This window comes from Podarcis raffonei, chromosome 2 (assembly GCF_027172205.1).
Source record: "Podarcis raffonei isolate rPodRaf1 chromosome 2, rPodRaf1.pri, whole genome shotgun sequence".
Classification (NCBI taxonomy): Eukaryota; Metazoa; Chordata; class Lepidosauria; order Squamata; family Lacertidae; genus Podarcis; species Podarcis raffonei.
In genome coordinates, this window is record NC_070603.1 from 104,331,230 (window position 1) to 104,403,318 (window position 72,089).

The window sequence follows — 72,089 nt, forward strand, 5'->3', positions numbered from 1 at the left end:
GACTGGACCTCCGGAACGAATTAAATTCTTAACCCGAGGTACCACTGTATATATTGAGCAGCCATACAAGTACAGTTAATATAGAAAATTATATACATGAATTTATTTTTTGTTATAGCCACACAATTCTAATAATTATTTCTTCATTGTCATACCTGCCCTTCACCATAAGGTCTCAGGGCATACTGCAGCAATTTAAAAATACAATATTGGCATCAGTTTTTCAAAAATTACATTACTACCGAATGCACCCAGTATTAATGCAGATATAATTAGATCTAACTCTGGTCTTCTTAGGATATTGCTATATCAGATTCCAATTGAAATATGTTTTCCTAATACTTTTCGGTTCTGATCTGTATTCCTAAAATTCCGCAGAAACGTCTACACTTTGGTTCAGAGCGGGGTTAACCCGCCTCCCCCCTTTTAATGTCAGGTCTTAATTTAATATCAAGGATGGATCAACACTTCAGTCTGGGGAGCAGGAGTGCTGGAGCTTAAAAAGTCTTTGCTTTTGTGTCAGTGATGGAAATTCAGCATGAGCCTTCCGAAATTTACATAGAGGGATTAGAATGCCAAGAGTGTCAGGACAAGAGATTACCAAGGCTCTTAGGATGTGTGATTAAGAGACCAGCAGGAGTTTATGATTCAAGTCATGCAGTCCAAGGAATTTGGAGCCAATTCCCAGAATACTGATAGGACATATTTTAAGAAAAACAGAAGGGCCCAGGTCTTCAGGCCTTCTTTTAAACCATCCATTGGCATCTGTCAGGAGAAGGTATTTCTGCATCACCTGAATGGGAAGCAGTCAATAGTTTTCTAAAAATCAGGGTGTTACTTTAAGAAGAGTTTGGATTTGATATCCCGCTTTATCACTACCCGAAGGAGTCTCAAAGCGGTTAACATTCTCCTTTCCCTTCCTCCCCCACAACAAACACTCTGTGAGGTGAGTGAGGCTGAGAGACTTCAGAGAAGTGTGACTAGCCCAAGGTCACCCAGCAGCTGCATGTGGAGGAGCAGAGACGCAAACACGGTTCACCAGATTACGAATCTACCGCTCTTAACCACTACACCACACTGGCTCTCACATTTAAGAATGGTAGCCTGTGTAACTGAAGTGGGAGGCTGAAGATGTTGTTTATGTGACATAACACAATGGGCCTGGTGCCAGAAGCCAGCTGCCCGTAGAGCACATCCTTGGGGAACCTGCCATCTTCCATTCTGTGGACAAGACCAAGCCAGCCTAGACGTCACTGAAACAGAAGTACGAACATGCTGGGAATGTGGACTTGGGAGAGCACATCTTTGTTTGAGATTCTTTCCTACCATGTGATGCCCCAAACCTTCCTGACACAGAGCATGTAGAAGGTGTTGAGGCTGTAAACAATAAATAAAACATAACAAAATCAAACAATTATCACATTAATCATAATAAGAACTAAAATAAAGATACGAAAAATTGTTGTCGATAACAGCAACACCACCATCACCCCTAAAAGACACATATCCTGCTAAACAATACCCTAGATCTCTTGATGAGCCTGTGGTCTTCAAATTTAGGGTACTTCCAGACTGTTGCTAAATTCCGGCAACAAAATGACAACAGATTTGGAGCTCTTGCACAAGAAATTCACTTCCTCAAAAGGTCGATTTCTTTTCCAGTAGGGAAAGTGATGGGAAATCGCACTGAAAATTGTAGATAATACTTGCCTTTGATGCAACATGATCTAACTTTCCTGCAAACAAATCAGAGTGGATGCTTTTTAGGCAGCCAAGTTCATCAAATCTCCCTGCAAACAAATCAGGGTGGATAAATAGACCCTCTGGAAGTGCCCTTAATCGGTGACACCCTTTACCCCTCTGGATATTGCTGGCCAAACAGGAAAACAATACCTCTGGAGGCACCCACTGTAGGTGTGTTCACCTAGGAATGTATTTAAAGGTAAAGGGACCCCTGACCATTAGGTCCAGTTGTGGCCGACTCTGGGGTTGCGGCGCTCATCTTGCTTTATTGGCCGAGGGAGCCGGCGTACAGCTTCCGGGTCATGTGGCCAGCATGCCTAAGCCGCTTCTGGAGAACCAGAGCAGCACACGGAAACGCCGTTTACCTTCCCGCCTATTTATCTACTTGCACTTCATACTTTCGGACTGCTAGGTTGGCAGGAGCAGGGACCGAGCAACGGGAGCTCACCCCGTCGCGGGAATTCGAACCACTGACCTTCTAATCAACAAGTCCTAGGCTCTGTGGTTTAACCCACAGTGCCACCCGCATCCCTAGGAATGTATTTACCAGGCTGTTAATACATCCCCTCCCCAATGATGCTGAGTGTCTGTTGGGGTAGGGGAACCCTGGAAAGACAGGGGTTTTAAAACAGTAGCTGTATCTGTATTTTGTACAGAAAAAAAAATGCTTTGTACAATTATTTGGGAATAACCCCATCAAACCAAGTGATCTGAATAGATCTGCATAGGATTGAAAATGTAAGAAGAGCCAGTGGCCCATTTAGTCCAGCATCCTGTTCTCACAGTGGCAACCAGATGCTTGTGGAAAATCTGTAAACAGGACCCCAGTACAAGAGCACTCTCACCCTCAAAGAGGTCCAGTGCCCAGAGTTCCCTGGGAAATATGGATTGATTGTTAAAGCACTCTGAAAATTGTAGCTCTGTGAGGTGAATAGGGTTCTCTCAACGATTCTCAGCACCCTTAGCAAACTACAGGTTCCATAATTATCTGGGGGGAGCTGTGACCATTTAAAGTGGTGTCAGAGTGCTTAACTGTATGGTGTCAATGTAGCCCGAGTCTGTACCATTCGAGCGGTGTGTGGGAGATAACACTACTTAAGGCATCCCATTTTTAATGCAACCACTTCACACTTCGAAAACTAGCCTGGGTTGCTTTCATATCTGTTCATGTTCTATGTATGTGTGTTTCAAGAATGTTTTATGTTAGAGAGAAGTCACTCATGCAGTTTCCCCCACCTGCATTCTGAAATGGTACAGCCCAATAACGGTTTCTCTCATGTGATGAACTGTTGGCCTAGAGCAGCTGTTCTCAACCTTGAGGCCCCAGATGTTGTTGGACTACAACTCCCATCACCCCTAACTAGCGGGACCAGCATTAAGCATGATGGGGCTTGTAGGCCAACAACAATGGAGGACCCAACTTCAAGAAAGGCTGGCTTAGAGTGGATTCTACACCCCTGACTGAGATGAGCCAGTGTGGTGTAGTGGTTAAGAGCGGTAGTCTCGTAATATGGGGAACCGGGTTCGCGTCTCCGCTCCTCCACATGCAGCTGCTGGGTGACCTTGGGCCAGTCACACTTCTCTGAAGTCTCTCAGCCCCACTCACCTCACAGAGTGTTTGTTGTGGGGAAGGAAGGGAAAGGAGAAGGTTAGCCGCTTTGAGACTCCTTCGGGTAGTGATAAAGCGGGATATCAAATCCAAACTCTTCATCCTCTTCTGAAAATACCCACACTAGTTGTTAGTGCCCAGGATTCCAATAATCAGCTGAATTAGATATTTCTTTCCTCTAAAGATGTCGGGCAAGCTGGAATAGCTATTCCAGCACCGAATTGTAACGGCGCCAGCTTCCTGTTCTGCTGAAGCTGAATCACCACTGTTTCATTTATGGCTTTCCTAGAAAGAAACCCACAGTTGCTCCAGACAGAGCACATATACACAAACTCTGAGGTATTTTGCCAACCGAATGTCAGCTTCCCTCCTTTGTTCTTCGGGAAGCAATCATCTCCTGCTGGGACTTTATGTGCAGATTGCTAACCCGCCTGTACCTCCCTCCCCCCAATACACTAAATAAGCATTAGTAATTTGAATAACAAATGCTGGAATTGACGACTCATCGCTGAATCAAGAGGCATTTGTGGAATTTATGGCAGGGTGAACAAGCAGAACAATTTTCTTCTAAAGAGCCTTTGTTCAAATGCACGGCGCGCTGTGCGATTGCCAAACCTTATCCCGAGAGTTTCAACTGATCATGAACTTAAGAATGAGCATCTTTGAATTGTGGGCTACAAGATACAGGAGTGCATCCTTATCTTCTCAAGGGAGCACTCCTGTTCAGGGTTCCAGACAGCTGCTCTACCCAAGCAGGGAGGGAAAGCAATTCATTTATGAACTATACACTCATTCTCTCACACATGCATGCATTTAAAGCACATGCACCCCCCCAAATAATCCTGGGAACTGTAGTTTGCCCACCAGAGCTACAGTTCCCAGCACCCTTTACAAGCTAGAGTTCCTAGAGGGTCCAGTGATCTGACTCAGGATAAGGCAGCTTCTTATTAGGAAAAGGACCAAAGTTCAGAGGAAGGTCACATTCCCAAAGCCCCTGGTTTAGTCCCCAGTTGACGCAGTAGAAGACAGCTTCCTGTGTTCCTATATGTGTGTGTTTTTGTCTGAAGATACATACCTCCTCTTCACATGTTGCGGTGTTTGTCATAAATGCTGAAACACCTCTTTTCTGCATCACATGAAGTCATAGCTGTCAACTTACAGATTTGAAAATAAGGGGACAGCAGCCTCGAAAATAAGGGACCAGCAGCCAAAATAAGGGATCAACAATTACTTTGATAAAATACATATTTTGTTGCGTGCAAATGGCTTTAGATAAGGTCCATATTAGGTCCATAAATTACCATATAGCATATATTCAACACAAAAAAACAGCAACAATTTGTTGTTGACAAAGGACAGCTGGACATAGAAAGGGCCCCATTACCTTCAGTAGCTTATTTAAGGAACATCATCAATAAGGGACAGCAGTGGGACATGGCGCTGGGATAAGGGACTGTCCCACCAAATAAGGGACGCTTGACAGCTATGCATGAAGTGCACATTAAAATCACCAATGAGACTGCAGAGCTTGAAAGAATTCAAAAGACAGGAATTCGAAATTCCTTTTGCTTGGGCAGCTTATGACTCCTCCCTCTCACCTGCATCTTTGCATGCTGATTGGGCTTGGTGATTTTATGCCTCGTAAGAATATTTGTTGTCATGTTGATTGATGCCCCCGGAGCCCAATGACACACCGCCTTATCTTCTATCCATTTTATGCTTCTCCACGCCTGCTCCTCGGAGGAGAGGAGGAATGCAGTCCAATGGATTTGTGCATTAGCAGCAGGCCAAGAATAACTCCTGCTTCTAACTAACACGGTAATTTCCAAGATGCTGATGTATCCAAAAGAAGTCAATGGAGCTTCACCGCTCGGCAACAGGTTGCCATTTCCTGAGCTGCGGCTTGGCTCCTTTTCTCTGATCTATTTCCCCGAAACCACGGAAAGCAAAGGAATCCCGAGTTTCAGTCCTGCAACCTGGAGAGCCAGAGGTGAAACCATTATTTTTCTGTATTTTAATTATCTTTTAATTATGGCCCGTGTCATTAGTTCGGCGAGAGCCGCTGGCTGTGTTATTATTTCATCGTCAGGGGCAAAGTCAAAGAAAAGCTGTTTCCTTGCAAATCCCTCGTCCGTAGTCTTGTTGTGAACCCGGGAAGCATCTTTTAATCAATTGATTTGTGCATGAGAGGACAGGAGAGATTGTCCTTCCCTCAAGGGGCCCTTTCAGCCGAGCACAAGAGCTGGAGGCCTTGGAAAGAGATGGTAATTCAAAGCAAGCCCGACCCCCAAGTCTCAGCAGCCCTCTAGGCTTCCATGTATTTTTTAAAACAGCTGCCGCTCCCTTGATTTCTCCCCACCTCTCGCCCTTCAATGCTCTTGCAGCCAGAGCTGTAAAGGCAGCCTGGACATTTCAAGCTGGGAAAATATTTTCAGCACAATCTGCTCTCAGAATATGAGCAATCTGCACAGAAGCTCCATGGAGTACTTGTTTTGCCCTATGCAGGCAGGCATCAGATTTGTTTCTAGATGTAAGAAAATCAGGTAATGGATCATGGTGATATGAATAGAGTATGTACATGATACAGTGAGAGCTAATGCCAGCAGAATTTTCCACCTGAGAGAGGCACTGGGGTTATTATTATTATTTTTTTTGCACTCCCAGGTGCTATTCAGGAGCCTGCCTTTTCTGAGAACAAAATAGCATACGAACTGGGAGTCCCCAAAACTCAGTGGCTTTCTAATTCTATGATTCCCAGACCACTAAGTTGAAAGCAGGTAGGTGTGGCCAGGTACAGAGCAGGCCAGTGCAAGACATTTTGCTGTCTGAGGCACAAAACAAGATGGTGCCCTTCTAAGAAAGAAGACAGAAGGAATGGCAGTTGAGTCTCTGTGGCAGCACTTTTTCCTTGACATTTAAGGGAAGTAGGCAAGCTTAGAGGGTACACCACAGGTCATGCCACATGCACACTCTATCCTCCGGTAGCTTGCCACCACTCTATCCACCAGCTTCTGCCATCTGAGGCAGCTGCCTCACTCTGCCTAATAGGAGGGAGACAGAGAATCATCATAGATGGCTTGAGAATAGCGCCATAAGCTATATGCATTTTAAAAGCCCGTCCCCCCAATAATTTTCCCTGAGTTCCTGGGGAAGAGGAATTGAATGTTAAACCACAGGCACCTCCTCACTTGTGCATGTTCAGCACACGCATGGCTGCTGACATGCATGCCATTTTTGGCGCCGAAAGGGGCAGGGGCAGGACAGAGTGGGGCAAGGCAGAGTGGAGCGGAACTGACTTGCACATATAAGCAGGGATTCCCTTGCAGTGGCCTAGCATGGGTTGCCAGTGCCCAGGGCTGCAGGGAGGGAAATTGAGGGAGTGTGCATGCGCATTTGACTACCTAATGGTGTCCATGTCACAGGTGCAGAGATAAGACATTGATAAGAAAGAAGAGCTGTTCTGTTGTCAGGAGAGGTCACTTCTTGGTTCGCATGGAGAAGTCATTTTCAATGGAGCCCAGTGATGTAAGTGCACAGTTATATTGAGGCAGCGCCAGGTGTTGAAATTCTGTGCCCTCTAACAATTTTGCACCGGGGCAACTGCCTCTGTGCCCCCACACTGTTCCCTCGTACTCTCTGAATTGTAGCTTGGTAGGGTTCTCCTAAGAACTCTCGGTACCTTTTACAAACTACAACTCCCAGGATTCATAGCGGGGAGCCATGACAGTTAAAGTAGGTTCAACAGTGCCTTACAGGTATGGTGGCCTAAAAGGTCCATTTAGACCTGCATCATGTTTCCCACAGAAGCCAGTCACATGCCTTTCTCTCTTTCCCCCTGTCTCTCTCTTTCTCCTATATTGTCTGGCTTCATAAACTATTCATTTCCAACCTTCTTTCTTTTAGAACCATTGCTCCCTCACAGAAAGTGCACGGGTTATGAATAAAATAAATCAGCTAAGTCTTGCTCACACTGGAGTGACACCCCCCGCTGTCCCCCTCCCCTCGGGCACTTCAAATGTAAAACAGAGCAATCCGATTCTGTTAGCAGACTTGAATGGAGCTCTTGCCCTGTAAGCGAGCTTGGCTAAAAGTCCAATTTGTTCATTTGTCTAAATGTACTCAACCTCTCACTCCTGCTCAGAGCTGAGAGGATGCAGTCCGATCATAGCAACATGCGAGAAACAAAGAAAGATGGCCAACGTCGGGGAAGTTGTGGAGCGAGCCTGCATGGCTGCGTATTTTTTGATTTTCGTGTCTCTGGTAACCCACTGCTGTAGTACTTAAACCACCACCCCAAAGCAGGTGGAAGTTTGAGGACCATTGAGCTCTACAAATTCTCCCAATGCATCACAATTACCCAAACACCTGTGCTAAATAACTTTGCACTGAGCTCCTGTGAAAATTCACAGAGCACTCAATAGCCCTTGAAATTTCTCATTTTCAACTTCTGGCAGAACAGCTGAGTGCTCCCACATATATGGCGCCATGGACGAAGCATGTAAGGAAATTGGTTTGACCCCTGCACCCCTTTTCATTGTCCCGAAGCTGGGCAGACCCTCAGAAAACCCATTTCTTTCTTTTGTTCTCTAATTGTGAGCAATTCGGCCTGTGGCTGGGTCTGAAACTGAACACACCATACTTATTCGGATAGATTGTGACATTTATTTGAAATCTCTTCAGCTCTGCCTGTGCTTTCAAAATTACTGGGGCTGTGATAGTTTACTGGGCCCTGGAGTTATGGTGGAGAATGTTTTGTATCTCTGAAGGGCCACATTCCTTGGGGGACGGTCTGCCGTGGTCTGCGTGCTGTGGCAGTGGACATGGGGGATTTTCGAAGACCTGGGTTCAAATCCCCACACAGCCATGAAGCTAAGTGGGTGACCTTGGGCTACACACTCCCTAAGCTTAATCTACCCCGCAGGGTTGTTGGCATCGAATCATCGAATTGTAGAGTTGGAACTGTAGAGTTGGTGTTGGAGGAGACTCTTGAGAGACCCATGGACTGCAAGAAGATCAAACCTATCTATTCTGAAGGAAATCAGCCCTGAGTGCTCACTGGAAGGACAGATCCTGAAGCTGAGGCTCCAATACTTTGGCCACCTCATGAGAAGAGAAGACTCCCTGGAAAAGAGCCTGATGTTGGGAAAGATGGAGGGCACAAGGAGAAGGGGACGAGATGGTTGGATAGTGTTCTTGAAGCTACCAGAATGAGTTTGACCAAACAGCGGAAGGCAGTGGAAGACAGGAGTGCCTGGCATGCTCTGGTGCATGGGGTCACGAAGAGTCGGACACGACTAAACGACTAAACAACAACAAGAATTGGAAGGGACCCCTGTTTCTTTAATGCTTAAAAAGCTGGGTCAGCATGAGTCAGCAGCCTGCACCGGGTTGTATATGTAGAGTGAGAAATGTTAGTTTGGTGTTGGGTTGGTTAGTGAAAGCTGGTAGTGTTGATGTGTGTACAGTTGGTCAGTCGTGTTTGCAGAAAGACTTTTAAGAATAAAAGCAGAAAGTACTCTGCAAGGATACTCTTTGTGGACTCTTTTATGCCGACAAGGGTCTGAGGACCAGGCTGAGGCAACAATGGGAGGTCAGAACGTTGTTGTTGTTTTTTACAAACACTGACAGGGTCATCTGGTCCAATCCCCTGCAATAGGGGAATCTCAACTAAAGCATCCATGGCAGATGGCCATCCAACCTCTGCTTAAAAAACCCCAATGAAATAAGGAAGAAATAATGGTGGCAGGAGGGGAGTCAGGTATGCCATCACCATGAGCTCCCTGAAGGACAGGTAGGATAGAAATGCAGTAATAAAAATAGAAATAATAGAAATAAATTACTGCCTGAGGATGCTTGGGCAGGATGGCATTCACCCTATATGCTTCGTTTTATTTATGATGAAATATTTATATGCCACCTTTCTCAGTGCATCTCATCCAAGGCAGCTCGCATTATAACAATTCAATACAGTATTGATAATACAGTATCTAAAAGGTCAGGCCTGCGGTTTGGGGTGCTGCTAAATCCATATACTGCTCTTTCATTCCTGGTTCCTCCAATATTAAAGAGTGACCAGATGACAGGAGGCCAGAAGAGGACTGGGATCCTGCGGCTTTTAATAGCTAAAGAGGGAGTCTCACCAGGTGTCGTTTACACGATGAGTTGAAATTCCCTTTTCTGCTCTGCTATTCAAAGTGCAGGAGCCTTTGCCTTGTTTTGCATCTGGCTGTCCTGATTCTCTGCAACTGCAGAATTCCTTATACAACCCAGTTGTCTCAAACAACAATTCCCATCATTTCTGATCAACGGCCATTCTGGCTGGGGCTGATGGAAGATGTAATCCAAACATCTGAGTAGCCATATTAGGGAAGGTTGGAGTAAATAGATGGATGGGCTTTGGAAAAGTGACAGCTTCCCATAAGCCATGGAAGGGTAAAGAATTATTCATACTCGAGTAGCAAGCACAGAAGACAGAGAGCCAGAGTGGTGTAGTGGTTAAGAGCAGTGGACTCGTAATCTGGGGAACTGGGTTCGATTCCCTGCTCCTCCACATGCAGCTGCTGGGTGACCTTGGGCTAGTCACACTTCTCTGAAGTCTCTCAGCCCCACTCACCTCACAGAGTGTTTGTTGTGGGGGAGGAAGAGAAAGGAGAATGTTAGCTGCTTTGAGACTCCTTCTGGTAGTGATAAAGCGGGATATCAAATCCAAACTCTTCTTCTTCTTCTATCGAGAGATGCTTGCCACCTTTGTGACCTGTTTGTAAGCTTACCTGTCTGTCTTTGGCCAGATTCACACCAAACATTTAAAGCACCGTGATATCATTTTAAACAGTTGTGGCTTCTCCCACATATTTCTAGGAAGTGTAGTTGGTTTAGGGCAGTGGTGGCCAAACTTGGCCCTCCAGCTGTTTTGGAACTACAATTCCCATCATCGCTGACCACTGGTCCTGTTAGCTAGGGATGATGGGAGTTGTGGTCCGAAAACAGCTGGAGGACCAAGTTTGGCCACCACTGGTTTAGGGCATTCAGAGACCCCTAGTCCCCTCACAGAGTGGTTTAACAATCACTCACTCATCGCAGGGAACTGGAAATTGCAGTTCTATGAGGGGAACAGGGATCTCCAAACAACGCCCAACAATCTTAACAAACTGCAGCTCCAATAATCCTACGGAGGAAGAGGTACCAAATTGCTTTATTTGCAGAGTGTGGATGTGGCTTTTCTTTGTTGGAAATGAAGTGGTTACAGTTTTCCTCTTTCTCAGCTATGCCCAAACCATCCTTAAAATTTCTTCTCAGCCCTTCTCTTCCCTCCTGGTTATGCTCATTCACTTTTCCCCATTTCCCCACAAAGGGAAAGGTTTTTCCCTCTCTAGCAAACCGGGGGTGGGAGTGGGGGTGGGCAGGTCCTGATGAAAATAGAGGAAAGGGTCTCATTGCAAGCCAGAACATTAGGTCGATAATTAGGTTGTTAAAGGATTTCCAGAGTAACTGGGACATCTGATTGAGAAATATTAAAAGATCAGTGCCCAGTCTTCTTCTTTTCGGTGAGTGAATGGAGCCAGTGTATGTAAGTGCTGTACCAAAGAATAGCCACTGGAATGCAAGGGCCTGAATTTTGCGATCAGGTCACCTGTATTTATCTGACCAAGTTGGGGAGCTTAAATGTCCACCTCTTTCTTTAGCTGTGCCAACGTTTTGCTTCCAGAACCTTTATAATTCCCACAGAGAAGCAGCATTTCTCTGAATGGCCTTGTCAAACGATAAAAATTGTGACCAGCAGTTAGCAGCGGGGGAGGGCGCTATTAATTTGAGGAGCCGCTGTGTAAACCTTTTAAAAGTGATGAAAAAATAGCCTCTCGCGCGCGTGCTCTTTGTGATTGTGATGCTATTGATCACCAGTGGTTGAGAAAATGGTGTGAGAACCTGTTATAATGATGCATGGGGAACAATCAATATCGTAATAGACTGTTTGTTGGTTTTACTTCATTCACTTCACCAAAGAAAGGAGAAAGGAAGGAAAGAAACGAGGGCCCTCCAGTCTTTCATGGTGTGTTTGTTTGTTTGGCTTCATACAAATGTGGGTCCATTTATTCATAGCTTCATAAGTGGGCTTGCCTGGTTGCAGCTTCTCCAGAGGCATGCAGAGGTTTAAATTCTCCAAAACTGTGGGAAAAAATCCAGCTGCGGCTTCTCCTACTTCTTTGTTCTCTGGACTCAGCTGCCCCCTCCTCCTCTGCCAATCTGTGGTTCAGACACACCCAGCTCAGGATGAGGGTGAAATTCAATTGAGTTCATAGTTAAAAGGCAAACCCACCTAATTTACACTTTCTGAAACAATACAAGAACTGCAGCAGCAAAAAAAAAGCTAATGCTATTCTAGGCTACATCAACTATTACTGCACTGATCAAGGGAAGTAATAGTCCCACTCTATTCTGCCTTGTTCAGACCCCACCTGGAGTACTGTGTCCAGTTATGGGTGGCACAATTTAAGAAGGATGTTGACAAGCTGGAACATTTGCAGAGGTGGGTGACCAATATGATCAAGTGTTTGGAAACCAACCCTTATGAGGAACGGTTGAAGAAGCTGGGTATGTTGGGAAAGTGTCAATGGTAAGGCTTAGGGTAGGCGGATGAACCTAACAAGCCTATGAAAAATGCCTGCCAGTTGCCAAACTAATTGCATCTTCTCTACTTCTGGATGATACATATCACAAAAATTAATTTGTTGCAAAAGATGATTTGACGAGAGCAGTGGTGGGCAACTTGACGTTCTCCAGATGTTCTGGAATACAACAAACATCGACCCAAGCCAGCTTGGCCAGCCTTCAGGGATGATGGATGTCATAATCCAATGACATCTTTGGGCATAGAGTGAGACTGTGCTTGGATATACCTGTGGCAGGGGATGCACACAAGCACATGAAATTTCCATGTAGAAAAGCAATCTCACTTGAAATGGCCTTAACTAGCATCCACCAGTGTGGACTTCGTATGATAAAGCAAAGATGCACAATCTGCGTTGACAGTTTACTTGACGCTAACTTGCATTGAAAATTATCCTGGAAATAAATCACTGCTTTTAATTTTTCCCTTCCCCTCCACAATTTAAGCGAAATAAGGGGTGAAGCAGGTGACCCGCATTTAGTTTCTAACTGCAACCACAGCTTGCAAGGTTTTGTTCATTAATTCAGCAAAGGAACATTTCCAATGTATTTTAAATGGTTTTTCCTCCTTACTAGCTGCCTGCAGTGCCTTCCAGTTCCTGATCTGACGAGTGATCCATAAACAAGTGCCTAATGTCTGTGGGGGCTTTCAGCTGTTCAATTAGAAATGGGAAATTCAACGTGCTTTTTTATTGTATAATGACAGCAGTCAACTTTGGCTTGGCGCTTGGTCTCAAATGCCGATTCCACCTCCACCCCCAGATGCTTGCAGGCTTCAAAACAATGCAGTGAGGGCCTGGGAAAGGCATCAGGATTGCTCTGGCACAAGGCTTCCTGCAGATTATCTCCCAGGGCGCTGGAGTTCCTATTTCACGAGGCTGCAGTAGCCAAATGGTGACAAGGCAGAGGTCGCGCCTGCATCATTATCACTCCCATCACCATAAAGGGCAGCAAGCAGTCTTGTCAAAACATTTGTAAATTGAGAGAAGTTATTAACCTCTCCGGGGGCTTGTTGCTGAACTGCTCGCAAACAACAGCTGAATGCGGCACACCTGGTGCAGAAGCATCATTAGGCCAGGATCCACAACAGAAGAAGCCGCTTAGCATGGGGGATGGAGGGGGAGACAGAGACATGGAGAAGATTTGCTTGGTGGGTGATATGTCAGAGGCCTGATTGGTAGCGTCAGTTTATATCACCACTTCCCTAATAACTGCATCTTTCCCCTCAGCCAACGTGTCCTTTGGTCACATCACAGGAGGTCCATAGACAACGGGAACAGCTGGGAAGGCAGCCTGGAGTTTGGGGGGGCACCTCAGCAGGGGTTTGTTTTATTTTTAAAAGGCCCATGTCTACTGAAGCCAGGAAGGGAGCACACCCCAAAACCTAGCTCTTCAGTCTCCTGAGGGGAAAAAGATAGAACAGATACTTCTTTAAATGTTACTTTTAAAGTATATTTTAATTAACATTTTTAAGAGTATTAACAGATCCCATTCTTGACAATAACAATCCCCTTTATGCTAAATAATAATTATATGATGGGGGAGGGATTTGAGCCTCTGATAATTGCTGATACCAGATAGGGAAGGCTGTGTAGAGTTACAAAACCAATAAATTAATGAATATCAGACTCTAGCTAATATTTGGGATACTAAAGGGGGAAATGCAGGCTTCAGTAGTTCTCCTGAACTGTTCCAAAAGAAATTCCTGTGTTTAGCCTAGGCAGAGTAGCCTAGGTATCTACACATCAATGGCCAGGTATCTACACATCAAAGGAGGTACTCAGGTCTCTGCAAAACACAGGCTGCCAAGGTGATGGAGAGGTGTGTCAGGTGACAGGGGAGGAAAGTGTTTTGCAGGAGACTTGGGTTTGGGGCAAAAGGTGTGTTGGGAAGGAGAAGGAGAATAATGCCAAAACTCCATGACTGACTGCTGTTTTGGACCCAAGCTCGCAGAAGCTATGGGAGGGGCAATGAGAGACACTCTTGGAGTATAATATTCTGCACCCCCTCCATTGCAGACTTCCAGATGTATATATGGGTTGGTTGGTTGGTTGGTTGGTTGAATGAATGAATGAATGAATGAATGAATCTTTATTGCTAAAAGCTATAAGCTGTCACAATTGGTCACAATGCGTAGGATACAAATAACTGATTTAAAACTCAACAACAACGACAACAAAGCAAAGCAAACATACAAAAATGCAGAAGTCACTCTTGCATAAGTTAAGCACTCCACGTCTCACTCTCCCCTTTATGATACTAGTCTTGGTGCCTAGCTCTCAACTTACTTGCACCAAGGCAAATTTTGCAACCTGTGTAGTAGTAAATACATTATTGCCAGCCAGCAAAATTTGAGATTTACTCAAGGTGAGTTCAGTTGAAAAGAGAGCAAAGGATGTAATCGAGGAATTTTTGTCTAGGCAATGTATATAAAAGGCATCGTAACAAATAAGTGTTGAATGTCCTCTACGTCTCCCAACTTACAGATGCAGAGTCTTTGGTGCACGGGGGTGTTATTGAATCTTCCCATTGGATATGTGGAGGGCATACACTGAGAACGCAAAGCTGTAAATGCTTTTCTAAGTGGTGTATATATGGGTTAATAAACCATATTTCTTAAAGACACTCGCCTCCACTGTGCCTCAATCTTTCCAGTGGAAACAAAACCCCTCCGTAAGTGCCTGGAACCCCTGGAATCTCATTCAGAGATTGGGGTGGCATGTAAGATACTTTCTCATAGTCAGACCTTTCCCCTTCTTTACTGTTCCAGCCTTCCTTAAACCTCCAGTCTTGTTCAAATTTGTCTCTCTTCTTTTTCCTATTTTTAGACCAGTTTATTTATAAATATGCATCTTAGCTGGATGATGTCAAGCGATGGAACTCAGCAGAAAGTGGAAGATTGTTGCAGGATGTGTGTGTTCCTATTTGGGAAGCAGCAAAACGGCAAAGGTGTGCATCCTTGAGATATCCACCGGCATCCCACTGCCAGATAATCACCACCACAATGTCCTCAGGCCTCACAATTGTGGGGGCACCTCATCAATTATTTGTTTGCTTGTTTAGTATTAAAAATAATAAACCGTCGCCTGTACGGAGACCATGGAGGTTGTTTTATTAGACAGGGCTGGTGCTTGTTGCCATAACCATAAGGGGATCCCAAAAACTTTACAATATTTCTGTGCCATTTTTCCGGAGGGCATCGCAACAGTGTACATGAAAATACTGAAGCAACAGAGATGGATTAACCCTATATAATAAAGCAGCCAAGACAAACTGCAAGGAGTGAAACACGAACTCTCCTCCCCTCAGGGCAAGATGGTCCACAGGGAGAGGGAGGCCACCACAGCACATTTGTCACATTCAAGGCCAACCTGGTCCTGTTGCCACACCACTTGCGAACTTGAACTACTTGCAGCCACATACTTAAATTCAGACCACACCTTCAGAGAGATTGAATACTGAAGGTAATGGGGCCCTTTATATAGCAGGCGGGGCCCATTACTTACATCATAGGAGCCTACACAACACAAAACACTGTTGCTGTATGTCGGTTTTATTTGTTTTTTATCTTACATTTTGGAAATGTACATCCAGGGTTTTTTTCCCTTTAAATTGGGGGGGGGGCAAGAGAGGAGGCTTGTTTAGCTTATACATACAGTGGTACCTCGCAAGACGAATGCCTCGCAAAACGAAAAACGCGCAAGACGAAAGAGTTTTCCATTTTTTGAGTCGTTCCGCAAGACGAATTTCCCTATGGGCTTGCTTCGCAAGACGAAACGTCTTGCAAGTTCTTGCGAGTTTGTTTCCTTTTTCTTAAAGCCGCTAAGCCGTTAATAGCCGCTAAGACGCTAAGCCGCTAAGCCGTTAATAGCCGCTAAGCCGCTAATAGCCGTGCTTTGCAAGACGAAAAAACCGCAAGACGAAGAGACTTGCGGAACGGATTAATTTCGTCTTGCGAGGCACCACTGTAAATCTGGCACTGATAACATTAGTCGACATTAGCACAGACTGTTTCTCAGGTACACAAGGAAGACCAGCCATTGCCCATTCCAGCTTTTCAGATAAAAAGTGACATACTGAACCTTTCTGTTGCTAGTGTCCCCAATATGCTAAATGTCCTTTATTTGAGGAAATTGATCTGTGTGTGGTGGCGGTGGGGAGGGAGGGAGCTTTGTGCCAAGGTCCTGGGTGATGATGTCCCTGTGAACCGTCTGGGAAAGTGCAGTTCATTAGAGGCCTTGCTTGTCCTGAGCTGACCTGCCCAGCTCTTGCAGAAGGTCGGCTGGCCTGCTGTTATCCAGTGGTCCAGCATTGTCTCCAGGGACTCATTAGCCTGAGCAGATGCACTTTGGGTCATTGTGTCTGGTGAGGTAGAAAAACAAAGATGCACTGTTTCAAACTCCCTGAAAACACAAGGTCTCCGTGGCCACAGAAACATACCCCTGCCATATTATTTAGGCTGTGCTGTGCACCAAACTTCCTATCTAAATCCACCTTGTAAGCAGGTGCCAGAAAATTAACTAGATCTGGAAAAAGATAAGATCAGAGAACTGCATCTCAGACTCCAACCAAGCTAGAACTTTAAAGCCTCTTCATTTTTCTACCTCAAGTGCGGAGGAACAAACCCAGTGGAACTGGTCACATGTCACAGTTAACAGTCCTAATTGATCCTAAGAGACCTTTTTGCTCCTTCCTGCTCGCATTGAGTGGAAACAAACCACAATCCCTGAGCTCTCATTATGTCCAAACCAGGGGTGATAGTCTGTTTTGCTCCAACACACCGTGATCAGTAAGCCAAGAACAGCTCCAGCCGCGAATCATGTATTGTTAGATCTGAAACAAGCCATGATCTCTGACTGTGTTGTAACACAAAGCCTGGAGTCATGGCTTGTTTCACCCCAGCCAAGGCTGCCATCTTGAATATTTGGGGGTGACCAGGTAAGCTCCATCTCTCATTATCCATCACATGATATGGCACACATGCACCATTTGAATGGCAATGCCCATCAACTGGGGGTGGTGGAGCGGCCCCCTCAAATATTTTATTGGGGAGGCCAAAGGAACCTCAGCCTCTAAGTGTTGGCTCCTATGATCCCAGCATAAGTAGGGAGGTGTGGAAGAGTGCCCATAGACACAATCATATTAACCATAGATTACCAGGATGTGCAAACTGGGATGGTGTATATGTATTGTTGCATGACACCGCAATCTACAAGCGGTGTGAGGTGAGGTTCCAGGGGTTCCAGGCGCTTATTCAGGGTTTGGTTTCATTGGAATGAGGGACAGCAGAGACTGTATATACACATATATACAAACTGAGCCTATGATGGAGGAGCTTACAGCATCAACACCCCAGAAAACCTTCCTTCTCTCATAGCCACAGCCTTGGCATCAGGAAGAAATCAAGCATGGCTCTCACTCTCTGCTTTCTGCCTGCTTCTAGCCCAGCTCTCACACACTGGCTTTTGTCCTTCTCACTACCAGGTAAGGCAGGAGCCCCCACCCATTTGCCCTCTAGCACAGAGCACCATGATCACTGCAGATGGTGACAGCAGCCACGAAATTAAAAGACGCCTGCTTCTTGGGAGAAAAGCAATGACACACCTAGACAGCATCTTAAAAAGTAGAGACATCACCTTGCCAAAAAAGGTCCGTATAGTAAAAGCTATGGTTTTCCCAGTAGTGATGTATGGAAGTGAAAGCTGGACCATAAAGAAGGCTGATGCTTTTGAATTATGGTGCTGGAGGAGACTCTTGAGAGTCCCATGGACTGCAATAAGATCAAACCTCTCCATTCTGAAGGAAATCAGCCCTGAGTGCTCACTGGAAGGACAGATCCTGAAGCTGAGGCTCCAATACTTTGGCCGCCTCATGAGAAGAGAAGACTCCCTGGAAAAGACCCTGATGTTGGGAAAGATGGAGGGCACAAGGAGAAGGGGACGACAGAGGACGAGATGGTTGGACAGTGTTCTCGAAGCTACCAGCATGAGTTTGACCAAACTGCGGGAGGCAGTGGAAGACAGGAGTGCCTGGCGTGCTCTGGTCCATGGGGTCACGAAGAGTCGGACACGACTAAACAACTAAACAACAATAACAAGCATACTTAGGTGGTAATTATGGTAGGGTTGCCATATTTCAAAAGTTGTTGAGCTTCTGAAGTTTTCCAGTCAACATTTTCCACATGGGGTGCCGTACGCCCGGCTTTTGCTTGGCTAACTCAACAATGGAATTCTCCATTAGATTTTAACCCTTGCTAGACCCCCAGAATTATAAGGAACTCAGGCATCATAGAATTGTAGAGTTGGAAGGGACCACAAGGGCCATCTCATTCAACCCCCTGCAATGCAGGAATCTTTTGCCCCACATCATGCAAGCTACCCGCCCCTCGCCGCTCAATGTAATATATTATTTGATACATCTTATGGCTGCACATTCATTGTGCCCAGTGAGTTACTTGCCAGTCAACAAACTGATCGATCCTAAGCTGTAGTCACGTCCTCGCACGTAGTCACAAGAAAGGAAAATAATTCTCTTCACAATTTCAGGTCCTAAACTGGTTTGAATGTCAAGTAAGATCAGGAGAAGTACATTGAGTGATACAGAAGGAGGCTGAACTATTAAGGTAAGCACTGACTGATAAAAATTCCTTACTGGTGAGGATTTCATGAGGAAATCTGCCACTTTATTGACATAGCTCAGGTGTGAGGAACCTTTGGTCTTCTAGATATTGCCCAACAGCAAGGCCCACAAGCATCAGAAAGCCTAGCCAATGGCCAGGAATGACAGGAGTTGTTCAGCAACACCTGGAAGGCCAAACGTTCCCCACACCTGATGTATCTCAACATGATACCTCAGATTGTTAGGAGGGCGGGATCCACACCTTGATTTGCATCTAGACATGCCAACTATTTGTTGGCACAAATGGGGGCAGGGGCAGGAATTGTTTCTGTGGCTACAGTTTGCATTCTCTGAAGTAGACCCACTTCGTTTTCAATGTGGCGTTTTTGGAATTAGGCTGAGCTAAACGCAGCCTCTTCTTGTTCAGATGATCCACGAGAAGTGCTCAAGCTGACAATTTCATTTAAATTCCCAGTCTTCCGGCCAGCTAGTAATTGCATCTTGGAGAAAGATCAACTCCGCTAGGACGCTTGCTCTGATGGTCTGATTTCCCTTCATTAAAATGTATGCTCACTTTCCTCCTCAGTGGACTTCCTCCAATAATTAAATTTCCTTGCTTATTGTGTGCATGTTTACTGTCAAGAGTAGCTGGGTTTTCATTCTTAGGTACTCTGTTTTGGTTGCAACTTTTCTGCCATGGTCAGTATTCTGATCTGTTTTGGAAGGGATGTCTACTTTGGAGCAATTGCAAATCCCCCCCTCTAGGGTTGTACAACAGCCAGGATGGCAGATGTAGCCAAGATAACAAGCCCAAAAAGTTGAGCAGTGGCAGATGGGCACAGAGGATGTAATTAAGGTAAGGAACGTACCACCCCGGATAAGATACCGGAGAATTTAGCACATAAGAAAGAGAAGAAGTCTGTGTCGACCTGCGAACAGGTTGGGAGGTGGAGATTTGGTGTATGCAAAAGAAGACAGCGCATATCTTAATAAGCAAAAGCAAAGCAAAAAAACCAACCACACAGCAATTTTTCCAAGAGTAAAAAATCTTAGTCAAACTGGGGCTTCAAGTTATAGACCTTGCAGTGTGTTTTCATTTTCAAAATCTTTGCACTGAAGTTCATATAGTTTCATGAATATATTGCACGAAATAGTATAATTCATTTATTTTAAAATACCCAGATAAAATCAGCAGATGTTAAGAACAAGAATGTGTGAAAAAACTTCATTTCTGGATAGGCTCGTCCGAACAAGTACCGTATTTTTCGCTCTATAACACGCACCCGACCATAACACGCACGTAGTTTTTAGAGGAGGAAAATCCGTAGGCATGCCACCCGTAGGCATTCCCTCCATAACACGCACAGACATTTCCCCTTACTTTCTAGGAGGAAAAAAGTGAGTGTTATGGTGCAAAAAATACGGTAAGTTTTTATTAGATGTCGAAAACAGTGTGGCAAAGGTGCCTCCCTGATGTTACTGGGAAGGAAATTCAAGAGCATGGGGGCCGTTGTGCCAAAAGAGAAATCCTTCGCAGATGCAGAAGGAACATTATATGGCACTTGTAAAAGTGCAAGTTCCAGAGATCAAAGCCATCAAGTGGGTATGGACGAGTTAAAAGCATCGCTCAAATAAAACTGGTCCCAAGCTGTTTAGTTTTATATTGACTAAAAGCTACACCATGACCTTCGGCTACGGTCTTAGGCGGCAAAGGCTGAGTGCTGTTTTGAATTCGGATTAGCCTGGAAATAAGTCCAGTCATTTCCTAATTATAATTATTATTACATTGGTTAATGGCTCAGCTTATTTCCAGGCTAATCCAAGGTAAGCCATGGAGGGATTTGAAGCTATGTGAATAGCTATAGTTTCCCGAAGTTGTGAATAATCAGAGGCTGGAATTTGAATAATGTGGATTGGGCAGGAGGACAGACAATAGCAGGAGTGGTGGAACCCAATCGCTACTAGTGATGGGTGACTCTGCCAATTCTGGTTTCTCTCAGTTTCTCAATTTCCCAGTCTTCAGTTCAGCTCTCCACATTTCTGCATCAGGCTTTTCTTCTTCTTCTTTTATGTTCTCATGAAAAATCATCAGCATTTTAGTGGTGATTGTTCCTAATTTTCACATTTTTAAAATGTAACTTTGCCATGTGTACACATTGCTGCAAAGCAATGTTCTGCTATATCAGGCATATTTTCACCCATCTATGCATTGCCTTGCACACTTTAACCTTGCATATACATTTTTCTTCACATTGCTTGGCAGGACAAGTGCATTGCAAAATTCAGGGAAGGGTGGATTTAAAGAATGGCTAGGTTTTGGTTTGCATGTGGCTGTTGTTGTTGTTGTTTAGTCGTGTCTGACTCTTTGTGACTCCATGGACAAGAGCCCGCCAAGCACTCCTGTCTTCCACTGCCTCCCACAGTTTGGTCAAACTCATGTTCGTAGCTTCGAGAACACTGTCCAACCATCTCATCCTCTTCTGTCATTCCCTTCTCCTTGTGCCCTCAATATTTCCCAACATCAGAGTCTTTTCCATGAGGTGGCCAAAGTATTGGAGCCTCAGCTTCAGGATCTGTCCTTCCAGTGAGCACTCGGGGCTGATTTCCTTCAGAATGGATAGGTTTGATCTTCTTGTAGTCCATGGGACTCTCAAGAGTCTCCTCCAGCACCATAATTCAAAAGCATCAATTCTTCGGCGATCAGCCTTCTTGATGGTCCAGCTCTCACTTCCATACATCACTACTGGGAAAACCATAGCTTTAACTATATGGACCTTTGTCGGCAAGGTGATGTCTCTGCTTTTTAAGATGCTGTCTAGGTTTGTCATTGCTTTTATCCCAAGAAGCAGGCGTCTTTTAATTTTGTGACTGCTGTCACCATCTGCAGTGATCATGGAGCCCAAGAAAGTAAAATCTCTCACTGCCTCCATTTCTTCCCCTTCTATTTGCCAGGAGGTGATGGGACCAGTGTGCAAATGAGGTGAGCTTTCTTTTAAATGCAAACTTGGTCAGTTTTCTCTCTCCGTCCCTAACGGTTGCTGCCATTTGGTAACCCCTGACACGCCACCAAATGGAAGGATCCAAATGTTCACCGTAAATCAAGTTTTCAAAAAGCAATCCTTATGAAAGCCCATCAACATTTCGGTGTAAATGCCTCCTAATATGCATTGCGATGGCTCATCTGGCAGTGTATTTGGACTGCAAAATGGATATTATTTATGCAATTTGCACTAACAGCAGCTGGATTGGGTAGCAATTATATCCAGGCTCTCTTATTTCCTACAAATGTAATTCTCAGTCCTGGTTGCTCCCATGCTTTCGGAAACCTTAAATGCTAGGCTCTGAACAAGCAAAAGTGGTAGCCAAATACATGGAAATGCTACCACCCAGCCATCCATCCTCATCCATGCTCTCCAAGGTATAATCATGCCATGGTTTTAACTCAGTCCTAAGTGTTTACATCTCCCCATGGTGCAGAATCAGTTCCTCTGCCACAAAGCATGAAAACAATTGGTTTAGACCCAGAGGCATTTGGACTGTGAATTGTGGCAATTGCGGATTTTTGCCTCAAGTTTATTTTGAGTCTTTTCCAGAAAACTGGAAGGCTGAGTGTTTGTGGTTCTACCTCGGGACCCATTATGAACTAGGCAGCTTTATTATACAAGTGTGTCATTTCCGAAAGCCAGGATTGCTTTCTGGCTCCTGTCCTCGTGATCACAGGTGCTTGAATATTACTATTCCTCACTGTTCGCAGCTGCGATCCCCTCAGCGAAACGACTGGGCTGCCACCCTCAGGCCCCATGTCTGTGCTGCACCATTATACTGTCAGGTCCATTTCCCATCTCAGCTCTCTGCATTTCCTTGAACAAAACACGATCTCTCAGTTCCTTGTAGGGTTTCATCATTGCACGTTGTAATAACCTCCCTAGCCATTGATGGGCAACGAATCTCTTATGTAACTTCTTCCTCTCCACCATTGGACATTATAGGAGAAAGGTTTATTAGCCAGGATAGCTAAAGACAGGCATAGGCAAACTCTGCCCTCCAGATGTTTTGGGACTACAACTCCCATCATCCCCAGCTAACAGGACCAGTGGTAAGGGATGATGGGAATTGTAGTCCCAAAATATCTGGAGGGCCAAGTTTGCCTATGCCTGGCTAAAGAGAAACTCCATTCATGGAAACAATGCTATTCTGAGTGACAAGCACTGGAAACAAATATGGCTGTTTCCTTCAACCCAGAGGTGTCATCTCACCAGGAATGGAATTCAGGTGGAGGGTGGGCCAGCCCATCTAGAATTTTTTATCTTGGGGTCTCCACATTATTAGAAAATGTGAGTTTTCTAAATTTTTTAATAATATTTTGGGTTTTCTAAATTTTTTAACAATCTTTTTCTTAGACAGAAATAGCACGCCCACCATGACTGATTGGTTGGTAACCTCACGGTTGGAGTCATGTAATGTGCTCTATGCGAGGCTTGCCTTGAGACTGGTCTGGAAGCTGCAGCTGTTTTTACAGGCCTCCATGGGAGACGTTTTCACTTGGCGCATCTCTCTGGGGAGAGCATTCCACAAAGGAGGAGCTATTAGAGAGAAGGCCTGTTCTCGTGTTGCCACCCTCAGGTGGAGGAGGCACACGAAGAAGGGCCTCAAGCGAGGGCCACAGACGATTCAAAATTTCGTTGATAGAGGAAGGCCTTCAGTAGGTGCTGAAAAGACAACTGAGGTGCCACTGGGTGCCACGACACTAGAGGCCCGATTCCTATATTGTGCAGAATGGACCTCCTGACAAGACAGGTCTCCTCAGGAGGCTCCCCGAGCAGCTTCAGCAACAGGAGTTCGCCCTGGTGCCACGGACCTGTTTACTGCTTTTACGCAAAGTTCAGGATTCAGTTGTCAAGGCCGTTCCACAACTAACATTCTGCAGCAAAGTCTGTTCCCCCAAACAAGCAAAAGAGCCAGATGGAAACAAGTCGGGTCAAAGGGAATACGCGATGAAAAAGGGGGAGGCAAATAAGAGTTACGAAGCAAGGCTCCAAAGACGGCTTCTGCCTTCTTTTCTGCGCTACCCGAGGGAAAATAAAAGTAAAAATAAAAATAAAAATCATCACGGCAGCACATTACTGGCGTTTCATGAATGTGGGATGGGAGAAACAGAACAGCCTTCATGAAAGGGAAACTCCTTAACAAACAAGAGAAGGCTCAGAGGATGACACATCCACCTCACGCACTGCGGGGGACTCTGAGGGGAATCTGGGACGAGGAAGCTCTGCGAATGCTGAAAGGTACCCAGGTCCTCCCCGTCTGCAGCATCCAGGCAGACATATTGCATATCACAGAACAGCCTTAGGGGGGGAGCCTTTGAACAATCTGGCATGATAGAATCCTACTTGCAACAGGAGAGAAGTTGTCTTTTAACGCGTCTTCCTCTTGACGGCTCCGTGCTGGTAGCAAAGTATGTCAGGTTTGTGCTGCTTACTATGGGGGAGGGGAGGCTGCTGCGGGGGGGGGGGAGCCATCCCAGAGGGCTCCGGGATGCTCTTTCATTGCTTTTCGGAGGCTGGGGCTCAGTCTTTCCCATTTCCCAATTTTAAGCTGGAAAATCGACGGGATGCTTCTTTCTGGGAGACTCCCACGTTAATTTTATTATTACAGTGGTACCTCGGGTTAAGAACTTAATTTGTCCTGGAGGTCCATTCTTAACCTGAAACTGTTCTTAACCTGAGGTACCACTCTAGCTAATGGGACCTCCTGCTGCCGCTGGAGCACGATTTCTGTTCTCATCCTGAAGCAAAGTTCTTAACCTGAGGTAATAATTCTGGGTTCAAACCTAGACAGCATCTTAAAAAGTAGAGACATCACCTTGCCAACAAAGGTCCGTATAGTAAAAGCTATAAAAGTAGTGATGTATGGAAGTGAGAGCTGGACCATAAAGAAGGCTGATCGCCGAAGAATTGATGCTTTTGAATTATGGTGCTGGAGGAGACTCTTGAGAGTCCCATGGACTGCAAGAAGATCAAACGTATCCATTCTTAAAGAAATCAGCCCTGAGTGCTCACTGGAAGGACAGATCGTGAAGCTGAGGTTCCAATACTTTGGCCACCTCATGAGAAGAGAAGACTCCCTGGAAAAGACCCTGGTGTTGGGAAAGATGGAGGGCACAAGGAGAAGGGGACGACAGAGGATGAGATGGTTGGATGGTATTCTTGAAGCTACCAGCATGAGTTTGATCAAACTGCGGGAGGCAGTGGAGGACAGAAGTGCCTGGTGTGCTCTGGTCCATGGGGTCATGAAGAGTCGGACACAACTAAACGACTAAACAACAACAACAACAATAATTCTGGGTTACCGGATTCTGTAACCTGAAGCGTCTGTAACCCGAGGTACCACTGTAGTTAAATTTATTTACGAGGATCGCAGGCCGGTTTGCAATATAGAAACACAAAGATACATAACATAGTAACAAACAAAAACAACACCCTCACCCCAGCTTAAAAAGCCATAGATTGCTTGATTAGCCAAAGGCCTGGGAGAAGAGCACTTTCTGACCATAGGAGGGCACTTTCCGACAATAAGAAGAACTTACTGGATCAGGCCAGTGGCCCATCTTGTCCAGCATCCTTTTCTCACAATGGCCACACAGATGCCTATGGGAAACCCTCAAGAGCACATAACACCAGTCTTCAAAGACCTACATTGGCTCCAAGCACAATTCAAAGTATTGGTGCCAACCTTTAAAGCCCTAAACAGCCTCGGTCCAGTATACCTGAAGGAGCATCTCCACCCCCATCGTTCTTTCCGGACACTGAGGTCCAGCGCTGAGGGCCTTTGGCGATTCCCTCACTGCAAGAAGTGAAGTTACAGGGAACCAGGCAGAGGGCCTTCTCAGTAGTGGCACCTGCCCTGTGGAATGCCCTCCCATCAGATGTCAAAGAATAATAAGCAACTATCTGATGTTTAGAAGACATCTGAAGGCAGCCCTGTTTAGGGAAGTTTTTAATGACTGACGTTTTAATGTATTTTAAATATTTTGTTGGAAGCCGCCCAGAGTGGCTGGGGAAACCCAGCCAGATGGGCAGGGTATAAATTATACGTTGTTGTTGTTGCTGCTGCTGTTGTTGTTGCACAAGAGCACTCTGCCCTCCTGCGGTTTCCAGCAACTGGCGTTCAGAAGCATTGCAGCCTAAGACAGTGGAAGCAGAGCTTAGTCATTGTGGCTAGTAGCCCTCAGTAGCCCCTTCCTCCATGAATTTATCTAATCCTCTTTTAAATCCATCTAGTTTGGTGGCCATCGCTGCCTCTTGCGGAAACGAGTCCCATAGTTTAACTATGCACTGTGTGAAGAAGCACTTTCTTTTATCATTTCTCCCACCTTGGTGCCCAATTCAGAAGGAAGGAGGTGATGGTGCCATTAGTAAGGGGCTCTTCCTTTTGCTTCTGTGTCTCTGAAAGGGAAGAATGCAGCAATGCTAGAGAACGCCGTTTCCCTTCTTAAACCAACAGGGAATGACAAGTTCATTCCTGAAGTTCGATCCAATATCATTCTTCTGTTTTACCTTCAGCATATCTGGAACCCTCAAGAGAGAGTCACTGGAAACAAGGCAAAATCAATTGGTGACCGGCAAGATTATGATGCTAACTATGCACCAGGGATACTGCCTTCTGTCAGAGGATAAAATGTATTTATACAGATGCTCAGCTAATGGTAGCGTGTGCACTGCGAACGGGTTTGCCTTCTTCTGAATTTGCTTCTTCTTGGAAGAGACTGAGGTAGCTTTCTATTTAAAATGTTAAATGGATTTAATTTACCCTCAGATATCAGGGATACAGATTACAAAGAACTTATTTCCCCCCACCCCAGAAAATATAAATCTATATTACATTGCATTAAAATGAAATTGCTAACATCAGAAGAAGCGCAATGCCACACATACCTACTCAGAAGTAAGCTCCACTGAATTCAACGGGACTTACTACCAGGTAAGCCTGAATTGGGAGGAATGATAGCATCAGAAACATATGAGAACCATGTTTGTAAAGTGTATATTGCTTTTCTTTAAAAAAAGTGAGAGAAGATTCTTATCTCTTAAATAATATAACCCATAGCCATAGTACAATGTCTGGTTTCAGAGAATTACAGGCAGCACTGCAGTTTATATGCCTTTTATTTCTAGCTGCTTCTTTAGATAGTAGCAAATGTTGTTTTGAAAGAAAAGTTGCAAGACGGGCTTTTTACTCCTCACTGCGTATAAAGACCAAATGTATTCACTGTTCCAAAGAGAAAAGCAGAAAATAAAAGCTGGGGGAGAAGAGAGAACAGAAACACATTTATTCTTTTCAGAGTCTTAAAAAAAAGTAAACAAACTGGCAAATTGCTTTGCAAAAATGATCAAATTGTTTCCCCAGATCTGATAAAAATTTATTCCATTTCCCCATATTCTCTTGTACAATAGCTTTGTTGCAGGGGTAAAACATGCCAGGTGTTCTTTTCTTCCTTACAATATCTCTGTCACTGGAATTATTACTATTGCTCGACATACATTCCAACAATAACATGAGTGGGCACATGAAATTGTTGCTAGCATAACTTTTTTTCAGGAGACTTTCCCCCACCCCCCTCACAGTTTTGGCTCTGTTTCCTCAAAGTTCCCAACTTAACATGATGACGTTTTATGCAAGGACCTCAGAATAGTGTTGATGGCTGTCACCCCATTTGATCCTTACAATGGTCCTCTGAGATGGGTTAGTTGAAAGAGAGGCCCCACCAGCATACACTTAAAGCAGTATCATGCCCCTTTAAACAATCATGGCTTTCCTGCAAAGAATCCTGGGAACTGTGGTTTGCTAAGGATGCTGGGAGTTGTCATGAGCCCCTTGTTCCCCTCACGGAGCTACAGTCACCAAAGTGGTTTAAACAATCACGGGAACTCTGGGAACTGTAGCTCTGGAAGGGGGTTGGTAATGAAGTTATTAATGTTGTGCATATGGAAGCAATAAGAAGAATAAAAACCGACTCTTCTTGAAATAAAAATTGTCCAGTCCAAAAATATGGTTCCATTTTTTCCCCTAACAGAACTTGTTTCAAAAGAATAACGTTACATCAAAATAGTTGCGTAGAATCTTGTGCTTGCCCAAGCACAGGCAAAACATCTTAGAAATGTGAAATTGCTTCAAACAGAGCTGAAAGCAGTAGCTCTGTTTCTATCCCAGCCTCCATTACAGTCCGAGGCTGTGTTCCTCCTGAAGAGAATCATTTGCACACCTTTCTTCTACAGTACTTGAGAACAAAGGCCAACACCCACAAAATGGTGATTTGCAACTGAATACCTTTCTCATGTGATCGAAGTTAAACATGTGACAGAGCGGCAGAGATACATTAGCCGCTAATCATTAATCTGTTAGGCACCAAAGAGCTTTCGTATAGCCCATTGGAATTCTCCATGTTAGACCTTTATCAATACACATACAGAGATATGTTCCATTTCAGTGTAGAACTAAACAACTATACTTAAGGGGGTCTCCTCAGCCATCCTCAGCACCCTTAACAGACTACAGTTCCCAGATTCTTAGGGTGAAGGCATGACTGTTTGAAGTGGTTTGATACTGCTTTGAATGTATCATGTGGCTGTGGCCCTGGGTCATCAAGAAAGCTTCATGTCTGCAGCAGCAACACTGGTGCTAAATTTAGGCGAAACAAACTAGGCTTAAGTTATAGTGGGAAGTGATGGCATCTTAACTCCTGCTTTGCTTAAGGATTTTGTGTGTGCACAAGCAAATTGTACCATTTGTGTGTTGCATACAAGGCTTCTTCCTCCATATAATCAGTTAATAAGATGCTATTAGGGTTCCCAGACAAAGATAAGCAAGTGAGTCCCTTTATGGTAATTTCCCAACACCTCGTTGTTGGAGCAGAGAATGAATTGCATTAGAACACGACCAGTAGCTCTTCCTGATGTACGTGATTTGCAGAAATTTTCTTGATGCCGTTTTGGAATTGATTACCACCTGCCTACTCGCAACTATGCAGGCTGCACCCAGTGTTTATCGGTGTGCTTCACTTACAATGTGGCGCATTATGTGCCTCTTCCCTTCGGTAAGCTTCGTTCATGCACAGTGTGTTTCACTCTTCCAGCCCCCCCTTTTTGTATTACTGGATGCCAGTTAAAGGGCTTGGAAATAAACTCTATATTTAATGTGTTAGAAATATGTGTGATAGATAGATAGATAGATAGATAGATAGATAGATAGATAGATAGATAGATGATAGATAGATAGATGATAGATAGAGGACAGGACATGCATGATGTTATGGATACATATATAGAAATACTTAAAATAAAAATTGCCATCTATGCTTAGAGTCAGAACTGCTTGTCCAAAGCAGTGTCTGTAAACAGCAAGAACCTTGCCCTCAGCAATTATGTTATTTAATAGGAGATTAATAGCTGGCCCGATAAGGAGGAGGAGGAAAACATATTGGAATGTAATGACAAGGAGTTAGCACAAAGAAGGAGAACTGCCAAGGACAAGTTTGGGAGGGATAGGTAACAGAATATGCAAGCCAAAACCTGCTGGAAATGAAAGATTGAGGATGACACCTTAATAAGATAGTGGGAATTTCTAAGTGGAAAACACCCCCAAATGTGTTGTGTCCAATTGGGAGGCCAGGTGTCCACGATCTGTTCATGCATTGCTTTAGGCAATAATATTGCATAAATGATACAGGCACGAGGATTGCATGTATTTACCTGAAAGAAGAGGAGTATATAAGAAAAGCCTAAGGGCATGTACCATTGTCAGACTGTGCTTGTGGCAATAGCATTGTAGCTGACCATTCAGCATTGCCTTAATGATTAATAGATCTCTGTTGAGCCTACCTTGTGTGCCTGACTCCTCTTTCCTTTGAGGCTTTCGGCTGCCTACTCCAAGGAAGGAACCCTAGGAATTTTCCTAACAAATGCATTCTCAGAAATACTGAACAACAGCAACCAAAAAAGAAGGACGCCCTTATATATACCGTATTTTTTGCTCTATAACACGCACCCGACCATAACACGCACGTAGTTTTTAGAGGAGGAAAATCCGTAGGCATGCCACCCGTAGGCATTCCCTCCATAACACGCACAGACATTTCCCCTTACTTTCTAGGAGGAAAAAAGTGAGTGTTATGGTGCAAAAAATACGGTAGTTTATCAGCTCAACATTAAAAAAAATAAGATCATGGCCACTGGTCCCATCACCTCCTGGCAAATAGAAGGGGAAGAAATGGAGGCAGTGAGAGATTTTACTTTCTTGGGCTCCATGATCACTACAGGTGGTGACAGCAGTCACAAAATTAAAAGACGCCTGCTTCTTGGGATGAAAGCAATGACAAACCTAGACAGCATCTTAAAAAGCAGAGACATCACCTTGCCAACAAAGGTCCGTATAGTTAAAGCTATGGTTTTCCCAGTAGTGTTGTATGGAAGTGAGAGCTGGACCATAAAGAAGGCTGATCGCCGAAGAATTGATGCTTTTGAATTATGGAGGAGACTCTTGAGAGTCCCATGGACTGCAAGAAGATCAAACTTATCCATTCTGAAGGAAATCAGCCCTGAGTGCTCACTGGAAGGACAGATCCTGAAGCTGAGGCTCCAATACTTTGGCCACCTCATGAGAAGAAAAGACTCCCTGGAAAAGACCCTGATGTTGGGAAAGATGGAGGGCACAAGGAGAAGGGGACGACAGAGGACGAGATGGTTGGAAAGTGTTCTCAAAGCTACCAGCATGAGTTTGACCAAGCTGCGAGAGGCAGTGGAAGACAGGAGTGCCTGGCGTGCTCTGGTCCATGGGGTCACAAAGAGTCAGACATGACTAAACAACAAAAACAAAAGGCCCAGCAGCACCCAAGGCTCAGCATGTTAGGATGCTGAGGAGGTGGCATTCAGCTACTGTGCAACATTTCAAGTCTGCCGTTCCATCTCACCACAAATTTTTCACTTCCCTTACTTTGCTGTGACGACAAACTTTGCATAAATGCTTACATGTTGTTTGGGGAAGGGCAGTAGCTCAGTGGCAGAGCATCCAGAACTTTGGATGCAGAAAGTCCCAGGTTCCATCCCCTGTCATCTCCGGGTAGGAATGGGAGGGACCACTGCCTGAGATACTGGAGACTGCTGCCAGTCAGTGCTGACAATTCTGGCTTAGTATAAGGCTGCTTCCTACATTCCTATGGTGCTGCCCTTGAAATCTGTTCAGAAGCTGCATTCGTTTTCAGCTTGCTCTGCATTGTTCACAGCATCTCGTAGTGAGACGAGGAAAAAAAGTTGAAAACTTCATTTAAATACGATTGAAAGCAAAACAAAAACAAAATCCGGACAACATACTAAGAAAATTTCTGCATCAGGCAAATGAAGGGTGGTGAATATAGCTACATTTTCACATGGCATTGAAACTCCATAAGTGTTTGATGCTATAACTATTTCCTGATGTAACTGGCTGCAGGAACAAATTGAACCTCTCTTAGTCTGCCTATACAGGTTTCCTGTGTGAATCACACTCAGTGAAGGTAAAAAGGTAAAGGTAAAGGACCCCTGACCATTAGGTCCAGTCGCAGACGACTCTGGGGTTGCAGCACTCATCTTGCTTTACTGGCCGAGGGAGCCGACATTTGTCCGCAGACAGTTTTTCTGTTGTTTTTTTTATAAGATATTTATTAAAGTTTTAAAGATTTATATAAAATAGAAAAAACAAAAGAACAAACAGTAACAACAAAAATACATACAAAACACATACAACAACAAGTATAATTTCAATCCCCTATATTCATAAAACTTACTTTCCCGACCTCCTCATACCTCCCCTTTCTGTATTCCAATCTCTAATTAATTCAATTCAGCAAATCCTTCCCCTAATTTCTATATAATTTTTGACCTTTCTTTTCTTAATTACATAATCATTACAGGTAAAAACCACTTAATTTCAAAATCAACATCGTTCTAACATTCAATAATTTTACAATGTTTCTTAAGATAGTCCTTAAATTTCTTCCAATCTTCTTCCGCCGTCTCTTTTCCCTGGTCTCGGATTCTGCCAGTCATTTCTGCCAGTCCCATATAATCTATTACCTTCATCTGCCATTCTTCCACGGTGGGTAGATCTTCTGTCTTCCAATACTTTGCGATGAGTATTCTTGCTGCTGTTGTAGCATACATAAAAAATGTTCTGTCCTTCTTTGACACCAATTGGCCGACCATACCCAGGAGAAAGGCCTCTGGTTTCTTCAAAAAGGTATATTTAAATACCTTTTTCATTTCATTATAAATCACTTCCCAGAAAGCCTTAATCCTTGGGCCTGTCCACCAAAGGTGAAAGAATGTACCTTCAGTCTTTTTACATTTCCAACATTTATTATCAGGCAAGTGGTAAATTTTTGCGAGCTTGACTGGGGTCATGTACCACCTATAAATCATTTTCATAATATTTTCTTTTAAGGCATTACATGCCGTAAATTTTATACCAGTGGTCCACAACCATTCCCAGTCCTCAAACATAATGAGCTTGTAGGGCAGCGGCTGAAGAAGGAACAAAAAGGGTTTTCTTGTGTGAGTTTCTTGTGGCTGATTAGCTGCTTTCTCTGTGCAAAGGTCAGAGGGGGCAGGGCTTCTGTTGAGGTAGGGGATTAGCTGTGGGAGGAGCTTGTCAGAGCTTGTAGGGCAGCGGCTGAAGAAGGAACAAAAAGGGTTTTCTTGTGTGAGTTTCTTGTGGCTGATTAGCTGCTTTCTCTGTGCAAAGGTCAGAGGGGGCAGGGCTTCTGTTGAGGTAGGGGATTAGCTGTGGGAGGAGCTTGTCAGAGCTTGTAGGGCAGCGGCTGAAGAAGGAACAAAAAGGGTTTTCTTGTGTGAGTTTCTTGTGGCTGATTAGCTGCTTTCTCTGTGCAAAGGTCAGAGGGGGCAGGGCTTCTGTTGAGGTAGGGGATTAGCTGTGGGAGGAGCTTGTCAGAGCTTGTAGGGCAGCGGCTGAAGAAGGAACAAAAAGGGTTTTCTTGTGTGAGTTTCTTGTGGCTGATTAGCTGCTTTCTCTGTGCAAAGGTCAGAGGGGGCAGGGCTTCTGTTGAGGTAGGGGATTAGCTGTGGGAGGAGCTTGTCAGAGCTTGTAGGGCAGCGGCTGAAGAAGGAACAAAAAGGGTTTTCTTGTGTGAGTTTCTTGTGGCTGATTAGCTGCTTTCTCTGTGCAAAGGTCAGAGGGGGCAGGGCTTCTGTTGAGGTAGGGGATTAGCTGTGGGAGGAGCTTGTCAGAGCTTGTAGGGCAGCGGCTGAAGAAGGAACAAAAAGGGTTTTCTTGTGTGAGTTTCTTGTGGCTGATTAGCTGCTTTCTCTGTGCAAAGGTCAGAGGGGGCAGGGCTTCTGTTGAGGTAGGGGATTAGCTGTGGGAGGAGCTTGTCAGAGCTTGTAGGGCAGCGGCTGAAGAAGGAACAAAAAGGGTTTTCTTGTGTGAGTTTCTTGTGGCTGATTAGCTGCTTTCTCTGTGCAAAGGTCAGAGGGGGCAGGGCTTCTGTTGAGGTAGGGGATTAGCTGTGGGAGGAGCTTGTCAGAGCTTGTAGGGCAGCGGCTGAAGAAGGAACAAAAAGGGTTTTCTTGTGTGAGTTTCTTGTGGCTGATTAGCTGCTTTCTCTGTGCAAAGGTCAGAGGGGGCAGGGCTTCTGTTGAGGTAGGGGATTAGCTGTGGGAGGAGCTTGTCAGAGCTTGTAGGGCAGCGGCTGAAGAAGGAACAAAAAGGGTTTTCTTGTGTGAGTTTCTTGTGGCTGATTAGCTGCTTTCTCTGTGCAAAGGTCAGAGGGGGCAGGGCTTCTGTTGAGGTAGGGGATTAGCTGTGGGAGGAGCTTGTCAGAGCTTGTAGGGCAGCGGCTGAAGAAGGAACAAAAAGGGTTTTCTTGTGTGAGTTTCTTGTGGCTGATTAGCTGCTTTCTCTGTGCAAAGGTCAGAGGGGGCAGGGCTTCTGTTGAGGTAGGGGATTAGCTGTGGGAGGAGCTTGTCAGAGCTTGTAGGGCAGCGGCTGAAGAAGGAACAAAAAGGGTTTTCTTGTGTGAGTTTCTTGTGGCTGATTAGCTGCTTTCTCTGTGCAAAGGTCAGAGGGGGCAGGGCTTCTGTTGAGGTAGGGGATTAGCTGTGGGAGGAGCTTGTCAGAGCTTGTAGGGCAGCGGCTGAAGAAGGAACAAAAAGGGTTTTCTTGTGTGAGTTTCTTGTGGCTGATTAGCTGCTTTCTCTGTGCAAAGGTCAGAGGGGGCAGGGCTTCTGTTGAGGTAGGGGATTAGCTGTGGGAGGAGCTTGTCAGAGCTTGTAGGGCAGCGGCTGAAGAAGGAACAAAAAGGGTTTTCTTGTGTGAGTTTCTTGTGGCTGATTAGCTGCTTTCTCTGTGCAAAGGTCAGAGGGGGCAGGGCTTCTGTTGAGGTAGGGGATTAGCTGTGGGAGGAGCTTGTCAGAGCTTGTAGGGCAGCGGCTGAAGAAGGAACAAAAAGGGTTTTCTTGTGTGAGTTTCTTGTGGCTGATTAGCTGCTTTCTCTGTGCAAAGGTCAGAGGGGGCAGGGCTTCTGTTGAGGTAGGGGATTAGCTGTGGGAGGAGCTTGTCAGAGCTTGTAGGGCAGCGGCTGAAGAAGGAACAAAAAGGGTTTTCTTGTGTGAGTTTCTTGTGGCTGATTAGCTGCTTTCTCTGTGCAAAGGTCAGAGGGGGCAGGGCTTCTGTTGAGGTAGGGGATTAGCTGTGGGAGGAGCTTGTCAGAGCTTGTAGGGCAGCGGCTGAAGAAGGAACAAAAAGGGTTTTCTTGTGTGAGTTTCTTGTGGCTGATTAGCTGCTTTCTCTGTGCAAAGGTCAGAGGGGGCAGGGCTTCTGTTGAGGTAGGGGATTAGCTGTGGGAGGAGCTTGTCAGAGCTTGTAGGGCAGCGGCTGAAGAAGGAACAAAAAGGGTTTTCTTGTGTGAGTTTCTTGTGGCTGATTAGCTGCTTTCTCTGTGCAAAGGTCAGAGGGGGCAGGGCTTCTGTTGAGGTAGGGGATTAGCTGTGGGAGGAGCTTGTCAGAGCTTGTAGGGCAGCGGCTGAAGAAGGAACAAAAAGGGTTTTCTTGTGTGAGTTTCTTGTGGCTGATTAGCTGCTTTCTCTGTGCAAAGGTCAGAGGGGGCAGGGCTTCTGTTGAGGTAGGGGATTAGCTGTGGGAGGAGCTTGTCAGAGCTTGTAGGGCAGCGGCTGAAGAAGGAACAAAAAGGGTTTTCTTGTGTGAGTTTCTTGTGGCTGATTAGCTGCTTTCTCTGTGCAAAGGTCAGAGGGGGCAGGGCTTCTGTTGAGGTAGGGGATTAGCTGTGGGAGGAGCTTGTCAGAGCTTGTAGGGCAGCGGCTGAAGAAGGAACAAAAAGGGTTTTCTTGTGTGAGTTTCTTGTGGCTGATTAGCTGCTTTCTCTGTGCAAAGGTCAGAGGGGGCAGGGCTTCTGTTGAGGTAGGGGATTAGCTGTGGGAGGAGCTTGTCAGAGCTTGTAGGGCAGCGGCTGAAGAAGGAACAAAAAGGGTTTTCTTGTGTGAGTTTCTTGTGGCTGATTAGCTGCTTTCTCTGTGCAAAGGTCAGAGGGGGCAGGGCTTCTGTTGAGGTAGGGGATTAGCTGTGGGAGGAGCTTGTCAGAGCTTGTAGGGCAGCGGCTGAAGAAGGAACAAAAAGGGTTTTCTTGTGTGAGTTTCTTGTGGCTGATTAGCTGCTTTCTCTGTGCAAAGGTCAGAGGGGGCAGGGCTTCTGTTGAGGTAGGGGATTAGCTGTGGGAGGAGCTTGTCAGAGCTTGTAGGGCAGCGGCTGAAGAAGGAACAAAAAGGGTTTTCTTGTGTGAGTTTCTTGTGGCTGATTAGCTGCTTTCTCTGTGCAAAGGTCAGAGGGGGCAGGGCTTCTGTTGAGGTAGGGGATTAGCTGTGGGAGGAGCTTGTCAGAGCTTGTAGGGCAGCGGCTGAAGAAGGAACAAAAAGGGTTTTCTTGTGTGAGTTTCTTGTGGCTGATTAGCTGCTTTCTCTGTGCAAAGGTCAGAGGGGGCAGGGCTTCTGTTGAGGTAGGGGATTAGCTGTGGGAGGAGCTTGTCAGAGCTTGTAGGGCAGCGGCTGAAGAAGGAACAAAAAGGGTTTTCTTGTGTGAGTTTCTTGTGGCTGATTAGCTGCTTTCTCTGTGCAAAGGTCAGAGGGGGCAGGGCTTCTGTTGAGGTAGGGGATTAGCTGTGGGAGGAGCTTGTCAGAGCTTGTAGGGCAGCGGCTGAAGAAGGAACAAAAAGGGTTTTCTTGTGTGAGTTTCTTGTGGCTGATTAGCTGCTTTCTCTGTGCAAAGGTCAGAGGGGGCAGGGCTTCTGTTGAGGTAGGGGATTAGCTGTGGGAGGAGCTTGTCAGAGCTTGTAGGGCAGCGGCTGAAGAAGGAACAAAAAGGGTTTTCTTGTGTGAGTTTCTTGTGGCTGATTAGCTGCTTTCTCTGTGCAAAGGTCAGAGGGGGCAGGGCTTCTGTTGAGGTAGGGGATTAGCTGTGGGAGGAGCTTGTCAGAGCTTGTAGGGCAGCGGCTGAAGAAGGAACAAAAAGGGTTTTCTTGTGTGAGTTTCTTGTGGCTGATTAGCTGCTTTCTCTGTGCAAAGGTCAGAGGGGGCAGGGCTTCTGTTGAGGTAGGGGATTAGCTGTGGGAGGAGCTTGTCAGAGCTTGTAGGGCAGCGGCTGAAGAAGGAACAAAAAGGGTTTTCTTGTGTGAGTTTCTTGTGGCTGATTAGCTGCTTTCTCTGTGCAAAGGTCAGAGGGGGCAGGGCTTCTGTTGAGGTAGGGGATTAGCTGTGGGAGGAGCTTGTCAGAGCTTGTAGGGCAGCGGCTGAAGAAGGAACAAAAAGGGTTTTCTTGTGTGAGTTTCTTGTGGCTGATTAGCTGCTTTCTCTGTGCAAAGGTCAGAGGGGGCAGGGCTTCTGTTGAGGTAGGGGATTAGCTGTGGGAGGAGCTTGTCAGAGCTTGTAGGGCAGCGGCTGAAGAAGGAACAAAAAGGGTTTTCTTGTGTGAGTTTCTTGTGGCTGATTAGCTGCTTTCTCTGTGCAAAGGTCAGAGGGGGCAGGGCTTCTGTTGAGGTAGGGGATTAGCTGTGGGAGGAGCTTGTCAGAGCTTGTAGGGCAGCGGCTGAAGAAGGAACAAAAAGGGTTTTCTTGTGTGAGTTTCTTGTGGCTGATTAGCTGCTTTCTCTGTGCAAAGGTCAGAGGGGGCAGGGCTTCTGTTGAGGTAGGGGATTAGCTGTGGGAGGAGCTTGTCAGAGCTTGTAGGGCAGCGGCTGAAGAAGGAACAAAAAGGGTTTTCTTGTGTGAGTTTCTTGTGGCTGATTAGCTGCTTTCTCTGTGCAAAGGTCAGAGGGGGCAGGGCTTCTGTTGAGGTAGGGGATTAGCTGTGGGAGGAGCTTGTCAGAGCTTGTAGGGCAGCGGCTGAAGAAGGAACAAAAAGGGTTTTCTTGTGTGAGTTTCTTGTGGCTGATTAGCTGCTTTCTCTGTGCAAAGGTCAGAGGGGGCAGGGCTTCTGTTGAGGTAGGGGATTAGCTGTGGGAGGAGCTTGTCAGAGCTTGTAGGGCAGCGGCGCGCGCCTAGCGGCGCGCGCAGTTTGATCCATCTTTTAGATTTAGGGGAGCTAGTCTCAAACGTTTGTTGGGGGAGATATAGGTTTATTTGGGGGGATTTATTTGTCCTGTCTTCACGCTTTTTATGATGGAGGACCGCTGTAGTCACCCCCAACGACACCTTCTCAAGATGGAGGGTGAGAGAACAGCTGCAGTCGCCTGTGGTTCCTGCGCAATGTTTGCCATCTTGCCAAAGGTTGCAGGCAGCTTTACCTGCAGCAATTGCATGTTGATTGCCCTCTTAAAAGACAAAGTCCAGCAACTGGAGGAACATGTAGCTACGCTCCAAAGAATTAGAGAGCTGGAGCTCTTCTTGGAAGCAACAGAGCACACCGTCTCCACCAAGGAGGAGACAGGGGACTCCCCTGAGAAGGAGGCTAGTTCACCAACACAGGAGCCAGATATATGGAGAAACGTGACTCAAAGAAGTAGGAGGCCCAGGGTTCGCTCTGATTGTTTAGAAATATGCAATCGCTTTGAGGTCCTTTCCCCTACCATGGAAGACGAAGAGCAGACTCCATTTGAGGATCTCTCCCTCATTACAGTCGATCAGGTATATGAAGACGAGCAGCAAAGGCAGTCTTCAGGGAATGTGCAGGCGACCTTGGAACGGACAGCTCACGGAAGAACCCCGACCAGACCTAAGAGGAGGCGTGTAGTGGTGATAGGGGATTCCCTACTGAGGGGAACAGAAGCAGTGATCTGTGGGCCTGACAAGATGTCTCGGGAAGTGTGCTGTCTCCCCGGGGCTAAGATCCAAGATGTAACTGAACGACTGCAAGGAATCATAAAACCCACTGACAAATACCCCTTCCTCTTGGTTCATGTGGGAACCAATGACACTGCAAGCAATAGCCTCCAGAAGATCAAAAGAGATTACGAGGCTCTGGGCAGGAAATTGAAGCAATTAAATGCACAAATTGTCATCTCATCTGTCCTCCCAGTTGAACGACGTGGCCCAGGGAGAGAGGGAAAAATAGTGGAAGTGAACAACTGGCTTCGCAAATGGTGTAAACAGGAACGGTTTGGATTCTTAGATCACGGAATGCAGTTTCTTGAAGATGGACTTCTGGCAAGCGATGGGCTGCACCTCACAACGGTTGGTAGGAATGTTTTTGCAAAAAATCTCAGAAACCTCATCAGGAGGGCTTTAAACTGACTAATGTGGGGGAGGGAGACAGTGCTCCTGAAGGTAGGAGTCTATCAATTGATGAAGATGATCATCCAAATGTCATAGACCGAATGGAGCAAACAGCACGCAGACCTAGTGGTGGGAGGAAAAAATCCTTAAATAAGAGACACGGGGGAATGATTAATGGACTTCAATGTCTGTACACTAATGCGCAAAGTATGGGAAATAAACAAGATGAGCTTGAGCTCTTGGTACAGCAAACTAAATATGACATAATAGGCATCACTGAAACCTGGTGGGATAAGTCCCACGATTGGAATGTAATAATGGAGGGATACAATCTATTTCAGAGAAACAGACCAGACAAGAAAGGAGGAGGAGTGGCGTTATATGTCAGGGATGTGTATACCTGTGAAGAGATCCAAGATTTAGAACCTCAAAGCCAAAGTGAGAGCATTTGGGTCAAAATTAAGGGAGAGAAGAATAACAGTGACCTCATTGTGGGAGTTTACTATAGATCCCCAAGCCAAACGGAGGACATAGATGATGCCTTCCTGGAACAGATGGCCAAGCATGCAAAAGGAAGGGAGATAGTAGTAATGGGGGACTTCAATTACCCGGATATTTGTTGGATGTCAAACTCAGCCAAGAGCATAAGGTCAAACAGATTCCTCACTGGCCTTGCAGACAACTTCATTGTCCAGAAAGTGGGAGAAGCTACAAGAGGAACAGCCATTTTAGATCTGGTCCTAACCAATGTTGATGACCTGGTTAGTGGGGTAGAAGTGGAAGGATCATTAGGCGCGAGTGATCATGCTCTTCTGAAGTTTACTATACAGCGGAAAGGAGCAGCCAAGCATACTAGGACTCAATTTCTCGACTTTAAGAAAGCCGACTTCATAAAACTTAGGGAAGTGCTGGGTGAGATCCCATGGACAGTAATACTAAAAGGAAAGGGAGTTCATGATGGCTGGGAGTTTGTTAAGAGGGAGATAGTAAAAGCACAACTTCAGGCAATACCAATGAGACGGAAACATGGAAGGTGCCTAAAGAAGCCAGGGTGGCTATCTAAAGAACTTTTAACTGAGTTAAGATTAAAAAAGGATGTGTACAAAAAATGGAAAAGGGGGGAAACCACCAAAGAGGAATTCAAACAAATAGCCAGCACGTGTAGACACAAAGTCAGAAAAGCTAAAGCACAGAATGAACTCAGGCTTGCTAGAGAGGTTAAAAGCAACAAAAAAGGCTTTTATGGGTATGTTCGTAGCAAAAGGAAGAACAAAGAAACAGTGGGGTCACTCAGAGGAGAAGATGGTGAAATGCAAACAGGGGACACAGAAAGGGCTGAACTCCTCAATGCCTTCTTTGCCTCAGTCTTCTCCGATAAAGAAAACAATGCCCGACCTGAAGAATTTGGAGCAAATGATTCAGCAGAGGAAACACAGCCCAGAATAACTAAGGAGATAGTACAAGAATACTTGGCTAGTCTAGATGTATTCAAGTCTCCAGGGCCAGATGAACTGCATCCAAGAGTATTAAAAGAACTGGCAGATGTGATTTCAGAACCACTGGCAGTCATCTTTGAGAATTCCTGGAGAACAGGCGAAGTCCCGGCAGACTGGAGGAGGGCAAATGTTGTCCCTATTTTCAAAAAGGGGAAAAGAGAGGACCCAAATAATTACCGCCCAGTCAGTCTGACATCAATACCAGGGAAGATTCTGGAGCAGATCATTAAGCAAACAGTCTGTGAGCACCTGGAAAGGAATGCTGTGATCACCAATAGTCAGCATGGATTTCTGAAAAATAAGTCATGTCAGACTAACCTGATCTCGTTTTTTGACAGAATTACAAGCCTGGTAGATGAAGGGAACGCAGTGGATGTAGCCTACCTTGATTTCAGCAAGGCATTTGACAAGGTGCCCCATGATATTCTTGTAAAGAAGCTGGTAAAATGCGGTCTTGACTATGCTACCACTCAGTGGATTTGTAACTGGCTGACTGACCGAACCCAAAGGGTGCTCATCAATGGTTCCTCTTCATCCTGGAGAAGAGTGACTAGTGGGGTGCCACAGGGTTCTGTCTTGGGCCCGGTCTTATTCAACATCTTTATCAACGACTTGGATGATGGACTCAAGGGCATCCTGATCAAATTTGCAGATGACACCAAACTGGGAGGGGTGGCTAACACCCCAGAGGACAGGAACACACTTCAAAACGACCTTGACAGATTAGAGAACTGGGCCAAAACAAACAAGATGAATTTTAACAGGGAGAAATGTAAAGTATTGCACTTGGGCAAAAAAAATGAGAGGCACAAATACAAGATGGGTGACACCTGGCTTGAGAGCACTACATGTGAAAAGGATCTAGGAGTCTTGGTTGACCACAAACTTGACATGAGCCAACAGTGTGACGCGGCAGCTAAAAAAGCCAATGCAATTCTGGGCTGCATCAATAGGAGTATAGCATCTAGATCAAGGGAAGTAATAGTGCCACTGTATTCTGCTCTGGTCAGACCTCACCTGGAGTACTGTGTCCAGTTCTGGGCACCACAGTTCAAGAAGGACATTGACAAACTGGAACGTGTCCAGAGGAGGGCAACCAAAATGGTCAAAGGACTGGAAACGATGCCTTATGAGGAACGGCTAAGGGAGCTGGGCATGTTTAGCCTGGAGAAGAGGAGGTTAAGGGGTGATATGATAGCCATGTTCAAATATATAAAAGGATGTCACATAGAGGAGGGAGAAAGGTTGTTTTCTGCTGCTCCAGAGAAGCGGACACGGAGCAATGGATCCAAACTGCAGGAAAGAAGATTCCACCTAAACATTAGGAAGAACTTCCTGACAGTAAGAGCTGTTCGACAGTGGAATTTGCTGCCAAGGAGTGTGGTGGAGTCTCCTTCTTTGGAGGTCTTTAAGCAGAGGCTTGACAACCATATGTCAGGAGTGCTCTGATGGTGTTTCCTGCTTGGCAGGGGGTTGGACTCGATGGCCCTTGTGGTCTCTTCCAACTCTATGATTCTATGATTCTATGATTCTATGATTCTATGACCAATATCTTGTGCCCACTTGATCATAGCTGATTTAAGTGTTTCGTCCTGTGTATTCCATTCCAACAGCAAGTTATACATTTTTGACAAGTTCTTAGTTTTGGATAGTTCTTAGTTTTGGATAGTTCTTAGTTTTTCTGGGTCATGTGGCCAGCATGACTAAGATGCTTCTGGCGAAACCAGAGCAGTGCACGGAAACACCATTTACCTTCCTGCCAGAGTGGTACCTTTTTGCACTTTGACATGCTTTTGAACTGCTAGGTTGGCAGGAGCTGGGACCGAACAATGGGAGCTCACTCTGTCGTGGGGATTCGAACTGCTGACCTTCCGATCAGCAAGCCAAGAGGCTCAGTGGTTTAGACCACAGCGCCACCCTCGTCCCACTCAGTGAAGGTACTAGCTATTTATTTATGACCATTTCCGTATCCCTTAATATCTACAGTGGTGCCCCGCAAGACGAATGCCTCGCAAAACAAAAAACGCGCAAGATGAAAGGGTTTTTCGGTTTTTGCATCGCTTTGCTAGACGATTTTCCCTATGGGCTTGCTTCGCAAGACGAAACGTCTTGCGAGTTCTTGCGAGTTTGTTTCCTTTTTCTTAAAGCCGTTAAGCCGTTAAGCTGTTAATAGCCGCTAAGCCGCTGAGCCGCTAAGCCGTTAATAGCCACTAAGCCGCTAATAGCCGTGCTTCGCAAGACGAAAAAACCGCAAGACGAAGAGACTCGCGGAACGGATTAATTTCGTCTTGCGAGGCACCACTGTATTAAAAAAACTTGAAATGATGAACAAGTAAAATAGCATAGGAAGAGCCTGCTGGATCAGGCCAGTGGTTCATTTAAGCCAGCATTTTGGCTAGTTAAACAACCTAAGGGCCTTTAAACTGTGTGCATGGGGAGTATTGTTTTGTTTGATATTATGTTGCCTATTTTTGTGTTTTTCTATTGTAAACTGCCCGGTGATCCTGAAGAAGAAGAAGAAGAAGAAGAAGAAGAAGAAGAAGAAGAAGAAGAAGAAGAAGAAGAAGAAGAGTTTGGATTTGATATCCTGCTTTATCACTACCCGAAGGAGTCTCCAAGCGGCTAACATTCTCCTTTCCCTTCCTCCCCCACAAAAAACACTCTGTGAGGTGAGTGGGGATGAGAGACTTCAAAGAAGTGTGACTGGCCCAAGGTCACCCAGCAGCTGCATGTGGAGGAGCGGAGACACGAACCCGGTTCACCAGATTACGAGTCTACCACTCTTAACCACTACACCACACTGGCTCTCACAGAGGTATGGCAGTACAGGAATTTAATAAATCAACAAATTAAATAGATCCAGCTCTCCCAGGGGCCAGTCAGGTGCCTGCAGGGAATTTGCAAACAGGGTTTGAGCACAAGAGCACTCTCTCCTCCTGTGGTTTCCAGAAACTAGTATTCAGAAGCATTGCTGCTACCAACTGTGGAGGAAGGGCATATAGCCATCATGGCTAGTAGCCATGGATAGCCCCTCTCCTCCATAAATTTGTCCAATTCTCTTTTAAAGCCATCTAGGTTGTTATACATCACTGGTTCCTTTGGGAGCATAGTTCCAAAGTTAAACTATGCACCGCATGAAGAAATTTTACAGTATTAGAACTATACTGCAAAACTACCAGGACAAATTGCTAAAACACCAGTAAGAGCATTGTAATATGCAAAAAGACTTAATAGTCAGGGAAAGCTGGGGCAGGGGCAGGGAAAGATGCATCTTTAGAAGACATCTGAAGCAGATCATTGATGGTGCTCCCTGTGTGATGGGAGAAAAAGAGTCCCAAAGGACAAAAGACAAAAGCAGATAATGCCCTTTTATGGGTTCCTACCTCCTGACAAATAGGGACGTGGGTGGCGCTGTGGGTTAAACGACAGAGCCTAGAAATTCTGATTGGCAGTTCGAATCCCCACGGCAGGGTGAGCTCCCGTTGCTCTGCCCCAGCTCCTGCTAACCTAGCAGTTCGAAAGCACATCAAAGTTCAAGTAGATAAACAGGTACCGCTCCAGCGGGAAGGTAAACGGCGTTTCCGTGTGCTGCTCTGGTTCGCCAGAAGCGGCTTGGTCATGCTGGCCACATGACCCGGAAGCTGTACGCCGGCTCCCTCAGTCAATAAAGCGAGATGAGCACCACAACCCCAGAGTTGGTCATGACTGGACCTAATGGTCAGGGGTCCCTTTACCTTTACCTTTTACCTCCTGACGATCTATAATGTGTGGTTCCATTAACAAGAGCACCCCGGATGATCTGAGGTCTGTATAGAGGCAGGCAATCTTTCACATGGTTCAAGGCTTTATATATTAATAGCAAAACCTTGAACATGGTCAAGGTGAACCGCCCTTTTTGTTCTGTGAATTGCCCTGAGACCTCTGGGTATAGGGCGGTATGTAATTTCAGTAAATAAAAATAATAATAATAGTGTCTCAGTGGCTGACTGGCAGCCAGTTATGACCTTTAAAGTCCAATGCTTGCAAGAATATTTCCTGCCATACTGTCAAAGAGAGCCAGAGAGTCATAGCTAATGGACAAAACTAGATGAATGGACAGTGCTGGATTTACGTATAAGCTAAAAAAGCTATAGCTTAGGGCCGCACTCTCATGGGGGCCCCCAAAAAATGTAAAGGAAAAAAACCTGGATGCATATTTCCAAAATATAAGATAAAAAACAAACAAAATAAAACCTACATGCAGCAACAGTGTTTTGCATTGTGTAGGCTCCTATGATGTAAGTCATGGGCCCTGCCTGCTAGCCTGCTCCTTAAAATATCACTGGTTTGCTCATTTCTATACAAAGTGGTACCTTGGTTCTTAAACTTAATCCGTTCCAGATGTCAGTTCAACAATTACTTTCAAAAATACATATTTTGTTATGTGCAAATGGCTTTAGGTCCATAATTTACCATATAGCATATATTCAACACAAAAAACAGTGACAATTTGTGGTTGACAAAGGACAGCTGGACATATAAAGGGCCCTATTACCTTCAGTAGCTTAGGGCCTCATCAAACCTAAATCCAGCCCTGTGTATGGAAATATACCAGAGCCCTGCAGAGTTTGGTTTAGCAATACAGGGAACCAGGCAGAGGGCCTTCTCGGTAGTGGCGCCCGCCCTGTGGAACGCCCTCCCATCAGATGTCCAAGCGATAAAGTAGACTTCCGGGTTGGCGCCTCCGGCAATGGCAGAGCTCCTCCGATCGGGAGGAACTTGCTCCGTGAAAAGTAGGGTCTGACCGCCACGGTGAAGGCGGAGATCCATAGAAATCACAAGCGGGAGAAGCTTGTGAACCTGGGATTCGGCTGGCACCTTTTGCGCCTCCCCTACTCGCGGGGAAACCCTGTTTTGGGGATCCGGAGCGACGTGGGGTGAGTGGCGCGGTGCTTTGAATCGACTGCTTCTTTCACGGAGTGAAGCCGCATTGCTGTTGCCGGAGAGCACTGACTTTTTCCTGTAGACAATTGGATTTTAAACAACTACCCGTGAGTAAAACGGAAAATTGGATCTTTAAATACCTTAATACCTTAATTTGGCACTGAAGCGGGAAGGTCATAAACAGGAAGTCCGCCTTCCGCTTTTGTAAATAGACTGAAGCAAAGACGTCACAAGCTAAAGTCTTTGAAAGTTTTTGGCAAAGGATTAAACGTCCATCTGTTTAAAATACAAAACCCCCCTTGGAAGCAGGAGAAGAGGGGGGAATTTTGGACCTAGTGAGCCTGCAGGGGAGAGTGAGAAATCAAATTACCACTGCTCTGAACCTGGGAACGGGCTGCCAGAGGACGTTTGGCGAGAGTTCATTGACAGAACGGATTTGACAGCTAGCTTAATAAGAGCAAGAGTTTCCATTGTCCTTTTCTGCGTTTAAAAAGGAGGAAAAGTAACTTAAAACTGAAACTATCTTTAATGCTTGAGTTGTGCTTGAAAGAACTGATAGAAGTGGAGACTGTTTCCCCCTAGAGGGAGTTTTTGAAACTGTTACAGGAGTGTAACTGGGAGATCTCCAGCTGCAAGATAAGGATTCTGAGAACCAGAGATTGACCTTGGACCATTTAAAAATGTTGACAGGAGAAGCTATTGTGACTGTTTTATGTAAGATAAGCTGCTCGCTGGAACAGCTTCATAAAAAGATGGATGACATGACTTTTAAGGTTGATAATTTGGAACAGAAAGTGACTAACTTGAGTCAAAAAGCGAGCAACAACACAGAAATAATTCAGGATCTGGTACAGGAATCTACTTCGGCAGGACAAATGGTGGAGGAGAAGGAGGAGAAGGAGAAAGCTGCTGTTGCTGAACATAAAGTAATACAAGTGGGATCCTTAGCTTTACAGAAGCAAAGTGAGGACTGTAAGTTGAGGCCTTTTATGAATGATTTTAGAAAAAGTCAGATTTCGAGGTTTGGACCCCGGCTTGGACTGAAGAAGATAAGTTGGAAAGATCCCTCTATGCAGGGATTAACTGACTTTTGGGATTTGGACCTGGGTTGGGAGGAGATTGAAGTTTTGGGGGCCTTTGGATTTGGAGGGATTTTGAAATATGTCCTGAAATACTTTATGGATCTTAGTTTCAACTATGGAAATTTGGCTGACCTGTCCAGAAGGAATAAAAGTATCGTTGGGTTGGAGCCTCCCCGAGATTTGATTTTTAGCATCAAAGAACATGAAGAAGACCTGCAGAAGGGACTTGGAAAAGAGTTAAGAGCCTCGGACATAAGATCTCCAGGTTGATGACTATATGGAGTGGACGGAAAGGACTGGCAGAATCCGAAACCAGGGAGAGGAGATGGTGGAAGAAGATTGGAAAATTTAAAGTTTATATATAGAAATATGGTAAAATTAATGAGTGATAGAAAAACGGTGGAATGATATTCTATGGACTTACCAGAAATGTTATAAGGAGTTAAGCATATATAAGTATTTTAGTTTTAATGGAAAAAAAGGTTAAAAAAATATGTTATTTACAATATGATAGAAAATGGAAAAAGATGGAAAGGATTTGCTGAAAAAACTATTAGAATTGGATACAAAAAGGGAGGTGAGAGGAGGTCGAGGAAACAAGGGAATGAAAGATAGAGAATGGAAAAGGGATGATGTATGTATGTTTTTAAATTGTATTTGTTTTTGTTTTATTTAGGGTTAGGGTTAGGGAGTAGGTTTTGGTTAGTTTAATTTGATGTGTTTAGTTTAATGGGTTTGGGTTGTGTTTTGTGTTGTTTGTATATTGTTTTGTATTGTGTTTTTTCTCTTTTTTGGTTTTTTCTCTCTTGTCTTCTTTCCCCCCCCCCCCTTTTTCTCTTCTTTTCCTTTTTTGTAATCTTTAAAAGCAATAAATATTTTTTTTAAAAAAAAAAGATGTCAAAGCGATAAACATCTACCTGACATTCAGAAGACATCTGAAGGCAGTCCTGTTCAGGGAAGTTTTTAATATGTGACATTTTAGTGTATTTTTCATCCTTGTTGGAAGCCGCCCAGAGTGGCTGGGGAAACCCAGCCAGATGGGCGGGGTACAAATAATAAATTATTATTATTATTATTATTATTATTATTATTATTATTATTATTATTATCATTATCATTATCATTATCATTATCAGTGTCTTTTCCCTGGGAACTCTGGGAATTGTTGCCCTCTGTGGGGGATAGGGGTCTCCTAACAGCTCTCAGCACCCTTAACAAACCACATTTCCCAGGGTTCTTTGGGAGAAGTCATGTAAGCTTAAAGTGTTGTGATACTGCTTAAAACCTATAGCATAGGTGGCGGACTTGGTGAGGCCATATTCCAGAATCTGGCAGATCAATGTGAAGTTTTTAATGTGTGATTTTACTGTATTTTTGGTTTCTGTGGAAGCTGCCCATAGTGGCTGGGGAAACCCAGCCAGATGGGCAGGGCACAAATAATAAATTATTATTATTATTATATTATCAAAAATTTGAGACCCGCCTGCTGTATACAGATCACTTTGTTGCATCTATGTGATTTGAATACTATGTAATTATGTGATTGAGATATATCTTCATTATAAGCAGGCAAAGTGGAAGTGAACTGCATGAGTGCTTCCTTTCTCCCTTGAAAGACTGGGGCACAAACTGCTGCTCCCACTCAGCAGTTCAAAGCTATACACAGGCTTTCGCTAGATATCTTAACATCAGTTTCATCTCACTAGCCTAGCTCTCCCAACCCCCAACCCCCGCCTCCTTTTTTGATAGCTTCTTGTTAGATAGTTGGAGTGCTTTGCTTGCCTGACTGGAGAATCTATAGGGGGTGGGAGAGATAGTGTCTGATTGCATTCAAGATGGTTTTGTGAAAATTTAGGGTAGCTGTATGCTGTGCATTACAGAGGGCAGTCCTCTATCTGAAGACATGTCTGTAATTTACTTAAAAGTTTTGGTAAGTTGCTTAATATTTCAAATACATCTCAAGTGTCGTTTATAATTTATTATTTGTACCCTGCCCATCCCGCTGGGTAGCCCTAGCCTCTCTGGGCGGCTTCCAGCATATATAAAAACATAGGTAAAGGTAAAGGGACCCCTGACCATTAGGTCCAGTTGTGGCCGATTCTGGGCTTGCGGCGCTCATCTCACTTTATTAGCCGAGGGAGCCGGCTTACAGCTTCCAGGTCATGTGGCCAGCATGACTAAGCCGCTTCTGGCGAACCAGAGCAGTGCACGGAAACACCTTTTACCTTCCTGCTGGAGTGGTACCTATTTATCTACTTAGAATCATAGAATCATAGAATCATAGAGTTGGAAGAGACCACAAGGGCCATCGAGTCCAACCCCCTGCCAAGCAGGAAACACCATCAGAGCACTCCTGACATATGGTTGTCAAGCCTCTGCTTAAAGACCTCTAAAGAAGGAGACTCCACCACACTCCTTGGCAGCAAGTTCCACTGTCGAACAGCTCTTACTGTCAGGAAGTTCTTCCTAATGTTTAGGTGGAATCTTCTTTCTTGTAGTTTGGATCCATTGCTCCGTGTCCGCTTCTCTGGAGCAGCAGAAAACAACCTTTCTCCCTCCTCTATGTGACATCCTTTTATATATTTGAACATGGCTATCATATCACCCCTTAAACTCCTCTTTTCCAGGCTAAACATGCCCAGCTCCCTTAGCCGTTCCTCATAAGGCATCGTTTCCAGTCCTTTGACCATTTTGGTTGCTCTCCTCTGGACACGTTCCAGTTTGTCAGTGTCCTTCTTGAACTGTGGTGCCCAGAACTGGACACAGTACTCCAGGTGAGGTCTGACCAGAGCAGAATACAGTGGCACTATTACTTCCCTTGATCTAGATGCTATGCTCCTATTGATGCAGCCCAGAATTGCATTGGCTTTTTTAGCTGCCGCGTCACACTGTTGGCTCATGTCAAGTTTGTGGTCAACCAAGACTCCTAGATCCTTTTCACGTGTACTGCTCTCAAGCCAGGTGTCACCCATCTAGTATTTCTGCCTCTCATTTTTTTTGCCCAAGTGCAATACTTTACATTTCTCCCTGTTAAAATTCATCTTGTTTGTTTTGGCCCAGTTCTCTAATCTGTCAAGGTCGTTTTGAAGTGTGATCCTGTCCTCTGGGGTGTTAGCCACCCCTCCCAGTTTGGTATCTTCTGCAAATTTGATCAGGATGCCCTTGAGTCCATCATCCAAGCTGTTGATAAAGATGTTGAATAAGACCGGGCCCAAGACAGAACCCTGTGGCACCCCACTAGTCACTCTTCTCCAGGATGAAGAGGAACTATTGATGAGCACCCTTTGGGTTCGGTCAGTCACCCAGTTACAAATCCACTGAGTGGTAGCATAGTCAAGACCGCATTTTACCAGCTTCTTCACAAGAATATCATGGGGCACCTTGTCAAACGCCTTGCTGAGATCAAGGTAGGCTACATCCACTGCGTTCCCTTCATCTACCAGGCTTGTAATTCTGTCAAATTACAAAATTTTGTCAAATTACTTGCACTTTGACGTCCCATATATAAAAACATGCTAAAACATTAAATCTTAAAATTTTCCCCACATGGGGCTGCCTTCAGATGTCTCCTAAATGTGATATAATTACTCATCTCCTTAACATCTGGTGGGAGGGCATTCCACAGGGTGGGTGCCACTACCAAGAAGGCCCTCTGCTTGAAGGGCTGCCTGGTCCAAGGCCACTTTAAAGATACAGAACCATGAGAAATCAGAGCAGCAGGGGGCTTGAAGTGAGCCCCCGGGCATTGGACAGGTCACCTGGTCTCCGGCTTCTCTGCTATTGCATTTCTCTTTTCAATTATGGCAAATATTTCTAAATTTGCAGTTATACATGTACATCAATACAGTGGAACCTTCACCTGCGACCATAATCTGTTCCGGAGGTGCGTCCAGAGGTCGAAATGGGTCACTGGGAGAGGCGCCATTGTGTGCAGGCATGGGTGGCGATTGCCCACTTCTGTGCATGTGCGAACGGCGACCGCCGCTTCTGTGCATGCGCGAACGGTGGCAAACCCACTGGTTACTTCCGGGTTTGCCGCGGACATTGGGCGAAATGGACACAAGTGGAGGCAGACGTAAGAAGAGGTTTGACTGCATATGCAATGGCCTTCCTCATTCTCTTAAAGGAGAAATTCATTCCCTGCAGGGGACAGCTGCATATTCCTGCCTGGCAGGGGGGTTGGACTAGATGATCCTCAGGGTCCCGTCCAACTCTCACGCTCTCTCGGGCTGCACTCTAGCCCCAGAAAAGCGCTTTTTCAGGGCTAGAGCATGGTGTGGGTCATGTGATATACCCGAGAGTGCATCCCGGGAGACTCGTGTCCCGGTTTCAGATCCGAAAAAGTTGGGCGGTATGGTGTGCTAAATGCATAAATGTGGATGTCGTGGCTTGCTTTCCAGTTAAAACCACCCCACATTTATGCATAAAAATACAGAGAGAAAATAGCGATCTATGCCAGCACAGAGAGATGCTAAATCTAACTCCAAAGAAAGGCATCTTCCCTGATGGATACATCGGGAGATCAAAGTTGTGCTTTATTAGTTGTATAAAAAGTGTCTTTAGCTTGGTGTTGAAAGGGAAAAATTTGCATTTAAATAGAAAGATTAATGACTGCAATACATAGAGCTTATACTCCACAATCCCGCCCCCCTGAAAATAATATACATTGTTTTATATCAGGGACGTCCAACTCCTAATAGACTGTGATCTACTCACATTATAAAAAATCTGTCAGTGATCTAACCATTGTTGTTGGATGGACCAAATTTGAGCTTTTTTTGGAAGCCACGGTTGTTCCACCCCTTTGGGGGGGGGAGAGAGAAAACTAAGGGGCCAAAGATCTACCAGGAAAACCCCCGCGATCTACCAGTAGATCACGATCTACCTCTTGGACATGCCTGTTCTATATAAACCGTACACCTCAAGACACGTTGTGGGGGAGAGAAAAGAACAGATAACAGCAATATTTCAAGAATTCCTTTTAATACATTATAATTTTGTTATATGATTACAAAGACTCTCCTCCCTGGAAGAGAGGGGAGTGGTTGTGGGCGGGAGCCCGAGCTCCGCCCCTGGCCGGGGGCCTTAGCCCCCGCCCCTCCTCACCTGGCCAACCAGGTGTCTCCGGGGGGCGTGTTTAGCAGCTTAATGCTGCGGCTCCAGCTCCTCCTCCTCCTCAGTCGTCGTCCCCCCGCAGCGAGTCATCAGCTAGGAGAGTCATCACAGAGAAGAGCCATGAGGTTTGGAGTCGGGGGGGGGTCTGGTTCCTTGCATGCCTTTTAACTTTAAGAGGCTTGCGTGCACTCATTGCTGTACTGCTTTTAAAAACCCAGCCATCCAGGTTTGCCTTGCTGTGTCCTCTTTTCCCTGTAAAAACCTACATTTAACCTCCTATTTCCCCCCACTCCTGGTGCTTGATTTGTTTGTGCCCAGCACGTGCCCCCAGCGAGGTCTGAGTGTGAGTGTGGCTCCATCTTTCTTTCTCCCTCGTCTCCTCACTTTCCTTCCATTTTGGCCAGGATGCTTGTATGTTTTCCCCTCTATTGCCCTTGCCTGTCCAATTGCATGGCTGGTCTGGGTGACTGAGTGGGTTTGCCTTACATTTAATTTGTTGGCCAGGGTGCTTATGTGTTTTCCCCCTCCATTGTCCTTGAGAGCCTGTATGGGACAGCTAAATATTTCTGCATTGCTGGGGTTGAACTAGATGATCCTCAGGGTTCCTCTCCAATTTTAAGTCGTGTGTGTGTGTGCTTGCAGTGTGTGTTTGTGCCTGCTGTTTATTGATTATTACTCTTCTAGCATGGGTTTAATTTACCCTGCCATCCCTTCCATTGGTACCACTTAAATCGGGAGCCCACTGTAAAATTTAAAGGCTGCTGGGGCTTGGAATACATTGTGCACTTAAACCTCACCCCTCTTGGTTTCTCTAAGCCACCCCCCCTTCGCTTGATGTTTGGGGGAAGAAATAAGGCAGGGCTTGGGGTGGACAATTCAGGGTTTATGATCAGGAAACCATTCCTCAGCACTGCATGTTTATACGTTTAGAACCTTTGAAGGTGTGCCTTTGCCTGGTTCTTGTCATTGGCTGCATTTGCCAGTACAGGCTCCCTAAAGAAAACTGCTTTTAAAAAACAACAACAAAAAAGGTTTCGGCTTATAGTACCTTACTAAAAAGTCCAGGTTAACTCACGGTTTATATTTCCACTTCATTTTGGCTCACTGTAAATACATTATAATTTTGTTATATGATTACAATGCCCAGTTCTGAACACTGCATTTCCTGGTCAGGAAATTAAAAACAAAAACAGGAGAGCTTAATAGGCTCAAAGCAAAGGTTCGTGTCATTAGGAGGTGGTGTGTATCTCTAGTAAAAGTTTTAGAAAGTTTTTGGGGAAATATATTGAGAGAAACAAGACTCTGACAAGATGTGGTTCAAGAAGGAGGGGATGATTCCAGACAATTTCATTGAGAAAGCACTGAGAAAGGGCCTTTTCTGCAGTGGCTCCCCGTTTGTGGAATGTTCTCCCCAGAGAGATTCAGTTGGCGCCTTCATTATACACCTTTGAGTGTTCCTCTTTAACCAGGCCTTTGGCTGATTGACATCCGATGCCCTTTTAAAATGTGTTGCGGAGGGGGGTTTGCTGGATTCTCATTGTTTTTGTTTTGTATTTTCTTTTTTATATATTTTATTTTTATATTGTGAACTGCCCTGAGACCTACAGGTGTAGGGCAGTATACAAATTAAACAAACAAACAAACAAAACAGGACCTTTGGGGACCTCTGGAGAAACCACTGATTTGATTTTTAATAATCTAGCACCTCCACAATCTTAAGGCCTCATATGTTTTTGTACTATAGCTCCCATCATTCCTTGTCAACGTGGCCTATGGTCATAGATGGGATTTGGCTGTCTGGAAGAGCGCCTGGGCGAAAATCACTTAACTGTCTGGTGAAACAAACAAATATAGACCCATGTCTATATTTTGGCGAATTTCCTTTAAAATAGCTCAAAAACTTCTCTCTTTTTTGGAGATTTTACAGAAAAAGAAAAAAGAAAGGTTTAACAGCTTTGGACTAAACTTCCACTCTTTGAAATATGGCAACCCTAGTATCTCCATTTAAAAGGATCAAGTATACTAGGTACAGTTCTGGTTGTCTTACCTCAGAAAGGTAGAGTTTTAGAGTTGGCAAAGATTCAAAAAAGGGCAAAATGGTGAAGGGGATGGGACCGAGCTGAGACCGAGCAACAGGAGCTCACCCTGTCGCAGGGATTCGAAATGCCAACCTTCTGATCGGCAAGCCCTAGGCTCTGTGGTTTAGACCACAGTGCCACCCACGTCCCTTCAATAAGTATCACAGAGCAATTTAATAGATCAGATACGGGCCACCATAACAGCAACAGCAGCAGCAACAACAAAGCATTTCACTCCAAACTGAAAATAAATCGCAGCAGTGGTTAAATGCACAACTTTAAATGAAAGACAAGTGGACTCATTCAATTAAAAGCAGATCTGAACAGCCAGATCTTTAAAACCCACTTGAAAGCAGTCAGCAAGGTGGCCAAAAGCATCTTCTGTGGAAGTGGGTTTTCCAGTGATGAGGTCAACACTGCGTATCGTCAGAGTGAAAAGCAGAAAACAAAGATTGTTAAGAGGTGCTTTTTGACATGAACATGCAAAGTAGGTAAGCTTTGGCTCGGCTCTATGGCTATTAATGTAACACAGCACCCCTTGGTTGGATTTCCCTTCTGAGCAATTGTCTAGGAGTCATGGTTGGGAAGGGAGAGATGTAGAAACAAATGCAAATTTCGCCATTTTATTGTCAGCTGATTTCTAGACACACCCACACATCTCTCTATCCTCCATCCACACAAAGAGAAGGCATTTCCAGAGTTGAAGGACACATTTCAGCCAGAACAAACAGTCAAGGAGAGTGCCATGCAGGACTGGTGAGGGGCATGGCCACGGTTGTGTTGCGACTGGGTAGTGTTGGGTTTCTATTCCTCTCACTGTGCAGATATTGTGTAGGATTGGTTCATCACAGGTCTGTGTCATGCAGTCCAGCACCGACTGTTGGAATCACGGGAGCGGATGTCTACTGTACTCTGTTTCCGTTAGTTTTTGCTTTCATTTCTGACTCCGAGGAAGACGAGAGAAAGGAGACATGTTTTCTTTAGTTCTGCCTTATGCTTAATAAAGTAGCTGAGCGCTTGCAACCCCAGCCTAGCTCTGTCTGTGCTTTATCTCTGCTGGATGTGTGCTCAGTGTCTCCAAGACATGAGTCACTATAAATCATCGGGGCAGCGGTTTGGAACTCCCTAGCTGCACGCTGATGGGACAGACAGGCTGGAAACGTTCCTGTCGTATTCCTGGGGGTTGTCCTAGCCCCCGGCCAACCCAACAGGTAGGGGTGTGTGGTGTGGGAATAGTCCTAAGGGCAGAAGACGGGGGCATGGGGAGTCACATTTGGACTCTGGGCCTGTTCTCCACCCCTTTTGTAGCAGGTCATGGCTGCCTCTGTACTCAAGAGGGCACTGTTATAAATCCACGAAAGGGTGGTTTAAGAAGCTTGTTGACAAGTTGGAACGTGTGCAGAGGAGGGCAACCAAGATGATCAAGGGTCAGGGAACCAAGCCTTATGAAGAGCTGGGTATGTTTAGCCTGCATAAGAGGAGACTGAGAGGAGATACGATTGCCATCTTCAACTATCTCAAGGGCTGTCACGTGGAAGAAGAAGAAGAAGAAGAAGAAGAAGAAGAAGAAGAAGAAGAAGAAGAGTAGGAGTAGTAGTTTGGATTTGATATCCCGGTTTATCACTACCCTAGGGAGTCTCAAAGCGGCTAACAATCTGCTTTCCCTTCCTCCCCCACAACAAACACTCTGGGAGGTGAGTGGGGCTGAGAGACTTCAGAGAAGTGTGACTGGCCCAGGGTCACCCAGTAGCTGCATGTGGAGGAGCAGGGAATTGAACCCGGTTCACCAGATTACTAGTCTACCGTTCTAAACCACTACACCACACTGGCTCCAAATACAGCAACCGTCAGTAACCATAGCAAGGTCAGGCAGAGTTCAAGGAGGCAAAACATGGTTAGAACAAGCAACCTAGAATGCAAAATATGGTTAAACAAGATAAATTACAGTAGCATGACAGGGAGGGAGGGATTGCTCTTCTGCCGACTGTGCTGAAGGTGTCAGGTACAGCCAGCCCTTCAGGGCAATTGACAGGCTGGAGTGAAAGCATCTGCTTCCAGGTCTGCCAGCAAGGCTCTGCCCCCTCAGGTGCCCATGACTGAGCAGTTCAAATTAGGGACTTTGGCAGGCAGTCCCACCCACCAAGGCAGCCAGCCAGAGGGTCTTCGTTGGCCAGTTTTGCACATGAGTCTTGGCCGCTGGGAAAGGCGGCTGGCCCACAAGAGGCCACAACCGCCGCCCACCTGGAACAGAGTTAAGTGGCCATTGTCTCCAACATCCAGCACCTAAGAAGAGCCTTACTGGATCAGGCCAATGGTCCACCTAGCGTAATATCTGTTCTTCCAGTGGCCAATCAGATGTCTATGGGAAGCAGGACTTGAATGCCACAGAACCCCCTCCCCCACTCACAATTCCTAGCAACTAGCATTTAGAGGCAATCAACCCCTGAGGTAGAGCATAGCCATTGCGACTAGTAGCAACCGATAGCCGTAATTCTCAACACATTTGTCTCATCTTTTTTGAAAGCCATTTGGGTTAGTGACAAGTGCTTATGGGAGCAAATTCCAAAGTTTAGCTATTCACTGTGTGAATAAGTTTTCTTTTCGGTTTCCCATATGCAGTTTTAGGAACAAAAATAAAATCAAATTAAAATGTGTCATAAACATGGGTTGATAAGGGTGAGGGGAATCGCCCCCCTCCCCAATTCTCCTACTTAATTGGCTGTTCTTTTCTGTTTTGGTCTTCTGGTTTGCTTGTTAGCTGCACACCCTTCAATAACTGAATAAATGCAAAGTGTACAGATCATTGTGTGCAAATATATCATTTTATTCATATCATCTTATATAATTGGGATAAATCATGCGTGCAAATTATACATTAGACAGGCTACAAGAAACAACAAAAGAAAGGCTGCTGGGAGCCTGAAGGGCCCTGCTCTGCTTCTCTTCACCTGGCTTGGGGCGGCGCCTGACAGGCTCCACAAAGGAGTGCTTTGGCTGGGCAGAGAGGGCTCCATTTTTGTTTTTTAAATTGCTTTTAGTTTTTGTCTATGTCATTTTAAATTGTGATTGATATTAATGCTGTACTCTATGTTTTCTTGCAGTCCGAACTTATCCATTCTTAAGGAAATCAGCCCTGAGTGTTCACAGGAAGGACAGATCGTGAAGCTGAGGCTCCAATACTTTGGGCACCTCGTGAGAAGAGAAGACTCCCTGGAAAAGACCCTGATGTTGGGAAAGATGGAGGGCACAAGGAGAAGGGGACGACAAAGGATGAGATGGTTGGACAGTGTTCTCGAAGCTACCAGCATGAGTTTGACCAAACTGCGGGAGGCAGTGGAAGACAGGAGTGCCTGGCGTGCTCTGGTCCATGGGGTCACGAAGAGTCGGACACAACTAAACGACTAAACAACGACAACAACAACAACTCTTAGTTTTAGATTTTATGATTTATGTGGAAATTGTTTTCCATTTGGCTGTGTACTTTTTGATGTGTTTTATTTATTGCGTATGACTTTTGTTATGTTGGTAATTATGGAATTCTTGTCATGTTGTAAGCCGCCTTGAGCATTGTTTTAACTATGGAAAGGCGGCATACAAATAAAAGGATGATGATGAAGACTTTAAAAAGTTGTCCGCCCTTCCCAACACAAAATTTTGCAACTCAGTTTGTCTGTGTAAACAGGCCGCCCAAAATGGAAACATCCTAGTAGTGCCAGCACATTTGCAAAGCTAAGCAGGGTCCAATATGGTTTCACATTGGATGAGTGACCATGTGTTGAGATTCCTACATTGCAGGGGTTTGACCCTCAGGGTCCCTTCCAACTCTACAATTCTATGTCACTATGACTTTCAGAGAAGGGATTGAGACTATTGGGTGGGGTGGGGTGGATAGAGAGCTGCCACATGGTTTGCGGATAAGAGTAAGAAAGTATACTTCGAATGCTGGAGCTAAATCTATGTATTCATCATCAAAATGGATGAAAGGCAGTAGGAAAGTGTACAGAGGTGGGCAGCAAGGACAGCAAAATGTATGGAACTGCTTCAAGAGGAAAGAGGGAAGATGCAAATGGAGATGTCATCTTCCCCCCACTCCTAAGTTCACACTGGATCCATAACGTTACAGTTTTGAAACATCAGTCATGCAAAAACTACCTGAGCAAGTTTAGGGGTGGGGAACCTGTAGTTCTCCAGATGTTGTTAAACTCCAGCTCCTCTTACCCCAGACAGCATGGTCAAGGGCCAGGGATGATGGAAGTCCTAGTCTGGCAATGCCTGGATGATCCAGGTTTTCCAGCCCTGCTGTACAGCAGTTAGGGATGAGGTAGGAATTTGTTTCAGTTTGCACTGAAAGGCAAATCAGCCCAATTCACACTTTCAGAAACAAGATGAGAACAGAAACAGAGCCATTCTTCAAGATTTATACTGCTCTGAATTTTGCAAGGCAGTTCTCCAGTGAGGTGTACAAAAACACTAAGGTAAAGTTGCATGAAGCGCATATATTACAGGGGCCCTTTACCTTTTTTTTACTGCAAATAGCAAAGAAAAATGCACGACGGCAGGAAAACCAGCATGCCAAAATGCGTGCATTGGGAGGGATTTGCACTAAAATACTGACGAAGGCAAGCTTTGCTTCGTTTAAAAACAAAATCACAAACTGGTGTCAAAAAGGGTAGAATTGAACTTAAGGCTGGAAAAACTAGAAACCGAAATTGACAAATCCAGCAAAAAAAGAAAAGGAAAAAGCCAGCTGCCTCTGCTAAATGGGTATAATAAAGACTTCACACGCCAATAAAAATGTCAATCGGGTAAATAGTTACACTGGACACTGTCTTATACCAGATCATATTATTTTCCCACCTCCCTCACTATAGCAGCTCTCCAGGGTCTCAATAAGGGACTTCCTCATCAGCAGACATTGTCCATGAAATATTTGGATTCGTACACTGCAGCACTGCAAATGGTAAGCCTGCCTGCCTGGTTAAAATGAGTTAGATTACTGACCGGCGTGCGTAAGCCTATTGTGGCGCCCTGCACATTCCTTTTTCCGATCTCTGCACAGCCCTTTGTGGCTTCCAGAGTAACCGACCCACCACGATCAAGGATGCCAGGCACAGTGTGGCACCCAGCATCTTGCTCTCCAATTTTCTTTGATTCCATACAGCTGCTTTCCAATGCTGCTTGTGAGCTGTAAAGGAAAGCTGTAACCACTGAGAAAGACTAAAGGGACAAAGGGGCAAACCTGAATGGAATTTTTCTGAGGGTGCTTAGAGATTCCAGGCATCCTCCGTGGAGCTTTGCGTTTTGGCTTCCTGCTATTTCCGGAGTGTGACTCTGGGGTGTGTGCATGTGTGAGGCTGCTAGGCAATTCCCTCTTGACCCCGCTCTAATTAAGAGGTCTGTCTGGAAAAGGGTTTGGATATTGCAAAGGAGCCATCAATTAAACCCTGTGCGTCTTCTGCAGTTGTGCTCAAGGTATCACCGAAGACAAAGTGCTGTCTCATGTGAACTGAGAGCTTCATTAAGCTGCCACCAGAGTAAAGGGTTAGTAACACTTTTGTTATGAATCATAGAATTGTAAAGTTCAAAGGGACACCAAGGGTCATCTAGTCGATGCAGGAGTCTCAGCTAAAGCATCCATGACAGATGGCTGCTTAAAAACCTCCAAGAAGGAAAGTCCACCACCTTCCACTGGCAAATAGCTCTTACCGCCAGAAAGTTTTTCATGGAGTTTAGTCAGAATTTCCTTTCTTGTCACTTGAAGCCATTGGTTCGAGGCCTACCCTCTAGGGCAGGAGAAAACAAGCTTGTTCACTCTTCCAGTGTGGTGTAGTGGTTAAGAGCAGCAGACCTGTAATCTGGTGAACCGGGTTCGATTCCCTGCTCCTCCACATGCAGCTACTGGGTGACCTTGGGCTAGTCACACTTCTCTGAAGTCTCTCAGCCTCACTCACCTCACAGAGTGTTTGTTGTGGGGGAGGAAGGGAAAGGAGATTGTTAGCTGCTTTGAGACTCCTTAGGGTAGTGATAAACTGGAATATCAAGTGGCGTGGCAGCAGCCAGAGGCCCCATTAGCTAAAGTGGTACCTCAGGTTAAGAACAGTTTCGGTTTAAGAATGGACCTCCAGAATGAATTAAGTTCTTAACCCGAGGTACCACTGTACAGATATACACCCAATGCCTGAGCCAAAGGTCACCTACAATGATTCCTCAACACCTGCAATGATTCCTCAACATCAACTTTGTTGGACTGGTCATGTTGTGCAGTTGCTTGATTATCGTCTTCCAAAGCAACTATTATTCCAATCTTAAAAATGGAAAGTGTAATGCTGGTGATCAACAAAAGAGGTTTAAAGACTCTCTCAAGGCAAATCTTTTAAAATGTAGTATAAACACTGACAACTGGGAAACACTGGCCTGCGAGTGCTCCAATTGGAGAACAGCCTTTACCAAAGGTGTCATGGGCTTTGAAGATGCTCGAACTCAGGAAGCAAGGGAGAAACGTGCTAAGAGGAAGGTATGCTTGGCAAACCCTCACCATGATCAACTCCCGCCTGCAAACCAATGTCCCCACTGTGGAAGGATGTGTGGATCCAGAATTGGCCTCCACAGTCACTTACGGACTCATTGTTAAAACTGTGTTTATGGAAGACAATCTTACTCAGCTGCGAGTAATCACCAAAGAAGAAGAAATCTGTAATCAATAAAGTTGTGGCCATTTCTAACTCAGATAGTTGTCTTTTTGAGTTTGTTCCTTTGCTCCTTAGTTACAGCCTCTGCACAGGGAGGTGTGGCACTGTGACTGGGACAGAGCACAACTGGTCAAATGATCCAGTTATGGCATACATAGTAATTGAATTGCAGGGTGACCATTTGAAAGCAAGTGGGTGGGGCAAGGGGAGTTTATGCCATTTCCCTAAACTGACATATCCTGTGCTGAGAGAGGTGAGTAATTCTTAAGAGATATTTTCATGGTATTGTACTTGACGGGAAAGTTAGTGAGGCAAATGTTCGAAGAGGTGAAACAAATTAAGGAAATGCTAGTAAATTTTAATGCTTAGTTCTAAGTGCGAAGTTCACTAATTTAATTAAGAATTGTCACCACAAATGGGAGAGAGCTGGTAAGAAGCCAATGTGTTATTGCAATTATAATACGTACAGCTTGATTCTAGGCAAGAGTTCAGTGAGAATACGCCCCAATAAGTGTGCACAGGATTGCACCTTTAATTACTCTCAGTCTTTTCTTTTCTGCTGTAGTAATTAAAATTATCATGTTCCATAAATAGAAGGAAATGCAATCTGGTCAAACCGTGCTGTATACTAAAACTCCTGTGCCTTGTCAATTTGCTCACTATTTTTCTATTAACAATACTGAATTTGTGATTTGCTGTTTTATGGCATTTATTAGGAATATTAGCTTTGCAAGGACGCTCTTATAGATGGGCACAAAAGTGGGACAAAATATTTTTAAAATAAATATTTTGGCTACCAAGTGGCCAATTCTCAAAGTCAGTGGGTTTTAAGAGGCTCAGTGGGTTCCACAGAACCCATTTTGATCAGGGTTCAGTAGTACAAATACCAGCATAGAACTGGGCCATGAAACGTAGTGTGTCTATGACAATACAGTGGTACCTCGGGATGCAAACGGGATCCGTTCTGGAGCCCCGTTCGCATCCAGAAGCAAACGTAACTAGTGAGGGCACGTCTGTGCACAGGCATGTTGCTTTTCGCCACTTCTGCGCATGCGCGTGACGTCATTTTGAGCGTCTGCGCATGCGCGAGCGGCGAAACCCAGAAGTAACGTGCTCCGTTACTTCCGGGTTACCACAGAGCACAACTCGAACACGCTCAACATGAAGCATATTCAACCCGAGGTATGACTGTAATCCATCTTTTGCCAACATCAAACCATAAGGTTTCCCCTCAGCTGACTGAATGCTCACTGATTCAGGGGAAGTTTCTATGAGCAGAAAATGAGGGCAGACAGTTCTGGATGATTCTCCTTTCCCTCTGCATTCCCTTCTCACAAAGTAGTTCAGTTCAGCTAGAATTCCTCACATGCCTTGTGACTACGTGCATATGTATTTGGCTTCACTCTGAGCAAAAAGCACAGCAACAGTGCAATTAAAGAGAGGAAGGTCCAGCTGGGAATAAGTCAAGCTCAAGCCCAATATCTTTTTATTCAGAAGAAGCTCCAGTGCAGGCATAGGCAAACTCGGCCTTCCAGATGTTTTGGGACTACAACTGCCATCATCCCTGATCACTGCTCCTGTTAGCTAGTGATGATGGGAGTTGGAGTACCAAAACATCTGGAGGGCTGAGTTTGCCTGTGCCTGCTCCAGTGGTTCCTGCCAAGAATCTCCAGAGTGGCTGCTGTAGAGGAGAATTTCTCCACTGCAACTGGTATGTGCATTCATTCTCCAGAACCAGTACTGTATATAATGCAAGGAAGGCCTCTTATCTGGCCATTTATTATTCCTTGCAAATAGTGGAGCACAGGGACATAGGTCCATTGGTCCATCTAACTCAGTACTGGCCACACTGGCTGTCAGTGGCTTTCCAGCATTTCAGGCAGGGTTCTGTCCCAGCCCTACCTGGAGGCGCCAAGAATTGAACCGGAGAGCTCCTGCATGCAAGGCAGATTCTCTATCTCTGAGCTATGACCCTTTACAACGTGTGTGCATAAGAGGCAGAGAAAGAGAGATGGAATGCTAAATCTGCACTCTGATCTTTCCTTCTTCGGTGGCCATCACAGATGACAGGAGCAGCCAGGTGCCCATGTTGAAGGTCACTCACATCAACCTTCTCCATATTCCATTTGTCTACAAGTCCACACACACTCCTTAGCAGTGCCAAGATCATCTCCAGATGACTGCTCTGTGAAAAGAGGTTCAGAAACAAACGTCGAAGGAGAAATGTAACAGATTGAATTCATGTTGAACTTCTCCCTTAACTGCTGCTGCAACCTGGGTGATTTGTTCACACACACACACACACACACACACACACACACACACACCACCCTTATTTCGTCAGGAATTTCTTCCCTTTGGTAGGAAATACAGAAGGAGACACTTCTTGTGTGCGGCAAACTCATATTTCCAGTCTTGCATTTGTCACAGAGAAGGTTAAGAAGATGTTCTTCTTGTCAAAAAGTGACAATCCATATGTCCAGATTTTCCCAGACATAAAAGCAGTGCACGTCCAGACACTGCTTCCGACGACCGATTCCCAGTTATGTCCAGGAAATCCCAGGCGCATGGCAACCTTATGTAAGTGGCTTCTGAAGCCTGCAAAGTTTTGGCTGTCACTGTGACGTCCCAAGACCACCTAAGACAGACTTTGCTTCACCCTCTCTAATGACTCCTGTGTCCAAGCAGTGACTGAGCTTGCTTTTAGTGAGTGAATTCAGCCAGGCTTTCAGTAAGATGGCTGTGATGGCCTGGGACTCGGGCTCGGACTCGGAACCAGAGGAGTCTCAGTCCACACCAGATTCTTTGCCTCAGGTGGCATCTGAACCAAGTCTGGGGTCTGATTCTGAAGAGCCCCAGTCTGCACAGGTTCCCCTGCAACAAGCAACAGCTGGGCCAAGTCAGGGACCTGGGCCTGCCCTGGCTCCACATGCGGGGATTACCTCGTTGCCTTCGGCTGGGCAATCACTTACAGCTGCTCCACTGCTGGTTGGGTCAGGAGAGGCTGAGGCGGCCTCTGGGTCTAGTAACCCACCGACATCTTCCGAGCTGCAGAGACTAAGGTCTGAGAGGAGGAGAGACCTGAGTACTCACAGGAGAAGTGCTCGCCTTTGGGCGAGACAGGGAGATGAGTCACCAGGGGATCAGGACTGGCCGTTACCCCGACAAAGATAAAAGGCTGTCGGACCCCACCCCAGGTTGCGGGAGCAACATTGCTGTTTGCTAGAACTTGCCTGTGATCCTGTGCCTGACCTTGTCTGGTTTTTCACCTTGTGTCCTGCCTTGGCCCTGCCGGACTGACTCCTCGCGGAACCCCTGGATTCAGGACCGGACCTGGACTGCGCTACTCAGGTTACCCCCGGGCCCAGCACAATGGCAAAATCATGACTGTAGGAACCAACTCCTAGGGCCCAAGGTCCCTTCAGCCTCCTCCCTAAAATATTTGATGGATGTTGCCATTCAAATGGTGTGGTGCACCACGTCATGGGATTGATTGCGCAGGGCAGGGCTTATTCCCCCCCCCAAAAAAATTTTTCACTCAAGTTGGCATCTCTGATCATGACAGTCAAGTTCACAATCCAGGTTCTGTCTTCTTCTTCCCTTCAGCTCTTATGAGTTTGGGTTTATTTTTCCCATTGATTATTCTGGTAGTTTGTCATTGTTTTCAGTATCGGACACCTGTAAAGTGCATCGGGTGTCTATGATCTCTCAAAGTGCCTGTTGCGCTTCTGCCATTATCAACTGATCTGTGAAGGAAACTGAAGTGAAGGGAGATTAAACTTGCCTTGCCCACAGCATCCAATTGCCACATAATCCACTGTGTTATCGCTGGGGGAGATGATCAGTGCTGATAACAAGGCATTTGGCTTTTTCTGAGGCTGTGCTTCCAAGGAAACTAGAATCCCACATATCTTACGAAGTTGCCTTGGAGTGACACAGGTGATAGGTCCATCTTACCCCCACCAGCCTCAATCTGACTCCAGCCAGCTGCTGCTTGCAGCCAGTCAGCCAGCTCTTCTTGTCATTCATTATGGCTCCACCTACTGGCTTACACCCTCCTCATTACAGTGAGTTTCAGCCGCTGCTGCTTCTCCACCTGCCAGCATCTATCCAAGGTCTCATCTTTTCCAGTCCTACCTCATTCTTGAGTATCCCCCAATTGGAGATGACAGAGAGTGAATCTGGGACCGGCTTAAGGCAGAGCATGAGCTCTGTCACTGAGCTGTGAGCGCCACCTGCCACTCTTCCTGGTGGTGTATTGGTCAGTGAAGCTCTCAGAGACTAGTCACGAGGCATACCATCTCAGTCCTGTGTAGAGGAGCAGTAGGTCATCTGCAAATCCAGCCCTTTCCCACTGGCATTGGGCTCCTTAGAAATTTTAGCCCTGTGAGTCAGGCTTGGTGGGCTGAATCACGATTTCAGTGGCATGTAGCGAGAGGATGGTGGCTCATTGTGCTCAACTTAACTTGAACATGTTAAGAGAGAGGGAGAAGGGAGTGGGAGGACAACAGTAATTACATGCCAGCTGCGCCAAAGGCGAAACATCCAAACACTCAATTAAAGAACCATGTTTCAACAGGAACCAAAATATCTCAAATTTCAGGATAATTTCACCTATGTTTGTAATTAATTTCTGAAAGTGAAAAGTGATTTTAAATTGCTTTAATTAATGGTTTCTTTATCCTCTCTTGAGAAGTTAATGTTGCTTGCTTGTGGGGGGAGAAAAGAGTCTCCTAGCAACACAAAAACACTATAGAGCTTCAAGAAGCGCCTTCTCATCCTAAGTTGAGGCACAATTCCTGTTAGAAGGCGCAACAAAGGTCCTGTGTGCTCCCATCAGGCTCTGACGTGACCAGGGACGGGGAATGCAGTAGCCCTCCAGATGTCGTTGGACAACACCTCCCATCGCCCCTGACCATTGGCCATGCTGGCTGGGGTTGATGGGAACTAGAGCACAACAATGTCTGGAGAGCCACAATTTCCCCAACCCTGTTCTATAGGTTCTGTTGAGAAATACTGTTGCATCCACTATTTCCTCAGGCAGTGAGAAGTTCCAGTGGTAAATAAATCACCGTCACCATCATCATCATCATCATCATCATCATCATCATCATAGTATTTTATTTGTATCCTGCCCTCCCTGGCCGAGACTGTGCTCAGGGTGGCTAACATCAAATATATAATGTTGGTATAAAATCATACAATAATTAAATTACCTCCTAAAAACAAGTCAGGATCACACTACAATACAGTGGTACCTCGTGTTAAGAACTTAATTCATTCTGGAGGTTTGTTCTTAACCTGAAACTGTTCTTAACCTGAAGCACCACTTTAGCTAATGGGGCCTCCCGCTGCCGCCACACGATTTCTGTTCTCATCCCGAAGCAAAGTTCTTAACCTGAGGTACTATTTTTGGGTTAGCAGAGTCTGTAACCTGAAGCGTCTGTAACCCAAGGTACCACTATAATGCCACAAAAAAATGCTGTCTTGATTTGTAGTATTGGAAGCTATCTTATATCATGTCAGACCATTGTTCCCTGTAACTCAGTATAATCTATGCAGTCTGCCAGGGCCTCTCAAAGAGTTACAACAGAGGCATTTCTCTGAGTTACCTGGAGATGCTGAGGAATGAAACCTGGGAGCTGCAGGTAAAGCATATCCTCTATCACTGAGCAAATCCCCTCCCCTGTGTGATTGTCGGCATCAGAATTATTTTTCTGCAACGATTTCCTAATGATCATATGCATTAATAAAACACTGACAAAAAAAGCAAAAGCAAACTTAATGTGATGATTGTACACTATGTTATTATCAATATTCGTTTTGCCCAATGGTTTGACAATGTGCAGGAGCATCAATAAAACAATGAACAAATGGTATTTATGCAATCATGTGCATGATCACACCGAGACTGATTCTTTTTTTCAAAAGGGGGAGGGGAGGGAGTTGTAGTAAGGTTTTATTGGCGCTCACACTGGTGAAATGGAGAACTTGCCATGTGAGGCAATATTTTCAGTGACATCCCTGGGGTCAGTGGAATGTCTGTTTTCATCCTGAAATAACCAAAAGCATATACTATTTGAGGCACATCCAGTAGAGGCTGGTCCATTCTTGGATTGCCTAGAAAATCCGGACACAAAAGTTTTTGAGTCCCCCCCCCCCGAAATCTAAAAAAGCAAAAAAGAAGTAGTTTTGAGATGTTTTAAAGGAAATTCACCAAAATCTACATGTCAGACATGGGGTTGCCATACATCCAGATTTCCCCAGACATTTCAGCTATTTACACCCGGACGTTATTTACAAGGGCCGAATCCCGGCTATGTCTGGGAAATTCCAGACATACGGCATCCCTACATTAGGCTGAACTGCCCCACCAACCTCAGCATGTCCTTAGCAAGCCCCCACCTGCCTCCCTTCTCATGTACATCTGGTGCAGAGGTTGAGATTACCCATCAGCTTCCTCCTCTTTAGTCTCAGTGTTGCCCTTGCACAACTCAGCAGGGAAGTGAATGGGGACAGAACTTGAATGAGTTGGCTCTGGCTTAGCCTATCATTGACTCTGGTTCCATCGCTGGCCTTCCTGCCTTCTGCCTTACCAGTTCCAATGGGCAGAAGTCACCATTGGCTACATCTCCATACCCAATGGAGTTTCCTGAGTGGATCGAGGACAGAGGTGGACCCCTAGGCCCCATTTCCTGCCCATTATACTCAGAATGCTTGAGTGCATTTTTATTGCGCAGGTAACAATAAAGGAAACCATTTCTATCTACGATCAGTGCTTTCAACCAGAGATAATTCATATGACGGCCTGTTTGGAGGAGCTGACAAGGACTAGGAATGTTTTGCAAAACGCTAACAAGAAATGACAGGACATTAAAAAAACCAAAAACACACACCATGTGCAGCATTTTCAAGAGACGTAGATTATTTGACTTAAATAATGTTGTTCCGTTTGTATCTCAGCACTTAACCAGAAGAGACAAGTAAATATTAACAGAGGTTCTGCTCGCACAAAGATAAAACAAATTACAGTGGTACCTCTGGTTGCGAACGGGATCCGTTCCGGAGCCCCGTTCGCAACCTGAAAGGAACGCAACCCACGTCTGCACGCCTGCGCATGCACGGGTTGCGATTCGCCACTTCTGCACATGCACATGACATCATTTTGCACGTCTGCGCATGCGCAAGTGGCGAAACCTGGAAGTAACCCTTTCCAGTACTTCCTGGTCGCCGCGGGATGCAACCTGAAAAAACGTATCATGAAGCAAACTTAATAAGAGGTATGACTGTATCGGTTTGGGGAGCCTTGCTTGGTTTCCGTTTGTTATACACAGTGTCAGGCCCCAACAATCCCACTCAAGCCATGCACAACTATTCATGCAGTTGTCCATGGGCATCCTGAGAACAGGATGTTAGACTAGATAGGCAGCTGGCCTGATCCAGTAGGCTGTTCTTACGTTCTCATGTCCTGGAGGAGTGATCCTGGATGTGAATATGCAACCATGAGCTGAAGGACTGACAAAGGACAGGACTAGATTTAAAGGGCTTAAGTTACAAGAGAAAGATTTCAGTTGAACAAGGAGAAAAACTTATTGATTGCAAGAGCAATTTGACAACGGAACTTTGCTAGAAGCCTTCAAGCAGAGGCTGGACATCAAACCCTTGAGGGTGTTCTAGGTCCACATCAGAGCCACCAACTTCTCAAGATGATTAAGGGAGCCTAACACAAAGTCCTTACATCGTATGAGTGACATGTGATGTTCTGACTTCATGGCTGCAATGTCATGCAACATCCTGACATTGCACGCACAACATTGTGAAGAGCCAGGAGGAGGAGCCGGATGCCCTCTGAACATTGAGGGGACCTGGCCCCCTTAAAAAAGTCACAAAACATTGGGGGCTCTAATAGTGTCTTGTCCCCCTAGGAGTTGGTGCCTATGGTCTACATCAATCAGATCCTACATCAATCAGGCGGTTGGACTTGATAGTCTCAAAGACCTACTTTAGCTCTTTGATTCTATAACCAATAGAGATGGACATGGAGAGGTGCCTTTATACCCACATCTCTGGAACATAGCATCCCTCTTCCACATCTGGATCTCCATGTCTGGACTGAGTGACCAACTACAGGCTTCCTAGGTAGGGTGCAATTTGGTACATCATCTTAAAACGATGCACGCTAATTTGCTAATGATATCACACTACAGAACATCCCTTAGATTCAGGTGCACAAAAGACTTTGCTTGACCTCCAAATTCATATCATTTGAATCCCCCTGGGCTGCAATCCTATACTCACTTACCTAGAAGGAAGCCACATTTAATTCAATTTGACTTATTTCTGAGTAGATTGCACTGTCAAACTCCTTTCTGCCAGGAGTCAGAGAATGACATTCTTACTAATTAGAGCATAGTGCATCTCTTTGACGTTCTTTCCAGGTCAATGCAGAACAGGGTGCTGTGGCAGAGTTTCCTGGATTGGCATTCCAGCATAGTATATATTCTGCTTGATATTAAAAACCTGTGACCTCCTGACTGCAGTCTGACCTAGAGCCCAGAGGTTTTTTCTTCCCGCTTGCTAAAAGACTTACAGAATGCGGAATCTGGCATTTCTGTCAAGCGCACAAGGTCTATTGAGCGTGTAATCCAAATTCACTTTAGCTGGAGATCCTGTCTGGTTAAAAGAAAAGAAAAAGGGTTATTCTAGCTGTTCTTTTAAAAATGGGATAGGAAGCTGGTGGTTGGATGTTGCTGGACTACAATGTCCATCATCCAATGCTGGCTGGGGCAGATGGGAGTTCAATGACACCCGGAGGGCTAAAGGTTCCCCATCCCTCTGGCAGAGGAGGGTAGGAATCATCTGCCTCATACTGAATCAGCCCATTGGTATTGTCTGCACGGGCTGGAAGCAGGTTTTCAGGGTTTCATGCAGGGATTTCTCCCAGCCCCACTTAAACTCAAGATCTTCTGTATGCAAAGCAGATGCTTCTCGATTCAGCAACGGGCCTTCCCCAAAACATCTTTGCTGTGAAAACAAAAACTAATAATAATAATAGTAATTTATACCCTGCCCATCTGGCTGGGCTTCCAACAAAATATTAAAATACAATAGTCCATCAAATATTAAAAGCTTCCCTAAACAGGGCTGCCTTCAGATGTCTTCTAAAAGTCTGGCAGTTGTTTTTTCCTTTGACATCTGGTGGGAGGGCGTTCCATAGGGTGGGCGCCGCTACCAAGAAGGCCCTCTGCCTGGTTCCCTGTAACTTGGCTTCTCGCAGCGAGGGAACCGCCAGAAGGCCCTCAGTGCTGGACCTCAGTGTCCGGGCAGAACGATGGGGGTGGAGACTATGGGTTGGACTAATACGCATTTGGGAAAGGGGCATTTCAAATTAGACTACCCCCTAAAATTATACTTCCAATTAGTAAACGATCTGAGTACTCTTCTATTAAACTCCTCCATTGTACATAAATGTCCACCTGAAGTTTCCACACTCCAACAATGGCAAGACAACCAGACAACATTCAATTCTTTTTATCTAAGAACCCTTCCTATATAAGACACACACACACACAATTTTTATTAAATTTTCTGTTTTACAATTTTGAATACTAATTTAAACATCCTTAAAATTTCAATGACTTCCCTTCCTCTCTCATTAACAAGGCAATGATTCAGCATTTCTGTGACCTTAATTGGAGTCACAAGGTTTTGCAGCTGTTACATTACATTACATTGGCTTTCTTTTCCCCAGTACAATTTATTCTTTGTAAAATACATTTTCTAACTAATACCATACAAATACTAACATCTTCAACTATGCCCTTAAGATGTAAAGATGTTGGTCAGTAGAAGGTATCACTGAAGAACTTGACATTGGGTTGTATTCAACTAAACTGTACTCACACGTGTGGAATGAATGGTCCTAAGTTGGTCTTGCTCATTAATTTCAATAGGTCTACTCTGAGTAACATTAACTTGGCATACAACCCATTGCTTCCTGATCTCTGATGACTGGCAGTGTCAGAAGGGGTTGGTGGACATTGTAGTCCAAAACATCTGAAGGACAGGCTGGGGAAAGCTTCTGTACAGTTGCAAAGAAAATAAGAAAAGGCAGGGGAAACCTTGCTGCACCAAGCCTCTCTCCTTCATAAGGCTCTGAAAATAGAACCAATCAATCCAAATGACACCAGAGTGTGCAAATCTATTATATTCCTGAATGATCATATGGCTTTATATGTTATAATTTGGTCTGAATTATGGCCCCCATCAATTATAATTGAACACCACTTCCCACTGTACAACCAGGATGTAAGAAAAATGGAAGAGGTACTGGACGTTGGAGGGTTGCTATCAAAATCCCCTAACTTAATTAAGGGTCAGATTTATTAAAGGGGTAAAATTAACCTGTGTTTTATGAGACTAATAATTAATAAGGTTGCTGTGGAGCATTTGAAAGAGAAATATACAATATTCAGTGCCAGCACAGCCTTCTTTTAATAGGATAACAATGAAGCACTGGGCACTTCAGGTCAGATAACATAAGTGTGATTTGTTTCAGAGAGAGAGAGAGAGAGAGAGAGAGAGAGAGGTGTAACAGGACCAAATAACTATTATCCTATCTCATATGTATCACAGGATAAAAGCTGGCTGTCTTCCTGTTACCTGTGAGCCACTACTGCCCCAGCCATTAGGAGAGCAGCTGTGAGACCATTTACCTGTTCACAAATATCATCAAGGGGGAGAGGAAGTGGTTTCAGTCACAGAACGCTGGCGGTGTGGCTTTTGTGGGAATTTCTCCCTAACTCTCAGATTTCATTTTCTGCCCCATAGTGACATTCATTCTAAACAGAGAGAAGAACATACATAATTTCTTCAACTATTATAAGGTTGTTCTTTTAATAGAAAGAAACACACTTTAAAGATTGCTTGGCAACAGTGGAGATTGAAAATGCCTTCCATTGGCTAACACAATTATGATGCTGTGATCTGGCTTCTCCGCTTGCCAGCTGAACCAGCTTTTGGACAAAGTGCTCGCTCACTTTTCTACCTCTCTTTGATTGCTCTATCAGGCCCATGAAGAGAGCAAGATGAGTCATTTTAGATGAATAGAAGATAGGGATTGTGTTCCACCAGCTACTTTTACAAAGCTGGACTATGGTCACATCCAATGAGACCAAAGCCATTTGATTTTTGTTAAGGTTAGTAGAATGACTAGAGTTAAGCACACAGTGCTAGTCCTACTCACACATTCTGGTCAGTGACCGAAATAAATCGATTCCTTCCTTCCTTCCTTCCTACAGACAACCACCCAATCTTAAACAACTCCTCACCCACAATAATACAACAACCAGACTTAACATGGACACTGGTACCAGAGCCTGCAATAAACCCAGATGCAAACTTTGCTGCCACATACACCCGGACACACCATTACTGGCTCCAACAACATCAAACATACCATCTCAGGACTATTTAATTACTCATCTTCTGACATTGTGTATGCCATCAAATGCCAACAGTGGCCTTCAACTCTCTATATTGGACAAACTGGCAAAACCCCACGCCAAAGGATAAATGGACATAAATCTGATATCAGGAATCACAAGACAGAGAAACCAGTAGGAGAACACTTCAATCTCCCAGGACATTCTATACAAGATCTCAAAGTAGCTGTCTTATTACAAAAGAATTTCAGAAATAGACTGGAAAGAGAAGTTGCTGAATTGCAACTTATCACCAAACTTAAAACCATGGGGAGACCTGGTCTGAATAGAGACATTGGATTCTTATCTCATTATACATGATGAAGCTATTTTTAGCCATCTCACCCCTTGCTTTTTCCTGTAAGACCAATTGCAGTTGTTAACAGTCGTCAACAGGTTTACCACACCTATCAGCCAATCACCCATTCCCACCACCCTTCTGAGTAATACCCCTCCCCACCCTCTCACTATATATAAGGGTCTCGTGACTTCTGTTTCAATGTATCTGAATGTATCGTGCATACACACGAAAGCTCATACCAAGAACAAACTTAGTTGGTCTCTAAGGTGCTACTGGAAGGATTTGATTTGATTTGATTATTTTATTTATTTTGTTTTGTTTCAAGTACAGCTATTGAGGGTAACATATGACTCACTTAGGTCACTCATTCTACTCTGATTCGAACTTAGTTGATGACAACCCCAGCCCTATTCTTAGTAATTGAATCAAATTCACACTGTCATTAAAACAAAATATTCGACATAGATGTGGGAGGAAGGATGCCTATGAAAAAAAGTGGGTAAAGAAGAAAGTGGGTAGAGG

At 45.1% G+C, this 72,089-nt stretch overlaps 1 long non-coding RNA gene across 1 annotated transcript; it reads left to right on the plus strand.

The window, feature by feature from the left end:
* Positions 1-5,053: 5,053 nt before the first annotated feature.
* Positions 5,054-15,113, plus strand: LOC128409617 (uncharacterized). Its single transcript, XR_008329278.1, has 2 exons — positions 5,054-5,342; positions 14,845-15,113. It is a non-coding gene; the product is annotated as an uncharacterized LOC128409617 (long non-coding RNA).
* Positions 15,114-72,089: the final 56,976 nt, after the last annotated feature.